At 39.7% G+C, this 72,089-nt stretch overlaps 2 protein-coding genes and 1 pseudogene across 2 annotated transcripts; 1 reads left to right on the top strand and 2 right to left on the bottom strand.

Annotated features, from left to right (window-relative positions):
- Positions 1 to 18,716: 18,716 nt before the first annotated feature.
- LOC147612681 (large ribosomal subunit protein eL20y-like) lies at positions 18,717 to 27,910 on the bottom strand. Its single transcript, XM_086783245.1, has 4 exons — positions 27,753 to 27,910; positions 27,476 to 27,591; positions 27,248 to 27,311; positions 18,717 to 19,548 (listed from the first exon to the last, which is right to left on the bottom strand). Exons 1-4 carry the CDS (start codon positions 27,765 to 27,767, stop codon positions 19,207 to 19,209), a joined length of 537 nt encoding a protein of 178 aa, XP_086639371.1. The 5' UTR covers positions 27,768 to 27,910; the 3' UTR covers positions 18,717 to 19,206.
- A 2,656-nt stretch (positions 27,911 to 30,566) lies between these two features.
- LOC147612680 (elongation factor 1-alpha pseudogene) lies at positions 30,567 to 66,878 on the bottom strand (annotated as a pseudogene).
- On the top strand, positions 66,731 to 71,792 carry LOC147612679 (uncharacterized). Its single transcript, XM_086783244.1, has 6 exons — positions 66,731 to 67,019; positions 69,270 to 69,600; positions 69,784 to 70,000; positions 70,379 to 70,916; positions 71,109 to 71,207; positions 71,346 to 71,792. Exons 1-6 carry the CDS (start codon positions 66,902 to 66,904, stop codon positions 71,597 to 71,599), a joined length of 1,557 nt encoding a protein of 518 aa, XP_086639370.1. The 5' UTR covers positions 66,731 to 66,901; the 3' UTR covers positions 71,600 to 71,792.
- Positions 71,793 to 72,089: the final 297 nt, after the last annotated feature.

Raw genomic sequence — 72,089 nt, 5'->3', positions numbered from 1 at the left:
TATGATCTACCCAAGGACTCGGGGGGTGCACCTCAAAATATGTAAGTCTACCACGTGCGATCATTAGGTGGGGCTTTTTTAATCCAAAATATTGGGTAAATTTACAGAAATACAATTACAAGTGGGGTATTTTAATTGTACTTTGGAAAAAAAACCGTAAGTTTATAAAGAAAAAGGGGTAGTTTTATTAGCTCAAAATTCACAGATAAGGGGATTTTTAAATACCGCTTGAACGCACGTCGTAGGAGGGGCTTCCATATAGTGGACCCCCCAAGCCCAAGGAAAGGGGGAGCATGTACTCACGCTCGACATTCTAATGCTTCCTCCTTAACCTTCTCCCCTGACCATGTAATTGCCAAATTCAAGGGGATGTATATATATAGCTTCATACATTTTTTTTAAAAAAATAAACAAAAAATAAACAAAAAAATAGTAAAAAGAGCAAGAGCACAAAAAGAGCAAGAGCACAAAAAGAGAAGAAATATCCGTATCCAATCAAGAACTAGATTGACCTGTCACAAACCTACTGATGCTATATCTATGTTTGCAGATATGGCAGATGCACAATCATCATACACTTCATCCACTCCCACCTTTGGTGAGAGGTATCATCTGTACCTTTCTCAGATATTTCACATGTGCTATTCTATAATTGAAACTGAATGGGATCATATAGATGTACTAGCCAGAGAGGAAAATGTTGAGGAATTAGAATGGCTAATTCGCCTATTGACCATGATTGACCCCTACTCCGTAGAGGAAATATCCCCGATAGCCCAATGCTTTCCTTTTCCACAAGATGACTATCCTCGCATGGTTACATTCTTGATGAGTTTATGTGGATGGGAAAATGAAAAGGAAATATCTGACAATGATGAATGGACGGATGAAACTCATGGCACTACTGAGGTTGACTTTATTTATTTGGATGATGCGGATAGAGGCTTAGCCTTAGGGCTAGAGCCAGGACTCTACAACATCCTCTTACCGTATCCTCAGTAGTAGTGTGGTGACTGGTAGGTAGGCTAGTGTTTTCAAGTTTTTTCTAGTTTGGATTCCTTAAATGAGTCTTTAATTTTTCACATTGAAGTGCCTCTCGAGGTATAGTGCTTGTTAGTTGATTGTACAGGTTGAAAAGTTTGAGGTGGGTTCGCTTTCAAGTCCTGAGATAGCCGCAACGCTCATACATAAATATCTCATTAGCATCCATTGTGGTCTAACATGCTTGAATTTATACACTTTATATCTTTTGAATTCCAGCATACTTTCACTCTACTTCCCTGTTTTGCAGACGGTCTACCACAACAACCCTCTCGAGCTTACCATACCATAGCTTCCGAGGACGGAATCTACATCAGGAAGGGGGGCATGTTAACCTATGACAGACATTGAGATGTACTATGTTTTACGTCATTAATTTAAATATTTTGAGTCATGGGCCGGGCTTGTCAGCACCATATGTTAAGGATGAAGGGATTGGGTGATCGTCGCCGATGAGAGACGCACCTTGAATATCAGTAGGATAAGGGTTAGGATCGGCCGGCCATGTATGGGTGCCCAAGTGTGAACGGCCAAGTCACCTATAAGAGTCAAAGGTAACCCTAAAATCCTCATTCTCATGTGTTGTGAATACAAGAGTGCTCTTGCCTTATCTCTTTGGTTTCCTTCTCCAACGTGTGAGAGAGAGAGAGAGAGAGAGAGAGTGAGAGAGCGATCGAGCACTGTGTAGCGGCACGGCAGCGGAGAGGCGGTAGAGCGGCGACGGCGGCTCCTTCTTCACTGCGACGTGGGAATCCTTCAAGGCGGCGGTTGAGCGGTGAGTGACACACCCTTTGCATTCTGTTAGAGCTTCCTTCCCTGGTTGTATGCTTGCAGCCATTCGTGGCTCGCATACGGTGTCCGGCAAGTCCCCAGCTACGACCTGTGCGGCAAAAGCGCACAGATTTTCTTGCCTATATTTCTTTTTTCATAGAAAACATGCTTATTGTTTTGTAGTCTTTTGGAATTTGATTACTTATAGCATTGAAGAGGGGTCTTCTTTGGAATTCGGTTTGAGATAAGTAATATTCATTACCTTTTGTTAGTTGTATATGTAGTTGTTCTACATTCATCAGTTTTGATATTAACACAAGTTCAAATTAAGAATATTTTTTAAATTGAGAATGATGCATGTTTTATAGTAAAAGATTTAGCAACTTATTCATTTTTCTCTTAGAAGGATTTGGTGACCTAAATTTTAAGTAAGAAGAATTCGGGTACTTAAATTTAGAGCAAAGAGGTCTTGGGGTCACCTCAAACTTTAATTTGCCACCTCTGCTCATGACAAGGAGGATCCATGTATGGCTATGCAAAAAATATTTCCCGAACTCTATATGTTTCTAATCAATGCTCGATAAAGATATTTTTTCCAACCAATTAAAATAAGGACAACTCCTCAACCTATCCGGTTTTAGTTTCGAAAATATATACTACATGCAAATTCTATAGCTAAAATATATAATAAATGAATACTTACTTAATATAAGAGACATGAAAAATCTTATTAGATATTTGGTGGTACCAAACTCTATGTGTTGCTAGTCAATGCTCGATAAAGACGTTTTTTCCAACCAATGAAAATAAGGACAACAACTCAACCTATCTGGTTTTAGTTTCAAAAATGTATACTACATGCCAATTCTATAACTAAAATATATAATAAATGAATACTTAATATAAGAGCAATGAAAAATCTTGTTAGATATTTGGTAGTACTACCTGTGAGGTGCACTTATGCCATGGGTGCAATTGTCCTACTGGTTTTTTCCCCATGGCCATCAAGGTGTGAGGTTAGCAACCTTATCCGAGTTTAGGGTTGTTGTTCACTTTATACTTCATTGTACCTAGAGCTCTTTCTCCTAGAGAACTAGCCTTCTACACTCTCTCTCCCCCCTATGTTCTCTTTTATTTATGAAAAGTGAGTGATTGAGTGTTTGTATCTTTGCTTTCATCAAAGCTAATAGTGGTATATCAAAGCCAAGCTCTCCATTGCTTATTTCTTTGGTTTTCACGTTTCGCAACTTTACAAGCTTTCCATAGCTTGTTGATCTCATAAAGAATTTCAAGTGTGAAGCTCAGATAGTTTCCTTGCCTATAACACTTCTTTGCTTTGTGGAGTTTTCACACCTTATGTGCAAACAAGTCACACAATCATCGATAGTAGCTTGGTGTTTCCATTTGAGTGTAGACTATAGCATACAATCAGGTAAACACACTATATAATCGGCAGCTACACAACATTTGTCAGCTACATTAATCATGTAGTGGGATATAGTCCAATCGTGCAGTCAGCCAGTTTGCAGTTCCATCAATTGCAGTGTCTAAACTTCTGTCAATTAATTCGCGATTGTCATCGTTACTAGATCCATCAAACTTGCTCCGTAAAAAACCACTAGTTCATGAGCTTCTGATGCATGGCAGATAACCTACCAGACTGTCTAGTTCTCTAATCCTGGACAGTTCAATCAATTGGCTCTCCAATCGCCTTGATTGGTGGTGTAATTGGAGGTTTTACAATCAAGTTATCACGCAATTTTGCAATCGCTCCGTCCAATCCTTCGCCAGTTTTTACAATCGTCACTATGCAAGTTTTTCTAAAATCATCGGATTTTTCCCCAATCATCTGATTGCACTAGTTCACCAATCACTAGTTTCTCCAATTGCCAACTTCTCCACTCATTGCACTTTTCTAATCGTCAGATTTTTCCAAACAACTAATTACACCTAGTTCACCAATCACACTTGCTTCTCCGATCGCCAACTTCTCCACTCACTGCACTTTTCTAATCATGCGATTCAACTTTTCCACAATCATCTGATTCAGCTTTTCCAATCAATGATCGTACTTTCCAATCATTTGATCAGTGTTTTTCAATTGTCTGATCGATCACCTCCAATTGTCTGGTTCCTATTTTTCAATCATCTGATTGGTCGAGTCCAATCGTCTTGATCATACTTCTTCGATCATCCATTTTTGTAATCGCTCAATTTTAGCTTCATTAATCATGATTTATCCCATTGTCTAATTGGCAATTCTTCTTATTTTTCAATTGTGTGATTAGCCGAGTCCAATCATCCTCCAATCCTCTTCCTGCATTACACTTCACAAAACTGTCTATGCACATACTAATTCTTGCACAAAGAACATCAAGACTAGGAACCGTGGCTAATGGCGCCACTTCCACCTCATCCCCACTCCCTCGAGAATCCAAAAGTGGCCTCTGGATCTTTTTGATCCATTTGCGATAAACAAGAGTCATCATTAAGGACAATTTGTGCTCCCTAGACCCCAAAATGCTCTTTAAAGTCCATGGAACCCTCATTCACACATAGGTCAAGACCACACTTGGAAATTACTTAGGGTAACCTATCCATTAGTGGAATGTCATGCAGTCTTTCAACTACTTGAAGTAGCCCTTTACCTCTATAAGGTTAACCTCAATGCCTTCTGAACAAAACTAACATGGGGCCCGGACTTCCCTCTCATCTTTCACTTCATTGAGTGCTATCACAACACCGATAATTTAGCTAGTCCCTATCAATGAGGATCTTGTTAGAAGAGCTCTATATTGACCATCTTAACTAAATTCCATAGTGGGAAAGGAGTAGTCTTAACTAAATTCTACAACATGAAAGGAGCAATATCAACTAAATTCTAAAATACAAAAGGAGCCATCTCAAAACTACATATTCCACAGAAGGAAAGGAGCTATCTTAACTAAATTCCACAATGGGATAGGAGATGTCTCAGCTAAATTCCATAGTTGGAAAGGAGCTATGGCCAAAGTTTGACATCTAGTGATCACCAAATAAGGCCTCCACTCCAATGGGGCCAAGTTCGATATATCTAGTCATCATTAAAAAAGGCCTCCACTACAATGGGCTAAGTTTGACGACATCATAGTCCTAAAATTGGAGGCTGGCTAGAGTGCTCACTTTCCTCACTCACCAAAAGGCCAAAAGGCTAGGGGCCGACATAATAGGGCATCCCTTACCATTCTAGCCAAGCTACTTACATGCCAACCAACAAATTGAGCTGAGGCCTTTACTACTAAGGAAATGAACTCTAAGGCTTGTGCAAGAAACCACAACTGGCAAGGTTCATCGTGCCCACATGCTCACATAAAGTTCACTATCATCTGACAAAGAATTTCCATGCCTCGCCCAACTTTATTCCATCTTATCAAATGCAACATATATTTGACAATCCTAAGCCCCATATTCCCCCAAAGATACAATCCTAAGCCTCATCTTCCTTAAAGAGTAAAGAGATAGAAACAAGCCATAACCCCTTAGTCTCCTCACTCGTTGTTGGAAGATCATCCAACCATCCACCACAAGCCTTTGCCTAAAAGAAAACATAGCTGCTGCCTTCCCCAGCTTTACTCCATCTTATGAAGTAGCATATCTTTGACAATCATAAGCCCCAACTTTCCCCAAATAGATAAAAGTTGGAAACAACCTGTAACCCCTCAGTCTCCTCATCCATCAGAGGATCACCCATGAGCCTTTTGCCCAAAAGCAACCATACCTGCTTCCTCAAAAAGCCACAATCCTATGCAGGAAGCCTAAGTCAAACTTGCCCCACCAAGAAACTCAATAAGTGACATGAGCAAGATCCCCCCTCCTTCACAAATCCCTCAGCCAATCCCACATCATACCAACATCTATAACATTTGCATCAGCCGGCCTCCCACCATGGCCTCCCACCATCAAGACATTCCATGCCCACCTCTTCACAAAGTATCTAAGGCATAATCACTAGTAGACCTCCTGTCATATGAGCTACTTGCCCAATTTGCATCTGTGTAGCCATGTATATCCAAGCCTTTACCATGCTCATAAAGAAGACCATAATGTGCAGTGGTCTTTACATATCGCATAATGCATCTCACTGCATCCAAATGAGGTTTTCTGGGGCTCTGCATAAATTGGCTTACTAGCCCCACAGTATAACTCAAATCGGGGCGTGTGATAGTCATGTAAATGAGACTACCAAACCATCTTTCTGTACATAGATGGATCATCCAACTCCTCACCAAAATCAGCCCGTAACTTCACATTCTGCTCCAAAGGTGTACTCATAGGCTTACACCCTGTCATGCCATATTTTGCCAACATATCCAATGCATATTGGCATTGCACTAACCATGTACTTGCATGGTCTTTGATCACTTCAATTCCAAGAAAGTATCTCAACTCACCCAAGTCTTTCATGTCAAACCACCCACTCAATGCCTTCTTCACATGCATCATATCTGTAGCATGATCTCCTGTGATAATCAAGTCATCCACATAGATGACAAGTAAAATAATCCCATGATCTGTTTTCTTCACATAGAGTGAATAATCTGTTGTAGAAACCTGAAATCCAATGGAGATAAGATATCGGCTCATCTTATCACTCCAAGCACGAGGTGCTTACTTCAAACCATATAATGCCTTCTTCAATCTGCATACATGAGTGGGATACTTTAGGTGTACATATCCTTATGGCTATTCCATATACACTTCTTCTTGTAGATCACCATTTAGAAATGCATTTTTTACATCCATTTGATGCATTTCCCAACCATTTGCTGCAGCCATAGCAATGACTGCTCTCACTGTTCCCATCTTTGCCACTCGACTAAATGTTTCATCATAGTCCAAGCCTTGGGTTTGTGCATAACCCTTAGCTACCAATCTTGCTTTGTCGCTCAATGGAACCATCTGACTTGCATTTCACTTTGTAAACCCATTTACAACCAATGACATTTTTGTCCTGTGGTAATGCAACCAAATCCCATGTGTCATTTATGAACTAATGCATCCATCTCAACATCCATTGCCTTCTCCCATACATGCTTTCCAATAGCTTCTGTATAGCATATAGGTTCCACATGCTTCACCAAAGAAGTCATATATGCGTAATGCATAGCAAAATCACGATATGTCAACCTGTCAACTGGATACCTGACCCTTTGGGATCTCTGCAATGCATGCGGATCACTCTGAACACCTGTCACTCTAGCATGTGGTGGCACATATCTATCCTGCCTTGTGCATAAAACGGGTATGCCAAGTTCCTCATCCAAACTCTCTTGACGACTCATAACCTGTAATTCCAATTCCTTCGACTTTCTTTTTCCCTTTATCCACAGCACTACTCCTTGTGGTGCTCACACTCTCATGCCTCAAGTGTCCTGACCATGGACGTATAGTGCTACTCTCAACCTCTGCTGGACCAGACATAGAAACAGAACTAGAACTTGTTTGTGGCAAGTTCACATGCACATCAGCATCAAGTGACTTAATGACACCCTCATCCTTTGCTTTTTACCAACTAGCAAGTTCATCAAACACCACATCTCGTAAGATAACCACTTGCCTAGTTTGTGGATTGTAACATTTGTATGCCTTTTGCGATCCTGTGTATAACCAACAAATACACACTTCTCTGCCTTAGGATCCAACTTCCTCCTTCTCTCGTCAAGCACATGTACATAAGCTATGCAACCAAACACTTTGAGGTGTCCAATGTCTGGCCTAAAACCTGTAAGCCGCATCTCTGGCGTACTTCCATGTATCGCTACTATGGGTGTCTTATTCAGTATGCACACTGCAGTAGCACATGCTTCTGCCCCCAATAATAATCTGGCATGCTCTTTTCATTGAGCATCGCCCTGGCCACTTCACAAATGACTCTATTCTTTCTCTCAACCACACCATTTTGCTGAGGTGTATACTTGCAAGTTAACTGCCTTCTTATGCCATGCTTTCTCAAGAAAAGCTCAAAAGCATGTGAGGTGTATTCACCACCTCCATCTGTCCTCAAACATTTTATCCAAGAACCATATTGCTTCTCTACAAAAGCTTTGAAATCCATAAACTTTCCCAACACTTCACTTTTCTCTCTGAGAAAGTAAATCCATGTCATTCTGCTGAAATCATCAATGAATGTCACATAATAAAAGTTGCCTTTAATGGATGGATTTTGTGCAGGACCCCATACATCGCTATGTACTATCTCAAGTGGCCTGCTACTCATGTTGCCTTCTCTAGGAAATCGCAACCTCGCCTGCTTTCCAAACTGACAGGCTTCACAAACATGCATATTCCCATCATACTTGAATCTAGGCAGCCCACTAACAATGCCTCTTGCCTGCATGTTCTTTAACCTTTGTATATTCACATGCCCAATCCTTTTATGCCACATGTCAATGTCCTGTACCACATTTTGGCTTTTAGAGAACATGGCTGATTTCAACTCAGGAATTCCAGCATCCAGCTTAAACAACCTGCCTTCTTTCTTTCCTTTGGCAATGACTCTACATCCATTTTTGAAATCCTCAACGAAGCAACCATGCTCGTTGAAACGAACCTGTAATCCCTATTCCACCATTTGACCCACAAACTTTTTGTAATAGAAGGCACATACAATACATCTGACATAGATTTTGTTTCACCATTGTGCATAACCAATAGTACACTTCCAACATGTGTAATGGCATGCTGGGTATCATCTCTTGTCTCCACATAGCCTTTCACATCCATAGACTTCATATGCTCAAACCATTCACCATGACAAGTCATATGGTTTGATGCTCCAGAGTCCATATACCAAGTGTCATCATTTTCAGCATTTGTCATCATAGATCCCACAACATGTTTCATGGCAAACAAGTGATTTACGCTGCCATCATTACTGCTTGATGCATAATTTCCACCATGTTGTGCATAATGTCCACCATGTTGTGCTCTACCCCCTCTCAAATCATTTTGTTTGCGGAAACAATCACGTGCCATATGACCAAATTTCCCACAGTAATGGCATTCCACATCTTGCATAGATGTTTGTTGGCCTTGCCAACGTCCTCTACCACGAGGATTACCTCTGCCTCTCTGAGATGTATATCCACGACCACCTCTAGCACCATATGTTGTAGGCTGAAAATTCTGTTGTGGTGACCTGTCCTGCCATCCACGACCATTACCACGGCCACGTGATGCAAATATCCCCCTGCCTCTAGATCCTCTATGTGGATAGAAAGCCTGATTTCTGCCATTATCATTATGGCTAGTAGATGCATCATGAAAGGAATCACTGAGTTTGATTTCCTCAACAAGCAAGAGTGAAACCAACACTTTCTATGCAAGGGGGGCAATTGGCATATGTAGAGGAGTGGAAACAAAGGATATGTAAGGACAATTAGATCTAGAGATTAACATGAAATTTAAGGTGTTAAATATAGGGATCATCAAGGAGCATGTGTACCTTATCGTCTCTCAACAATTGGATCTCAACAAACATGACTAGAGTACAAGGTGGTCGATGTTATGTTTCCATCATGTAATGTTGTGAGGATTTCCAAATAACTATGGTTAGACTTGAGTGGTATGTGGCTTGGAAGAACCTCTACGTGTGGCAGCATGACATGGCTACCATGTCATGTTGCCACATAAGAAAGGGTGAAAGAGATGACATGAACAACGAGCATAAGCGCACAAAAAACACCTTACAAGGTCGACATAGCATTTTAGGTGACTTGGGCAATGTTTTGTTTCAGGGTTGATGGATCATTTCAAGGTTGATGGATCATTTCAGGGTCAACGAATCATTTCAAGCCTACCTTTTGGCAAGCTTACCTGAATTAATTCGACCGATGGCTCTGGAGCAAATTGGAGCGTATTTGACAAATTGCGAGTTGTATTCGATCAATGGTGCTGTCAACCTCCCACTTGGGCTCTCAACCTCATTCAATCTCTCTCCCACTCACTCTTCCTCACCTATGTCAAGCAAGCATGCAACAAGGAGGTGGAAGAAAAGTAGAAAGCATGTACACACACACTCAAGCAATTCAATCATACAAAAACACACATGCACACTCTTAAGAGGGAGAGAAGATAAGTATCAAGTACACAGTCAAGCAATTGTATATCGTCTCACTTAATCGTTAATAACCTACCATATTCGATAAGCAAACACAAGGGAAGGGGTGGTGTCAAATACTTCTTGGTTGTCGATGCTTATGGATGGTCCCCTCGAGCTTGCGGGTGATCCCTTTGTCCCTTCAACCTCTTTCAATCTCCCTCCCACTCACTCTTAACCTCTTTAAATATCCCTCCCACTCACTCTTCCTCACCTAGCTATGTCAAGTAGGCATGCAACAAGAGGTGGAAGAGAAGAGAAAGCATGTACACACACACTTAAGAACTTCAATCATCATGAACACACACACACACTCTCTCTCTCTCTCTCCTCTCTCTCAAGAGGGAGAGAAGAGAAGTATCAACAAGTACACACTCAAGCACTCAAGTACACTCAATCATTAATAAAATTTTTAATATGATGTACTTTAGAAATTGATGGCATGTACGTGTACGACATTTTCTCGTGGGTCTTAAATTGAATCATTTGCCCAAGGGTAGATTTGAGAGAGCCATTATTTGTCTTAGAGAGTCTCTTTGCTTACATTTTGTGGGAATCATTATTTGTGGCAAATAACAGGCTGCACTAGTTGGTTAGGTTAGGGTTTGGATAGGGTTAGATTTAACCATGGTTAGTTTGTTTGTGTATATAAAGCCATTAGGAGAAAGGAGGTGACGTTCTCTCCCTACCTTTTTCATTTTTGAATCTAAAGTCTTGCATGCATCTCTCCCCGACCCCCACAAAGTCTTGCACACATTATAAAGGAGTAACTCTCTTTCTATCTTTTTACAAACATTGTAAAGGAGATTCTCTCTCTCTCTCTCTTTCTCACATCTTGCATGCGTCTCTCTCTCTCTCTCTCTCCCCCCCCCCCCACAATACACACATAAAGAAAAACATATAAGTGCATATAATCATTTTCTCTCTCTCTCTCTCTCTCTCTCTCTCTCTCTCTCTCTCTCTCTCTCTCTCTCTCTCTCTCCCCCAGATATATACACATATACTAAAGCACACTCACATACACACACTCTCTTAATACACACAAGTCACCTCTCTCTCTCTCTCTCTCTCTCTCTCTCTCTCTCTCTCTCTCTCACTCATTTACAATGTTGAATGTTGTTGAATGGCTTCATCAACTCAATCTGTAGTAGAAATGACATCAGTAATGATGCCATATCCTTATGGTATACGTATGTTAGAGAGTGAAAGAGAGTGTGAAAGAGAGTAATGTTAGAGGTACATATGTGTTACGATTTCAACCGCTTGCCAGTTTTGCAAAACTGCTCGCCCAAAATTGCTCGCCAAAAAAAAGCACCTAGATAGCCATTTATATGGTAGTGATGTCTGGATGTAGATTAATAATATATTGGGGTACTTTCCCCCTCTATCTAGGAGGTTTTTTTTCCCCCGAAAGTATGTACGCACTCAAAACCATTACCCTTGGATGATACCCCTTGGTGTAGCCATTTATATGGTAGCGATGTGTGGACGTAGGCTAATAATAGGTCGGGGTACTTTTTTCCCCTTTAGGAGGTTTTTTTTCTTCGAAAGTATGTATGCACTCTTGTGAGTGTGTGTAAGTGACCTTATCATGTCACTTCACTTGTACTTTACTTGTTCTTATCAATGTATTTTGATCATTATACTTGTATCTATCTCTCCTTGCTTGCTATGTCTATGTGTATGTGTTGCTACCTTGATCTCCACTCCAATAATTGGTATCAAAGCATGTTCTCTTGGCTCTCACCCTGTCATCTTCTCCTTGAGCTTCTCTTTTGATTATCTCAGATTGAGCTATCCTCTTATGTGGAGAAGGTACCTATAGTGTGTTGTTAACTACATTAACTTAGTTTTTATGTGTTTTGGAGCATTTCAGGCATGTTTCGAAGCTCATTTGCATGCGGCAATGTTTTCATAAACATACCACGAGAGTGTCAATTCAAATTGTCTTTGCTCAATTTTGGGTTTTTTGCACTATAGTAGCATCAAAAAAAGTATTTGGTGTTGTGCAGATAGGACCATCAACTAACATTTCCACATGCTATACTTTGCTATTTCTCATACACTTTATAGGTTTCCTTCGTCATCACTAGTGATCTTGGTTGTGAATTCAATGGGCCTTAATACTATCTACATTGCATTTTGTGTTAGAGATTAGTTAATTGTAGGCTGAAAATGGTAGTTATGTATTAGGGATGCTTTTCATTGAGGATAAGTTTGACAGGACCAACTACCCATTGTGGTCATATATGATACATCATGTATTGGTTGTCAAAGGTCTTTGAAATATCATCATTAGCATTGAGACATGCCCTATCTTGCTAGCACATGATAGTACAGGTACTTTAGATAGTGACACTAGTTTAGATGTAACTGTGGAACAAACCAAGTGGGATGGCAGGGATGCATAAGCACATGATAGTACAGGTACTTTGGATGGTTTTGGATGGTGACACTAGTTTAGATGTAACTGTGGCATCTACCACCACACCTCTCACAATAGAACAAACCAAGTGGGATGGCAGGGATGCATAGGCACAAGCATTGGCAACACTTTCTGTGATGAAGAGAAGCATTATTTCTCATATTCTCTTATGTAAAACTGCCAAGCAGGCTTAGAATACACTTGATGTGCTTTACTAGGTGTGTAAAGAGGTACGAGTGGCCTAATTTCACAACAAGTTAGAGTTCGAGCATGGATGAGTTTCTCAAGGATTAAAGATCTCAGGGAGCATCTTGCAACACATTTGATGTGCTTTACCAGGTGTGTAAAGAGGCACGAGTGGCCTACTTGCACAAGAAGTTAGAGTTAGAGCATATGAATAAGGGAGATTTAATGGATGAGTTCCTCAAGGATTAAAGATCTCAGGGAGCAGCTTGCATGTATTAACATTGATGAGGCCTATCTAGATAGTTCATTAGTGTCTACTATTCTCACAATTTTACGGGATTCATACAAGGGCTTTGTATCCACACTTTGGCCTATAACGAAGGGTAGTCCCAAGGCCCTTATGTTTCATGAGTTGTTTGCAGTGCTCTTGCAAAAGGGAAATCTTGACAAAACCAAACTTAGTATGTGAGTGGGAGATTGGGCATTCGCTCTACAAGTCAAAAAGGGAACGGCAAAGCTTTTCCTCAAGGCGACTATAAGATAAAGTTAGAATTAGCCCAGTCTTCAAGTAAGGATGCCAAGAAGGGGGGTCATAAGCCTAACAAGAAAGGCAAATGCAACTACTGTCAGAAGCCAAGTCATTATGTCAGGCATGGATATGGTTGATGTATAAGCACACCAAGTGCTAAAAAAAAGGAGTTAGTAAACTATGCACATGATGATTGGGCATTCATTGTGCACTACAATTACGACCATTATGTCCAAAATGTATGCATATCAGTGATAGAACAGCATGTTTGGTATTTTGATATGGTGCTAGCAAGCACCAGGTTAGTGATAGATCAACATGTTTCGTATTTTGATATGGTGCTAGCAAGCACATTACTTCTCAATGTGATTTATTTTCCTCCCTTGATTTTGCTCCTTAAGGAGGCAAGCATGTTTGATATTTTGATAGTGGTGCTAGCAAGTACATAACTTCTCAGTGTGATTTATTTTTCTCCCTTGAGTTTGCTCCTTGAGGAGGCATAGTCACATGCAAAAAACTCATCATATCCAATGAAAGGAGTTAGTAATATTGTTCTCATTTTGCTGCAAATGGTGGGATAATCACTCTCTCCTCATAAGTCTTGTTTATGCTCCAGGGATTAAAATGAACTACAGTTACGACCATTATGTCCAAAATGTATGCATATCAGTGATAGAACAGCATGTTTGGTATTTTGATATGGTGCTAGCAAGCACCAGGTTAGTGATAGATCAACATGTTTCGTATTTTGATATGGTGCTAGCAAGCACATTACTTCTCAATGTGATTTATTTTCCTCCCTTGATTTTGCTCCTTAAGGAGGCAAGCATGTTTAATATTTTGATAGTGGTGCTAGCAAGCACATAACTTCTCATCAGTGTGATTTATTTTTCTCCCTTGAGTTTGCTCCTTGAGGAGGCATAGTCACATGCAAAAAACTCATCATATCCAATGAAAGGAGTTAGTAATATTGTTCTCATTTTGCTGCAAATGGTGGGATAATCACTCTCTCCTCATAAGTCTTGTTTGTGCTCCAGGGATTAAAATGAACTTGTTGTCAATCTCTGGCATTGCTAGGACATGGCATTGCTAGGACATGTCTATTGGTTAGATCTGTTGATGACATGTATACAATTCATGATCAGAGTGATGGAGACATTATGATCATCCAACACTCTAAGCCATGGGCTTTACATGTTGAACATGTATGAGAGATTGGCACATAATGCTTGTTTAGTTATTGCCACACGTGCTATGAGTGATACAGATCTATGGCATGCCCACTTTGGTCACTTGAATTTTGGTAGTTTGTTGCACCTTAAAAGGCAAGAGATGGTGTAAGAGTTGCCAAAAATTGAGTCCCCTGTTAAAAATGTATGTGAGGGGTGCATTTTGGGCAAGATGCAATGGGCATCATTCTCGAGACATGGATCAGTAAGGGATGTCCAAAAATTATAGCTTATACATAGTGATGTATGTGGTCCTATGAGGACACGATCAATCAGGGGATATCTTTGTGAGGAATTTCATTAATGACTCCAAGCCCACTTGGGTGTATCCATTGAAAGAAAAGTTAGAGGTTTTTATATGCTTTAGACACTTTGTTTCTATGGCTGAAAATGTGTCTACATGTAAAGTTATCACCCTTCATACAGATTATGTCAAAGGAGTTTCATGAATATATGGCTAAAGATGTATAAAATATCAATTCATAGTGCTTTATACACCTCAGCAAAATGGTGTAGCTGAGAGGAAGAACATATCTCTTCTGGGGACATGGTAAGTTGCATGGTTAAAGGCTAAGATTCGCCTCATATTTTTTGGTGGGAGGTAGTTATGTGTGCCAGTTATATGCTAAACATATGCCCCACCAAGGCTTTGCAAACAATTACCCCTTATGAAGCTTGGGAATGGCATGAAGCCCTCTGTGGCTCTTTTACATTTTTTAAAGTTATCTTGCTTATCCTCTTATGCCTAAGCAACAACGTAATAAGTTGGATGATAAGACAATAAAATACATTTGGGATACAACTCATAAAGAAAAGGGTATAGACTCTCTACCATCCGGCCACAAAATGGATTTTGGTGAGTAGAGATGTTGTCTGAGAACTCAATTCAACCCATGCTTTTATGCAAAAAAAACACCAAAATGTATGCTCACAGGACATCTTTGATACACTCCTACCTTTGCATAATGTTGGGCAACCATATGTGGAGCAACTGAATGTCCAACAAGGTGTTACAAATCAGCCCATACCAACTGAGAATCAGCTCAAATTTCAACCCATTGAATAGCCTATTAATAAGGTAATTATGGATGAGGAAAGGGTAGCCATACAAGCATCCAAGAGTATGCAATATGGCTGGTGTGTAGACATTGTGCGGTAGCAAATTAGCCACTCCTTTACCTAGCACGACACGTGCAAGTTCTCATCCTTTTGTGGATTAAGTTGTGCCAGTATATGCAATGAAGAGGAACTTGTTTCCTTTGAGAAAACATAGGAAAATAATCATTAGATGTAGGCCATATAGGATGAGTACGACTCAATCCTTAAAAAATGACACCTAGGATTTAGCAGATTTGCCTTATGGTAAAAAGGCCATTGGTAAAACGAAGTGGGTTTATAAGCTTAAGCATAAAGTTGATAGTAACGCTAATTGCTCTACAAGAGGAGAGTTATGCTCGAGAGGAGGGCATAGATTATGATGAGACCTTTGTATCCACATCTCATATGACTATGATGAGGTGTATTATTACATCGGCAGCACTCATGGTTTAAATATACATCAGTTAGATATTAAGACTACCTTTTTGAAGAGCATAGATTATGATGAGACCTTTGCACCCACATCTCGTATGACTATGATCAGGTGTATTAGAATGTACATTAGTTAGATATCAAGACCATCTTCCTGAATACATTCCTGAATATGGTGTTTTACATGAGGAGGTTTATGTATCTCAGCCTCGTGATTTGGTTGAGACATGGGTCTAAAGTATGCAAGCTAAGAAAAGCTTTATATGGCCTTACGTAGTCTCCCATGAGAGATAAACACATACTTGATTGTAAATAGTTTTTGCAAAGTCCAACTAAGAGTACCCTCTATGTAAAAAGGGTTAAAGAAATTCTTTTTGTCATCATTTTATATGTTGATGACGTGATGCGTACGCAGGCCTTAATGAGGAGAAGATTTCACCCTTCAAGGTTGAATTATATGTGTCATTTGAAATGGTAGATTTGGGCTCGTTGTATAATTATTTAGGCATACAGTTTACATAGCATGATGAAGGTACTATGATGTTGTACTTAAAGTACATATATAGAAGCTGCGTACACAGTTTGGTCTTGAAAATTATAAGCCTATTGCTACTCCTTTACCTAGCATGACACATGTACGTTCTCATCCTTTTGTGGATCAAGTTGTTCCCATATATGCAATGAAGAGGAACCTGTTTCCTTTGAGAAAACATAGGAAAATGATCATTGGATGTCACCTATACAAGATCAATATGATTGAATCCCAAAAAATAACTATTTAGTAGATTTGCCTTATGGTAAAAGGCCATTGGTACAAAGTGGGTTTATAAGCTTAAGTGTAAAGCTGATGGTAGCGTTGATTACTCTACAAGGAAAGGCTTGTCGCAAAGGATTATGCTCAAGAGGAGGGCATAGATTATGATGAGACCTTTGTACACACATCTCGTATGACTATGATCAAGTGTATTATTGCATTGGTAGTACTTATAGTTTGAATGTACATCAGTTAAATATCGAGACTACCTTCTTGAAAGGTATATATTATGATGGGACCTTTGCACCCATGTCTCGTATGGCTATGATCAAGCGTATTATTACATTAGCAATGTATCATGGTTAGAACGTACATCAATTAGATATCAAGACCACCTTCTTGAATTGTTCTTGAATGCTAATTTACATGAGGAGGTTTATGTATCTTAGCATCGGGGTTAGTTGAGAAGGGACATGAGTCTAAAGTATGTAGGTTAAAAAAGGCTTTATATGGCCTTAAGGAGGCTCCCAGAGAACAGTATAAGAGATAAACACATACTTGGTTGCAAATGGTTTTTGCAACATTCCAACTAAGAGTACCCTCTATATAAAGAGGATTAAAGATTGTTTTTTGGTCATCATTTTATATATGTTGATGACATTCTTCTCAACAGGACTTAATGAGGAGAAGATTTTACCCTTTAAACCTGAATTATATGTGTCATTTAAAATAATAGATTTGGGCTCGTTGCATAATTATTTAGGCATACAGTTTATGTAGCATGATGATGGTATTGTGATGTTGTAGCTAAGTAGTATTTTAACCCCCGATTCTTGAGCTTCTTCCTTAGCTTAACCACCTCAACACCTACATCTATGAGCCCCCAATCATTGAACCATTCCATGAAGGGTATGACTTCATTGTGTCGTTCAATCATTCCATGAAGGGCCTCAATGTGGCACCACTCCATGAAGAGCCTGACCTCGATGTGGTACCACTCCAAACACCTAGGAAGAGACTACGCATTCGAATACCCATTATCCATTTTTTGGTGACATTTTCCACTTTTGTGAAGACATTGAGCAAGGGTAGTTTAATTTAATAATAAAAACTACTCAAAAAATTGCAAATGGAGCTATTGTTTATGAGTGTAAGGGATAAGGCACCTTGCTTGTCTCATTGCCTTCTATGGGGCTAAAGTTTCTTTAAAATGAACTCTTTTATAAAACCCATGGAAATAGCATGACTTTGAATAGAAGACATTAGGTATATTCACTGGAAACGTATATATATAGTGCACTGACTCATAGGAGGCTACCGCCCTATTTACTAGTACAAGGTCTTCTTAACTACAATGAAACTAAAAGGCTCTCCTGATGAATAATAAAAGGCCTTATCATTACTACTATGCTACTATATATGCTAATATGAGTGCCTTGGTAGCATGCTACTTATGATGACACTAAGCTATGACCAACAAGGCCTTCTACTAGCCCAAATGGACCCTCGAGACTAACAGGTGCAAGAACTCTTAATAGATTTAAGCTGTGCGTTTAACAATACAAAGTTTAATACGTGAAATACTTGTGAATGGTTGAGCACAAGTGGTTGAAAGAAGTCCTTGCTAACATTGGTGCGTATAACCCATTTGTCAATTGCCACACATGAGCAAAAGAAGGAGCACACGAAGTATAGCTTTGTAAGTTTTTGTCAGCCAGTTCATTGCACAGAGAGGGCCTCACCATGCCAAAAGACATTTTCCATGGAGAATGTATCTGGAAGCTGTATAGCAAAGTCAATTAGGGCATATGCACCTGCATGCTTGAAGAGAATCAAAGATTATACAGCCATGCTCCACAATTGTTGATGATGGTTTTCAAGTATGGGGTATGTCCTAGGAAGAGGTTTTGCATAAAAAGTTCACTGCCTTTCAAGGTGTTGGTTGGGAAATGGTTAGTTAACTAGAAGGGTACGAGGGCTTTGTTCGTGCCATGTGCAAAGGTGTGCTTAAACCGTCTCTTAAGTCATGAACTCCAAAAAACTAGTCAACAGGGCTAAGGTTTTAACATGGAGAAGATGGACAAAATCCAGCAAAAAACAATGATTCCCACCACTGGAAGTCATAACTGGTCACTATTCAGATTCAATCAGTAACAGTGCTGTGTATGAAGCTCACACTCAATAACACTGCATATGAAAAGCACCCATTGCAATATACTTGCTCACAAATTTCTCCTAGTTGAAGCTTATATAGGGCTTATTTATCTCCTACATCCAAATTTCTTCTAGTTGAAGCTACCTAGCCAAAACGCGATGTGGGTACAGAAATCATTGTTCCACAGTTTACTGCTTTCATGCCAGAAAAACCGAATTTGACATTGTATGAATCTTTATACAAGAAATTCCAAGCAGCATCAAGGGAGTGTGTTACCATGGATTATAACTTCAGCCACCAAAAGACATTCCAAAAACTCCCAATTAGTTCAACAGACTTCCAAACAAACATTTTGTAAGTGGGGGACCCAATTCCTTGTAATCTATCCACAACTGCTGCAAGCCCTTGACAGGGCAAATGTCATGCAAGTGTGTTTCCCAATCCATGTTCTAAACAAAGGTGTTTGGCCTGCTAGCCTTGTAAGTTGTCTTCAACTTCCTTGTGGGAGGGCGGATCTTGCGATAAATTAAGGGAAACTTGATCTTGGAATCATGGAACTGCTTGGTATTCTCACGCTTGCAAAGCTTGGCAGGAATGGTAGCTGTTTTAATGATTTGAATGCACGGAGCCCGCACGCGATGCCGAGAAGCCATCTCATCGTACATTTGCTCCACAGCTCCATTCAAGGTAGTGTCTCTGTACTCCTTGTACATGTTGTGGTAGCCTGTTCTGCTTTGGTATCGCACCCAGATACCGTAATTCTTAATAGTGGTTGGCTTCTTCTCGAATATCTGCAAAAGCCACACAAAAGCAACATTAGCTTGTAACAGTAGACCATGTGGACATACACACATGCAGAAAGCAAAAAAGGCATGGTAATTTTGATTGCTGAATCTTTCAACCTAAAGACTAGAGTCGCACAATTTGAACAAATAAAATCAACATAAATGTGCAATCTATGGTGAAGTGATCACAAAATACAGGGGATGTTCTAACCCAAAGTTAGTTAGGGTTAGGGTTAGGGATTGGCCAGGCATAGGGGCTGATAGAGCCCACCCAGAAGGCTGCGGACTAGAACGGATGAGGCTCTGGATTGCCTTGGATCAACCAACAGCTAACTCGAGACTAATAAGGCTAAGAGTAATACTAATAGCGGTTGACCAAGAATAGCTTGGTTATTACTATTTAAATGTGCTTTGGGCTAACTTATGATTAGTATGAGGGATCCTCGTGGTAGAGAAGTCTACCAAGGCGACAGACCTTATGGCCAAGGGTAGCTGCAAATAGGTAGGCCGTCTGGTGGCATGGCACACTCACAAGCGCGTTGTTGGGGCTTGGCTGACTCATGGCAATCTGGACATCAGGCTCGAGCGATGTTCTGGAACAGGACTTGTGGGTCACTTATCGTACTAACGCAGCCAACCTGATTTGACACAAACTTTTCTAACCTTAATTAGGTTTCCAGGTATGTGGGGATATCAAAGATCTGACATGTTGGGCTCAATGCTTAGAAGCGCGAATGAGCTAGAGTGCTTTTCTACATACGTCACACGATCACCTCCAGGAGCTTCCACATGTGGTGAATAATGTGTGCATTGATTCACATGGAAGGGAGGAGACCATGACTCGAAGAAGAATAGCAAGGGGACTAAATTTCTTCTCTTAAACTATTTTTTTTAATTGAGCTTTGTCAGCAATTTCTAGTGTTCTCAAGGAGGACACAAGTTGCTAAGGGCTGTACAACCTCTGTCTATACAGCTCTCCGCATAGCTCATACTACTGTGTGGACGTTCATAGCATGCCCAACTAGTATAGCTTGCTTTTATGCCAAAAATTGATAAGGTTATGTTTATGGAATGACAATTGAGCGATGAGTTTGTTACATACCTAACAATAACCCTTGGGGTTAGGGACTAATCCAACAAGGTTAAGGGAGCCTTGGGATTAGGAAAAGCAAGCAAATTCACATGGCTAAGGTTCATATTTAATAAATCCAAGCTTATTGGCTATTTGTGTTATTTAAGGCAACAATAAACCCTATATAAGTGAGTCTTGGGTTACTATTGTTTAATTGTGGTCTAGACCTAAACCAAGAAGCTTACTCCTGCCATGGACATTGTGGATCATAGGCAATCTTGCCAAAGGTACCTTAAGACATGCTCTGGTCGTATGGGACACCAGAGTTGATTAACTTGGCATGTGGGAGTGGAACCTTAGCCACTGGCTCGAGGGTGGTTGCGAATGCCACCTATGGAGCTTGCTTGCACCCTTCTATGGGTCCTAACCTTGTGTTTAGCTTGTGTATCATGTGATCTACTGTTACGTACCTAACGGTAACCCTTGGGGTAAGAGACTAATCCAACATGTTAGGGAAGCCCTAGGATTAGGAAAAGCAAACGGATTCAAGAGGTAAGATTCATATTTCATAAATCCAAGGTTTTTGGCTATTTATGATTGGAATGTTATTTATAGTAGCGATAAGTGAGTCTTGGGTTATTATTGATTCATTGAGGAGGATGATAGGAGAGCGTTAGGGGCTCTTTGAGATTGGACATAAAAAGCCCTAACGAGGAAACGAGTTTTCAATGTGCACAAATGAATGATCTTGATGAGACCTCCAAGTCTCCAGAAATCCTCTCGATCAAGCAAATTCTAATATTTTAACTAAGATCTACGAATGGCTCGATAAAGCTGATTTCATGAAACAAAATTTTGAACGAGATGTTTCAAATAACTCAGTATTGCTTGGAACTCTTTTCGATAACCAATTTTGGTGCTCAGATTCTAAATTTGCATATATCCTCGATATAATAAGTTTACATTCTAAGGTTTTTGACAATTGCCAAATTCAAGTGAGAATCCACGATTTAAGTTTGCAAAATTTCCTATACTAGAACCATGGTCACCATGAAACTCATTTTGGTGGCTTTGAAACTCGTTTCGCGTTTCAACATTGAAACGTTTCATGTGCACATTGAAACCATATCATTTCATGTGGGAAAAAAGGTAATGACTTTGTGTGCTTTTTAGCTTTTATAATTCTTTCTCTTTCCTTCTTTCATCTTATTTGTTCTTTTCTCTTCTCTTTTGTATGACATCTTTGTTTACTGATGATAGATATGCTGATATCATCTTATAACTTTTGGCCAATAGCTTCACATTTTATGTATATGATCATTTCAGTCCAACATTTCGTTGTCCACCTACTTGGTGTTGAAACATTTTGTTCCAAAATAAATCGTTTCAGTATCATTTCGTTTTGATAGTGAAACGTTTCGCGGTGACCTTCGCTAGTACAGCATGTTCATCCTTTTATCTTCTAAGTTGTCATTTTAACCATGATTATGTTGGAAGCAATATTTTCTCATGAAATGGTTGATATATATTAATTAACTTGCCAAAACATGCATTATGAATAGCAACATATCTAAGCTTGCCTTTTTCCTAAGGGAGAGAAGAGATGGTACCAAAACCATTGTATCCACAATCATCATATCCATAATATACGGTATATACCCACAAGATGACCTAATGAAGGTAGGCTACATAATTGATGGAGAGACAATAGCTAATGTCAAGCAACTTCGTAGAGTGCAATTGCAATGTGTGCTGGGATATTGGATCTCTTTGACGTCTTGAGAATGGCATTGGATGTGAGATCCTTGACTCTCGAGAATTTCTAGTGAGAACATAATTGCTTGAGCCAATTAGTGCGGGGAGCCTTAGAAGCTCTCTCATGATGGCAAAATGGTATTCCATGTTCGAAGAGATAGCCTCAATTTAGCATGAGGATAAAAGTTGGAGACACTCTAGATTTAGGACTGAGAGTTTAACACCATTAGATTGTCTTAAAGGACTCATAGAACAACCGCAAGTTATTAATTGTGATGCATAACTTGTGTGAGGAAAAAAAAAAGATGCTGCGAATCAAATTCCAAGACACCGCTCAACCAGCTTCACTCTTGTCTGCAACACCAAAGTAATCGTCTCTCTCTCTCTCTCTCTCTCTCTCTCTCTCTCTCTCTCTCTCTCTCGTTTTTTTTTCAAAAATTGAAATTTTAAAAAAATGGCTACTAAAATTTGGTTAAATGGAAAAATCCCCCAAATTTGGGCATTGAGTTGAATGCCCATTTCAGAAATTCCAAAAATGGACATTCAACTCAATGTTCAAATTTGGAGGATTTATCTAATTTGGAACAAAACCCCTAAATTGATTGCTCTAATCCCAAATTGGACCCCCAAAATCGGTTGCCCAATTCCACCAATGAGGGTTTGGGAAGAACTCCCAAATTCTAGAATAATGCCTAAATTTTAGGCAAAACTCCCAATTTAGATTTGGGTCCAAGTTTCAACCCTCTTGGCACCATGGTTCGGAGCGGAGCAACCTCGAGTTGATCGAGAGAGTGATTTTCAGCCAAAAGAGACCTATGGCTTGATACAGTTGTCATCAACAAATACAACCGTTTCGAGTTCTAAGAAGACGGTCTGTATTTATTGTGGCCAAGTAATGTCGAGTGGTTTGTAAATACCATGTTTGTCCACAACAACTTCAAGAGCGCCCACTACTCCAATAGGTACAGATGCACTTCGTACCATGAGACTCACTAGACAGTATGATATGGTGCTTCATCAATTGGAAGAACTTAGGTCTTCCTGGACCTTCTATGGATATACCATAATTTTTTATGGCTAGAAAGATGTCTGTACACGGCATTTGTTGAGCATCTAGGTCTCTTGTTGCACTGACACGACCTTCTTGAGGTCGATTGATGTCTCTAGTCGCGGTGTACGGATCACAAGTACGTTGTTAGCACTAGCGGCAAGTTGCGTCTTTTATGAAAAGCCACAACAATCACTTTCAAGTATTATGTAATTGAGATAGTATTAATAATATTTTTTAAGCTGTAGGAGAAACAACGTGGAGACACATACGTGAGGCCATCCAAGAGGTTGGACCAAAGAATGTCATTCAAGTGGTCACAAACAATGCAAGCAACTTCAAGTCTATGGTAATCATATTAGAGTCCACATATCCACACATTGTCTAAACACCATGTGTTGCACGCTTCTTGGATTTGATGTTGGAGGACATTGGCCCCATCCGTTGGGTTGCATCCTTGGTAGACAAAGCCAAGGAAATAATAAACTATGTGACTCGGAAGTCATTTGCACTTAGCTTATTCTGATCCCACTCCCAATGCGATCTAGTAAAGCTAGCGAAAATTAGATTTAGCTACATCTTTCTTGACTTGTGTCGGTAAGTCTATTTGGATATCAAATCTTCTTTTTGCTTGGTTTTCTTAGGACTTAAGAGGTTAGTATGATCTTTCTTACTACACATTCCAAAGTGCAAGCTAGTAAAGTACAACGATACGCTATGGCGTATGGCAATTGACCAAGAGTGAATCAAGTGGCCCGAGTCTACCATGCCTATTGCCATAAGCATCCAGAACACTATCTTCAACAATGAATTTTGGACAAAGGCTGATGGATTTCAAAGTGCATTACTCCATGTGGTGTCTATGCTACGACTCTGATGGTGAGGAAGCCGCCACACATGAAACTCATTAACAAGTTCATGAAGAGACTTCAACGAGTTATATCACAAGGTCCACATCACAAGGTCCACAACTATTAGACTTAATAGATATTGCTAGAACTCGAGTTCATGTAGAGGCTTTGACGAGCTATCACAAGGTCCACAACTATTAGCCTTAATAGGTATTGCTTGAACGATATTTGGACAATTCGATATTCATAATTTAAACATGATTCATAAATAAATCATAATGATTAAAATTTGGAATGCTCCTTTGTGACATGTCACATGTGTAGAATTCCTCTCATTCTGAGAATGCACTATCTTCGACAATGAGTTCTGAACAAAGACTTATGGATTTCAGAGTGCATTACTCCATGTGGTGTCTATGTTGCGACTCTCTAATGGTGAGGAAGTCACCACACATGAAACTCTTTTACGAGTTCACGGTGGAGAGACTTCGACGAGTTATCACAAGGTCAACAACTATTAGACTTAATAAGTATCGCTTGGACATGAGTTTATGTAGAGACTTCGACGAGCTATCACAAGATCCGCGACTATTAGCCTTAATGCTTGAACCATATTTGGACTATTCAATATTCAAAATTTAAACATGATTCATAAATAAATCATAATGATTAAAGCTTGGAATGCTCCTTTGTGACATGTGACATGTGTAGAATGTCTCTCATGCTGAGGATTTCTGAGAGAAAATGCTCTTGGTTCCGAAGGCCTATCCATTATGTTGCACACATTCTCCGTCCTAAATGGAGAAATGATAGCCAGAGATCTGATCATGTGCTTTTGATCGCATGGAATGAGTATGTTGAGAAGATTAGGCTTACAAGTTCTTTCATAAGAGGTAAGCTCATCAAATGCACTGAGAGACTATAAAGCATTATGGGTGGCATCAAGGACCAAAATAGGTATAGTTTGTTTGTAATTTCTATTGATATATATGTTATATAATACATACCACATTATGTCTAAGTTCTAACACCTAACTTGCTTTTAGTATCAAAGTAAACACAAGTAAACTTGAAAAGTTGGCTTATATCAATGCGAACCTCCGAGTGTCAGAGAGATTTAGAGGTTTGGACACTATGGGAGCATTGAGTTGAACGACGACGCAGGTGGATTATAGAAAGATTAATGTGAGGCTTGCTAATGTCACAACTATAGCCCAAACCAATCGTGGATGATATCTACAACTTCATCCACGAGGACATGATGGGATTTACGCGCCAGGCACGCTCCTTCATACGCCATGCAACCCGTGCTCACAAGGAGACATCCATTGGAAAAACATCTGCAACAACAAGAGCCCATCAAGAAGGCCATGGAGACGAGGACAATCTATCTAGATGAACAAAGAGATGAATCCTTTAACCTCCAAGCTTACTCTCACTCTCTGAGTGAGAGTGTTGATAGAGACTAGGCTAAGAGAGCCTAGGACTATTTGGATCATGGTCTTTTTTGCTATATTACATTCTTTTTTGGACTCCAATATCGTCCAGTTAACTATTAGATTTCTTACTTAGTCATACATACCACTAAATCATCTTAAAACTTTAAGTTATTAGAATCTTAATCTAGACTTGTCAATGACTCAATGGTCATGACCTCATGAGACATATATATATATATATACCTAGATGAATCCAGGAACATGAATCTAGGTAATGATCTCATGAGACATGCTTTTTTTAATGTTATGTATATGACTAAGTATAAGTAAATCGTTATCCAAGGTCACAATCAATAATATATTGTAGTTTCAAATTTTATTCGGTAATTGTCGATTGGTTACAAGATTTTGATACTTTTATATTCTTCATTGTATGTTATTAAAGTAAATAAGTTTGAAAGTCCAAATTTAAAATTTCAAATCTGGATCCCAAAGTGGAGAGAAAAATTGCACTTCTTCTCTTCAATTGAAAGCTAAAACTGAAATTTCAAATTTGGACTCCCAACCTTCAAATTTGATGTACATAATCGTTTCAATGTCCACCTACCATGTTTTATTCCAAAATGAATCATTTCAACAACATACGATAAAATGTTTCGCAATCGCCGATAACCTTGGTAGAACTTTAGCCCATGGCTCGAGAGAGGATTGTAAGCACACACCCTTCTTTGTGCATGCTAATCTTGTTTATGCGTATATTAGAGACTCTTGGGAGGATTCTTTTGTAGTTGGTGTCAAAGCTAACCTAATTGCAAAAGCGAGTAAAAACAAGGTTACATATCGTTTGTGTTTTTTAAGATCCCCCAAGCCATAATCCTCTCAATTGCCATAACTGCATTTTGAATCTGCAAGTAGTAGATGCTTGCATTTTGAATCTGCAAGTAGCAGATGCTTTTCTAAGTTTTGCTGAAAGGATAGAATTCATGTCGATTCTGAGAGAAGGGGGAGAAAGGGGAGATTCGTATGCATGAGTGCGGGTGAACTGTCCCACGAATACCTGTTTTGAAAGAAGAAAACCCTAGTTTACCTCTGATTTGTCAACGTTGCAAGTTGTGTATGTTTCTCTTCTCCATGGTGCAAATAGCTTGAGCGCAGAAAAAGGCTCCAAACAGATTGATGGCATGTATTAACCAATATCAAGGTATTGAACAGACTTCAGAATGCGCAACCCAATGTTGCACAAACCACTTAAGCTAGTATCTGCCCCAACCGGTCCCCCTCCCAAAAAAAAAACCCATGGACTGTCGGCCCTCAACATCCCCGCCCTTCCTTGGAGTACCCCAAATAGCCTCACACCCTTCTACCCCTGATCACATTCATCGTCCCATTACTTCTCGGTCTCCCCCTTCAGAGCCTTTCTACCACAAAACGGCCAAATTACCATCTCCCTTCACAGGCAGTGAGCAAGTTCTATAGCTTGCAAGCGTTCCATCACATAAAATACTGTGAAATACAAAATTGTAGGGCAGGACAGGCTAACCTCGTTGATTGCCAGAACCTGACCATGAGATTTCTTCACTTTCTTTAATTTCCTCAGAAAGTACCTGCATTGGCAACGCAGTAAAGGAAACAGTTACACCTTGCATGCACAATTTAAAGTGAAACAAAAATCAAAAAGAGCATTAAAATGAGCTTATCTCCAATGCACTTGTAGCACAAGTCAAGCTTGCACAGGCAGAGATCCAAGAGAAAGAGTGAGTGGAAGTACCAAAACTTCGACTTGGCTCGCACTTCGTTGGTAGCCCAAAGCTTCATGCGAAAGATCTTGGGCTGCTCATCTGTGGCTGTAGGCAGGGCTCTCCCCACCACTTGGTACTGATGGAACTGCGCGCGCGCAAACACACACACACACACACACACACAGAGAACTATTAGAGAAAGTAAACCAATTGAGAGAAACCTCTCTCTCTCTCTCTCTCTCTCTCTCTCTCACACACACACACAACACAAGACAGAAGCAAGAAGAAGAAGAAGAAAACGCGTACCCTGAAGTTCCCCATCCCTGCTGCAGCACAGAAACGCCCACGAGAATCCAACCCCGTCAACTCGTCCAGTCTCTGAAAACGAACAACAGGCAACACCCACCCAAGAAAACATTCACGAAGACCCTAGATCTGACGGTTGAAAATCAAGCCCTATCCAACGGTTCACATCTCACGCACACCAGCAAGTACTTTAAAGCGCGCCTTTCATCGTTTAGGCGAAGGGTTTAATAAAATTCGATCTTAAATAGGGGGGGATTTGGTTCTTCCACATGGTTAAGTGAATATTTCTTCCCAATCAAATATCAGTTGGATGGCTCGGCGGGGCAGGGAGAGGCGCCGATGATTTTCTTTTTAGAAGGGTTTCCACAATAAGTCATGCTAGGTTTTATAATGTCAATATAATTATGTATAATGATTGTGTGCCACGGTATCATTTGCACAATTTAGTAATATCGGCACATTAAATAATCATCCAAGTCGGCACCTTCACTACAGAAACTAGAGAGAATTCATTAAATAACTATCAAAAATAGAATCTTCTTGTAGTCTACAAAATACGTTTGTGTTATCTATGTCCACTTTGGTGGCACAACCAAATCATAGAAACTAGACTTTGATAGATATAGTAGCCAGTCACTAACAACATCATAGTATAGCAAAGCATGGTTGATTGAATTACCACTTTGTGTGTAGAACTCCGTTTGGGTACATCGATGCTCCATGGACTACAATTGGGATGCCCATTTGATTGGGCAAGATGGAGGATTCTCTGGTGAAATTCTTCCCAAAGTCCAAGTGCGCCATGTGCAAATAGAAGGCTAGTAGCCCTTGTGAGTGTGTGGACGTCGAAATTACGATTCATTAATAAGAAGAGGACTGGACTGAGTAAGAGTAAGACTTTATGAAGAAGACAAGACAAGATGGCAAAATCAAAGGCAATGATATAAAGTGTTGTCATCGGGCATGGATGGTGCATACAAGAATCAGATCTGTTATCGAAGTGCCTGGATAAGGTACAGTTGCGACATGGATGTGATCAAGGAAAGACATAAGTGCGTGGATTGGTGCCAGATAGAACACAAGGTAGGAAGGACTATCTAGATCTATGTGCCTAAGTGCCGATGGCAAAGGGATGTGAGTGAGGAGGGTTGAATGCACATTGGAAACATGCAAGGGTGTGGTTATAAGTGGAATCTGATTTGGGTTTAGTCTTAGAGGGATTTCTTTGGGCCTTGCTGGTGGTTGAGCAATTGGATAGTTTGGCGATGATACATGCATCTAGCTATACTAGCTCTACTCTCCATGGAAGGCGCTCTACCCACTCAGTGGATAGCCAAAATAAGCAGTTTAAGGAGGGAGAGTAAAGGGTTTTTTATTGGTTGTTGGGAAGAATGTCGATGTCGACATTGCGGTGATTGTCTCTCTTGGTAGAATGTCGATAGCCGGTCTTCATCACATCAATGGCTTCTTGTCGATGACGTTGTTGCCTTATTGTCAGTGTTGGATTTAGTGTACCAAGTGGTTGCTTGCGGTAGTGCGAGCTTTAGGGTTTGTGTGCCAACATCTCGATCTTCTTATTGGGGGGTTTGTTATCACGGCAGTGAGATTTTTTAGATATTTTATTTTTGTAAAAGAAAAGCTTGTGGAGCAAGCAAGGGCTAAAATAGCCATGTAACCTATTTTTGATGTAATAAAATCTATAAATACTTAAGCGGGGATGCTTTTGGCACACGCTTGCGGGGGCAATTGAGACCCAATATGGTGTTCCGCTCTCATGTCTATATTTTCTGTTCGACACGCTTCCTGAGGTCCATGGTTTTCCCGTTTCACTTGTATCTTTGCCAGTGGTTTTAAGGACACTAGTGGTGGGTGACGTGCTTGCTTTGGCAACACCGACAATGTTCTAGTTGTAGGAGGGCTGATAGCATGGCTTGTGGTGGTGGTGTGGGCGAGAGATTGGGTGTTATTAGAGAGGTCGCGGCCCGCCGACTTGTGTAAAGGGAGTGTAAAGGGAGAGGTCGGTGATGATGTTGTGGAAGACTGTGCCCCTCTCCCTTTCTCTACAATAGCTTGAGCCTTGGCTTTCTTCACAACTACTCTTAGATCAAGAATATTGTGTTATAAAAACTTGGCCACTCATTTAAGAGCATGCATGCAGTCCCTCTCTCTCTTTCTCTCTCACTCTCTCTTTCACACACACACAAAATTAAGACCAACATTTCTAGGATAAGTTTAAAAAACTATTCTTTCTTTCATTCTTGACTCTAGAGTATGTCTACATGTTCTTGGAGAAAACCCTACAAGAAAAGAACTAGCATTTGCATACCCTTAAACACGTTATGACGCATCTTAAACCTAATTAAATTATCATGTGTGTGATTGATCCATAGATCCATCCTATCTGTAATCAATTAAGGTGTCTTTCAAAGGATTAATAATTACACTCTAGAACAAAACACATGCTACTTTAAATTATAGGTATGGATGAAAAGTAAACCTCTTTTCCCCAATCAATTTTATCCTCATAATTGTAGTTGATGACATGGAGTGCGTGCTTGCATTCTAAGGAACACCACCATTTTCTAAGAGAGTGTATACAATGAAGACGGGAGACTGACCAAACCTTTTCTTCTCACTTGCAATCTAAGAAATCAATAAGGGAGATCCCTTGAACACGAAGGAAGGCAGAGAGAATATCTCCACTGTCATAGCCTTGGTAATAATTGTCTACACAAGGCCAACATCACCATTGTTCAAAAACTTGGGCTTCTTCTCAAGCTCTTTGCCATAACATTGGGCAACTTTGACAAGGATCTAAGCAAACTTCAAATGAATGTGGGAAGTGTGGTAGTCAAGTATGTGTGCATAGCCATTGCTATTCTATCCTAGATGGTACAATATAATAAATCGAGAGGTGAAGTTGGCAATTTCCTTGGCATGGTCATTCTTGGAATCAGAAACCACATATCCACGCTTGAGATCCTTGACAGCCAAAATTTTAACATTAAAGCCAACATTATCAAGCAGTGCCTCCAAAATAGCCTCTTGGTGGATCTCCACGCTCTCGAATTCTGTGGTGAGCTCTGTAGGGGCGAAAGTTACCACCATTCCATGCTTGATCTACCCAACCATGGATGGTTCTGATACCACCAATTTTGGTGCTTGAATCATGTCCCTAGAGTGTCAAGAAAAGTGGGATTGTTGGTAGGAATCAAGGTTGGTAAACCATTTAATGAGATTGTTCCCCTCAAAACCAAAAATGGGAACAAATGGAATCTTGTCAGGGTTGTACCCAAATTTGTCGAGATATGAAGACACCTCCTTCATAATTTCATGATGGTGTGCAAGTCCTTAGAAGTAGTTTCCTCCATCTTGTTTACGATATCAACGCATTTATTTCACTCCAAGGGTAAAAGCCAACATAGCAGGCTCAAGGCCGCCCATCCTTTGAGATTCCAGCCTCAAAGCCTCTAGTTGTGGAATCAATGATCAACATAGCACAATGAACTAGTGAAGTTCCAATGGTCATGTCGTTAATAAAGTCACCATGGCCTAGAGCATCAAATGACCATGCAAAAGTACTTGGTGGACTCAAACTACCAAAGATAAATGTTAATAGTGATTCTCACTCTTGTTCGTCCTGGACCTTGTCCAACACCCATGCATACTAAAAAGACCTAGTATTCATCTCACCTGCTTCCTTCCCAAGCCTCTCAAGAAATGCTCAATCCCTCATTCTCAATTTCAAACTCACGCTGACACACCCTTTCCTCATGCTCTTCTCTTTCTCACATGACGATCTCTCTGGCTCTGCACTCATGCACCACCAGATTCTCTCGCACTACTAGGGGTGGTCTCTAGTGCACGCGACAATGAGGTGGGTGGGGGTACCCCCTAGGGAAGGGGGCACACATGCGCATTTGGGGGGGGTACACATAGATTTTATTTTGTTTTTTTATTTTTTTAATACTAATTAATGGGGTACATGTAGGGGGTGCAGTTTTTTGAAAAGCAAAATAGAAAATAGAAAATAGAAATAAAAAAAGAAAAAATAAAAATAATAAAACATTTTGTTGAATTTAATTTGTAATTGGGAAAAAATAAAAGTGAGGGAGGCTCGCTTTGTGCGTTTATGTGTGTGTGTGTGTGTGTGTGTGTACGTATAATATATACATACATACATACATATATACATATATATGTATGTATATACGTATATAATATGTATGTATATATGTATAATATATGTTTCGAAAACTATCAAAAGTAAATAAATTAAAAAGAGGGGTTTTTCAATAAGTGGAAAAGAAAGAAAAAAGAAAAATTAGAAGATACATATACACACACACATTTATATCTGAGGGAGGAAAGAATGGGGATCGATGGATTTTAAGGGGGGGCTTTGTGTACACGCATCTCTGCGGGTGTATGATCATGATGTGCATGTGTACAACGATGCAAATGTGGGTGCATAAGTGCATGAGCAAGTGAGTGTGCACGTGTGCAAATGAGTATGTGTTCGTGTGGGCAGGGGGATAAATGGTAGGGGGTGCACCTGCAAGTGTAAATTTGTGCAAGGTGCAAATGGGTGCGGGTGCATGTGCAAGTGTAAATGTGGGGGTGCATGGGCAAATGTGTGCACACGTAAATGATGTGAAAATGTTTGTGTACACGGTGTAAAGGTGTATGTGTGTGGGATGTAAATATGCAAATATAATAAGCATTTGAGTGTGCACATGAGAGTACATGCACGAGGCAAATGGGTGGGATGCACGTGCATGTGCTAATGAGTACAAATGTGTAAATGGGTGCACAAATGAGTACAAATCTATAAATGCATGTGCTAATGAATATAAATGTGTAAATGGATGTATGAACATGCAAATGTACACGTTTTTATTTGTTTTTGACGTTTCTTCTTTGGATTTTTGCATTTTTTTATCATTCCCAATAAAGGTTGTAATTGTGCACTTAAGTTGGGGAGGGGGAGAGAGAGAGAGAGAAGGTACTTTACATATGCACCATGGGCTTAGGGTTTGCGGCGTGTGTGCATCTACAATGAAAGCTTGGATGTAACCACAATCAGCTTTATTGGTGCACTTGATTGAGCCGTGTCTTTTTCAATTCTAGCTTGCGATTTGGTGTTACAACATCGTGCCACAGGTGTTGTGGGGTCATGCTAATCTCTCTAGGATTAGGATAAAATTGTCAGGAGCACAGTGTAACACTTTGGCACCTTGGGTGGCTCATCAAAAAACAAAACTATCTAGGATGCAACCATTACACACACAGAATTGATGGCATGTCTAAGGGTTCTTCCACATGCTTTATTGGCAACAGGTTTGGCATGCACATCGGGGGTGCTTCCACTTCTCTCTATTCCTACTTAGACTTTGAGGGTGATGTTGGAGATAGGACCTTAGGTTTGATTTTGGCACCTAGATGTGGGGGTTTCCTTGGTAGAATCCTTCTGCTTCCAGCCATTTTATTCAAGATCGAATGAAGTGTAGACTTCCAAGGTGGCACTAAGGTACTGAGGCTGTCACTTAGATCTTTTTGGCTTCTAGGTTTTTACGGACTGCAAGGTTTTTGGGACCCAGTGGTGGAAGCTTCTACATTGCATGCTATGCAAATATCGACTTAAGTGGTCCAAGCGGTTATGTCCTACTTATTGGCAAGAATGCCTTGCTTAAGTTGTCCGAGTGGCTGTGTCAAACTCATTGGTGATAATGCCTCAATCCATGGGATAAGTCTTCCATGTTTTCAAGTTTTATTTTCAAGGATTAGTTATCCTTATGTATATAAATGTGATTGGTTTCCCAATCATGAATCAACATTGTGTCTCTCATGTAAGGCCTTTTGAGGATCATGGTGTGTTTGACCCCCTCCTCCTTTGAAAATCCATCACCAAAAATGGGTGGTTAAAATTAGCTCGAAGGTCTTAATGTTTGCATCCTAAAAGACGCCCAAAGATATATATATGTTCTCGTTCGGCAAGCTTGACTAGGAGGGGTGGGATTCCCTAGGCCTCCTAGAAATCCTTGGTAATTATACTGACACCAACACCATCATCCAAGATCGCGGAGATCATAAGTATCCTTTGTACATGACAAGTAACACGGTGTTCAGTTCGTTGCTCTTCTCAGAATAGTATCTCAACTTGTTTATGGGCACTTTTGGCTATACTTTTGTCTTGGTTAAGGAAGGAGAGTGCACATAGTGGCATGACTCATCTTTATCCTCTTTAGGTTTAGGTTCAGCTATGTGGACTCTTAAGTTCCCATTCATCTAGTAGTCATATAAGTCTCTCCAAAGTTGAGAATTTCCTTATAAAAGAGAACTTAGAACTTCGATGAGACTCGAACTTTCGAGGATAAGAAAGTTATGAGGCTTGCTATGTCCCTCGTGTGTGATATTCACACTCAGGGACTGTATGAATAAGTCCTCCTTGTACGCTTATTAACAAGTTAAGGTTCACTGAAGTGGCTAATTCTCTTGCCACTTGGGTGATTGGAACTTTGTTGGGCCAATCCTTGAAGGCGTGTTCAAATCCACACCTGTAACACGTGCCTTCATATGGAATGACATTGGAGTTTGGGTACTTGGTATGACAACAACTATACGAGGACTCTCAGCAACACAGTGCGGGCCCTTACAACAAAAACATTGCATTAATGGCTTATGTGCCATATTGTTTGAAAAGATTGAGGGAGGAGAGAGAAATGAAGCTCTTGTAAGCACACACACACACTCACACAACAATGGATCGAATACACACAAAGATGTAAGGCTAAAATCTTATTCTTGTGCTCTCAAAAGGGATCTACAAAAGCTGGAAGGAGAGAGATCTTGAGCTCTTGCAAGCACACACAATCACACAACAATGGATAGGACACACACAAAAATGGAAGGCTGGAATCTTCTTCTTGTGCTCTCAAAAGGGATCTACAAAAGATAAGTAAAACTAACATAAGTACTAGAGTACTAATTTTATGCAATCCATAATATGAACAAACTAAATAGGTGAGCTAGCAAGATAAGTATACTATGACTAGAGTACTATGTTTATGCGGTCCATAATGTGAACATGCTAAATAGGTGAGTTGGCAAGATAAGTATGTTTATGCAGTCCATAATGTGAACACATTAAATAGGTGAGCTAGCAACATAAGTATGCCATAACTCGGTTGGACTAGTAGGTATGTTTATGCGGTCCATAATGTGAACACATTAAATAGGTGAGCTGGCAACATAAGTATGCCATAACTCGATTGGACTAGTAGGTAGGTGTAGTCCAATTATGGAATCAATGCGAAGATCCATCGTGTTAGCTACTACCAAATGCGTCAGTGGTGTAAAGGTGGAATGGTCACTCGTGCACATCATGAGTGCCAGCTCCTGTTGAGTTTCACATCTCAACACTTGTCCTCAAGCTCAACTCTATCTCCAAGACTCCAAGCATAGTGCGGAATCTACGAAGCTTCTCTGCTCCCAAGGCCTTGCAAAAATATCAGCTACCTCCTTCTTTGTGGTGATAACATATATGAGCTCAACATCTCTCACCAAGACCTTCTCTCTGTTAAAGTGACAATGGACGTCTATGTGTTTGGTTTGTGCACCTACCTATCCACATGCAGCCCCAAATCTCTAAGTAACGTACATAACCAAGTTACCTTACGTGTTGCCATTGCAGCATCCTTATACTCTGTGGGGCTACTTGTTGTTGTTGCTGCATGTAACAACACCACTCCCAAAGGAAAACATAAACCCACTAGTAGATCTTTTGTCTAAGATGCTATCACCCAATCTACATCAGTGTAGCCATACATTGTAGCTGTATACCAGCCTTATAGAAAAAGCCACAATCTATTATGAACCCCACGTAGCATAGTGTGCACCTCACACTATCCAAATGCGGCTTTCAAGGAACCTACATAAAACTGGCCTCTCTAACCCAATAGTGTAGTTCATGTCTAGCCTAGTGATCGTCATGTATATCAAGCTACACTATCTTCCTATACATAGTGGCATTCTCCAAAATCTCACCTTCATTTATACTCAACTTTTGCCATTATGATCCAGCAGTATAAAAATGGGCTTACTAGCCATATCATACATATTTTGACAACATGTCCAATGTATATTGTCTTTGTGACATCCATTTTGCCCTCATACATCTTGGTGACCTCAATGCCAAGAAAGTATCGCAACTCACCCAAATCCTTCATGTCACCCAAACTTCTTCTTGAGGGGACCCTTTGCATTCTTAACTTCCTCTTCATTGTCACCCCCTTATGGGGGATTGTGGTGATGACCACAATCCCTTTATCACTCTTTTGCACATAGAGTGAATAATCAGCATATGCCCGCCATATGAAAGCCAATGGTGATAAGATACTGTGCAATCTTATCATGCCATGCTCTCAGTGCTTGCTTCAAGCCATATAAGGCTTTACATAGCATGCATACATAATCTAGGTGACTCAAATCCTCATAACCAGGTGGTTGTTCCAAATATACTCCTTCTTGTAGCTCACCATGCAAGAACACATTCTTTATATCTATCTGATGTAAAACCTAACCTTTTAATACAACTTTACAATAACAACTCTCAATAACACTTGTTGCCATATTGGCAACGGGGCTGAATGACTCCTCATAATCAATGTTGTAGGTCTGAAAATAACCTTTGGCAACCAATCTCGCCTTGTACCTACTAATGCTTCCATCTGAGTTGTGCTTCACTTTGTAGACCCACTTAAATATACATTAGCCTTTTTACTCTCAAGCAAAGGCACCAATTCCCCTGTCTTATTTGCATCCAATGTAACCATTTCCGTGGCTTTCTCCTAATGTACATGCCTGACAACCTCAAAACATGTGGGTTCAACCTCTTGTACAACTGAAAAGGATATACAATCCCATTATCACAATTGGGTTTCTCTCTCTCTCTCTCTCTCTCTCTCTCTCTCTCTCGCGGCTATGATGGTGAGCTTGTGAGTCTGCATGCTTGCTTGCTTGGTTATATGTGTGTAAATGCATGTAGGTGATGCTCCTTTTGCTTCTCTCCTCCTCCTTCTTGCTCTCTTACTCTCTTCCACTCTTGCACACATGAAGGCATTGAGTAGGAGTTGAGCTCTCCATAGCTCCTTCTCTCATTGCTCCTCACCTAGCTCGAGGAGATCTCTACTTGGGTGACACAAATGGTGGTGGATGAGCCCCTAGCGGCTTCATATCGAGGAGTTGACCCTCATTAAGCTTGGCTAAGTGCATGTTCCTGAACTAAACCTTGCATTATCTCTTTTCTCTTCTCTTTTACCTCTCTCATATAAGGAAGTATTCTCATTTAGGTGAATATATTTGGTGCCACTCTGCCAAGGATATCACTTAGCTTAGGGTCCTCCACATTTTATTCCTTAGCTAGAGTCTTAATTAGCCTGAATGGAATGCAAATCCATCGATAGTAGGTTATGAGATGCATGTTTGATTTTGTTTTTCTTCATGCAATGGAGCAATTGGAGCATGAGGAGCTTGGGAGGCTACACCAAAAGTAGGAGCTATGTGTTATGACTCACCCTAACCCCCCTTAAAACACATCCAACAGAGATTACCAAATATTTGAATGAATGGAATAGGATCCGTTGTTCCGTTGTCTTTGCCCATAATTTTGGAAGTCTATATAGCCATAATTTTGTATGAGTCACTGAGGCCGAATGTGAGTGCTCTCGTGGGTAGGGACTCACTCAGTCCTTGGGCAACACCCCTTGGGAATCATTCCTAGGGTTAACAAGTAGGCCATATGTGTGACTCCCTTGTGTTTGTGTTTGTGTTTGTGTTTGTGTGTTTTTTTTTTGCTACCACCTTGCGAGTAACCGATTCTTGTGGCTAGTCTCCTTTTTGAGAGAATAGGTTTTTATGTCTGCTGCATAGCTTTTGCACTTACACTTCACATCCAGAGGGGTGAAAAGAGCATTGTGAGTTTGTCTTTGATGCGCTCATAAGACTCCGTTTTGCAGATGTGGGAATTGATTCTTGAATTTTTGCCTTAAATGTTGTCGAGGTGGTAGGTAAAACTACTAGTTGGTTACCATTAGGGTTGCTTGAACACACGAGCTCTTGTGTAGGTGCTGAATGCACGAGAGTGGTTAAGTGACTTGCTTGGTTTTGCTTAGCCCTCCATTCTTGTCGAACTTTAGGTGAAGCTGTTGGGGTTGAAGTCAGTGGTGAGGCTTGTTAACCCAATTCTAGGGTTAACAAGAGCTACTGCCATTATCTTACATCAAGGAGTCACGGTAGATACACCAAAGGGTCATACATTCAAGATATGAAGCCATAGTGTCCAAAGTTACAACTTGGACGGGCGCCCATAATGGTGTCACATAGTATTTATGGCGATTCCTGCTTCAAGAGCGTGTGGCAGCAAGATAGAATGAAGTCCTAAGTGATGTACTTCATAGATATATTATGAGAGAGTTTAAGTGAGTGTGAACACTTATGGCCATGTATATAAGTGAATTTCTCTCATAATACAACATACTCTCCCATTGTGCAATTGAGTCTTGCTCTTGCTAATCTCTCTCCCTAATGCATGCTAGTGAGTGTGTGTGAGAAGTGAGGTGAGAGAAGGGACAAGGACCCATAGTGCAACGCGGCGGTGTGACAATACTCGGGAGATGCGGTGGAATTGCTTCTCAAGGAGTTGTAGAGCTTGGAGACCTCAAGGGTTACGAGCTCGACCATTGGAAAGATCTTCACGATAGTTACGGTTCACCAGGTAATCTCTTTTTGGATGTGTTTCAAGGAGGGTTAGGGTGAGCCATAACAAGGCTTTCTTCACATTATTCGATTTTGGTAACCATATGATGGTATTACCTTCATAATATCCTTGTTGTTGAAGCACGTGCACAGGCACCCATCTTTGATGAACATTATAAATTGGTGGCTGATGCTTTTGGTGCTGAGGCTTCCTTCTTTATGCGAGCTTGCTTTTTGCATTCCGCATATGTCATGTGATCACGATTTTTAATTTGGGGTGGTTGGGTGGGTTTTAGTTTCTTGATTGGTTTATGCGTTGTAGTGAGTGTATAAGAACTTGTTTCATCCTCACTAAGTGACGTACTAGAACTTGTTTCATCTTTTGACTTTCGTTAAATCGTCAGGTTTTCATTATGTTTGCCCATATGATGAGAACAAATTTTCTTTTGGGCTTTTGTATCTTGTGTCGCACATATGGGTTTTATGGTTTGTGTGGTAGCCTTTGAGGTGGATGTTTCTATATCACGTGTAGTTTTTAGCTCTTTTGGGGTTAGGTCCTCCACAGGCTCTTTATCCCTGTCCGCTATTTCAGCTTTGGTTTGGATAGTTTGTTGCCCCTTATTTTTCTTGGGTTTAGAAGGTTTTGTTTTCTCTTTTGGTTCCTGCTTTAAGACATGTTCTTCTACCCATTTTGAAGTGTTATCTTTTGTGTTCTTTTTTATCATTTCTCGTGCCTTGGCTTGCAATCGCGTGAGCACATTCAAGGGTACCGTGGAAAATTGCTCATTTTGTACACTTAAGATGTTAAGAGTTGTATTTCGTGAGATAGGTTGTAGTGAAGCAACTTAAGATGTTAAGAGTTGTGAGACAGGTTGTAGTGAAGCAACTCGCCTTGGGCAATCTTAGAACATGTGGTTGATGCCACAACGTTCACACAAGGGGTTGCAAGGTGTCAGTGTGATTGTGGACATGGAGACGTATTCCAAACTATGCAATCAGCCACCTTGTGCTATCCACGACAATAGCAACACTTAAGTGTTCAATTAACTACTTCTTGAGCAGTTTCTACCCTTTGGTGCATGGGAGATGGAGGTTTTGAGTCAATTGTTGATGAACTGGGACATTGGGTAGTATCATAACTAAAGGTTTTACAATATATGCAGTATAGAAAAACAAGTACGTTGTATGCACAATGGGGATTGGGATGGTTGTAGTTATTGCACTAAACACAAGGCATTTTGCTCCTCACTTGTAGAGGTATTAAGAATGTTTGGTTTTGAAGGATTTCATCCTCTCTTAGAGATGTCGATTGAAAGCTTTTAAGCAAGGCTGAATAGAATTTGGGGAATAACAATTCCGAGATCGATCGTTCTTTAGCCATTGCTTCACTTGGTTTAGATAAGGAACATCCCGTATCGTGATCATCTTCCATCATGTTGTCATCTAACCGTATTGCTTCTTTACAACATTGATTGAATGTTTCCGGGTTAGATACAATGATCAAGTTGTGTAGGCTATTATTCTTTATGCCCATCATGAAACATCTCTTCAATTGAAAATCGTTTAATTTCTCCCATGACTCACATCGTGAGTCCAAGAGTTTTATCCGAAGAAGGATAAAGTCTCTAAAGGTTTTGTTTGGTTTACACTCAATTGAATAGAGTTCTTTCGTTGTACTCCACCGATCACCTTGTCTTGAAAAGCCGTGGATAAAGGCTGTTTTCTAAGTTTTGAAGTTGGTCTTGATCGCCGACATCAATGTGATGAACCATCGACTAGCTTTTCCCTCTAAGCATAGGTTCACCGATCACCTTGCCTTGAAAAGCCGTGGATAAAGGCTGTTTTCCAGGTTCTGAAGTTGGTCTTGATCGCCGATATTAATGTGATGAACCATCGACTAGCTTTTCCCTCTAAGCATAGGTTCAACGCATGTACCTTGGTGGGGCAGTTTGGATTTCCAAAGGCTTCACATCTCTATTCAAACATTTGAGTCTTTAATGGTTTCGTTTGGTTTACACTCAATTGAATAGAGCTCTTTCGCTACACTCCACCGATCACCTTATCTTAAAAAGCCATGGATAAAAGCTGTTTTCCAGGTTTTGAAGTTGGTCTTGATCGCCGGCATCAATGTGATGAACCATCGACTAGCTTTTCCCTCTAAGCATAGGTTCACCGATCACCTTGTCTTGAAAAGCCATGGATAAAGGCTGTTTTCCAGGTTCTGAAGTTGGTCTTGATCGCCGACATCAATGTGATGAACCATCGACTAGCTTTTCCCTCTAAGCATAGGTTCAACACATGTACCTTGGTGGGGCAGTTTGGATTTCCAAAGGCTTCACATCTCTATTCAAACATTTGAGTCTTTAATGGTTTCGTTTGGTTTACACTCAATTGAATAGAGCTCTTTCGCTACACTCCACCGATCACCTTATCTTAAAAAGCCATGGATAAAGGCTGTTTTCAAGGTTCTGAAGTTGGTCTTGATCGCCGGCATCAATGTGATGTACCGTCGACTAGCTTTTCCCTCTAAGCATAGGTTTAACGCATGTACCTTGGTGGGGCAGTTTGGATTTCCAAAGGCTTCACATCTTTGTTTAAACATTCGAATGAATTGAACATGATCAATTGTTCTGTCGTATTTGCCCATGATTTTGGAGATCTGGTACAATCGTATTTTTATATGAGTCACTAAGAACGTATGTGAGTGCTCTTCTGGGTAGGGACTCACTTAGTCCTTGGGCAACCCCCCTTCCTAGACTAGTCAATATATCGAAGGTGTGGGCATCCAGGGATTGAAAAGGGTTGGTGCCTATAAGATTGGTGGGAATGTTAGGTGAAGGACTAAAGCCCGGTGGGATTGAAGTGATAGGGGGTGTAAAAATCGATGACATGCTTGTTGTAGGCATGGCCAATGGTATTGGGAGGTGCATTTGGGGCATTTATCTCAATGGCTCAAAGATGTCAGCCATTGGGTTCAATGAGAGCGTCAGCCCACATAGTCCCTTTATCGTTGCCATGTTTGACGCTGTCAATTACTCTTTACTGAGCAAGCACACGTTTTTTTTTGCTTTTAAGATTTTCTCATAGCCCGTTATTTACAGCCTCAAGAGGCCTCGCGTACTCTTCGTTGGGTCAAGCGAGTGTCCGTTTGCCCTAATTAGCTTAGACGCTACACCTAAACCTCAGGGATTTTATTTTTTTTTGGAAAAAAGTGCATGCTAGTAACTTCCCAGATGGAAGAGGAGGTCCTAAAACCTATTTTCCATCATTGTCTTAAGATGAATTTTTTTTGAAAATTTTTTCATGTTTCACAGCACGTTTTTGAGGGTGTTCCAAAAGGAATTTGGAAAAACTCTGTATGAGAGAGTTGTAGTATTTTTGGAGTACTACAACTTTGTCTCTTTAGGTCATTCGTGATTTTGTCGTTTAGACTCTCAAAAAGTAGCCCGAATATGGTCCACAGTCATTTTCGCGCTGTTTTGGACGGTTTTTAGTACTTTAAGGACCGTTTTTTGCCTCAATTTATAGGTTGAATTTTGAGGCTGCTTGGGAGGCCAAAACAATCAATTTTGACTTCCGACGGTCAAGACCAAATTTAAAGAGCTCGATGTCGACTTTCCGCCGATGAGCACTAGAGTGCCTTCATCGGATTCACGGTTTAGGAGATATAAGCCTCCAAATAGGGGTGTCTTCCAGAGTCTTTTTTTTTGGGAGGGCCGACAGACTCCTTTTCACATTGTGAACTAGCATAGTGTAGTTCACGGTGTGAAGTGGACTTCACGGATTTATCAAATTTGATTTTTTAAAAAGATCTAAAGGCATGAGACGCTTAGGCCGTGAGAAGCTTAGACCACGAACCATGAGACACGTGTCCATGCCTTTTTTTTATGGGGACTGTTTCACACTGTAAACTGAACTTCACGAAAAAATTAAATTTGGTTTTTTTTGGCATAGATCCCTAGGTGAACCCTTAAGGCATGAGTGAAGAAATGGTTCATGCGTGAACCATTTTTTGATATTTATTTAATTATTTTTCTGGGCGCAGACCCCTAAGACGTGAATCCTTAAGGCGTGAGTGTAAAAATGGTTCACGTGTGAATCATTTTTCAAAATTTTTTTTTGAGTCTAGTGGGAAATTCGAATTTCCTTGTTTGGGGGGAATATTTTTTAAATTTTAAATTAAAGAGATATAGACATTATCCCAAAAAGCAAGTGGAAATAAAAAAAGTCAACCTTTTTATGACACCCCTTTATATACCTTCATAAATGACTCCCAAAATGGACAATTTGACAACTCATGGGCATCTATTCATTCAATGCTCATTAACCTTAATGAGTTATGTAAGAAAGTGATTAAGAATTAATTAAAAATTAATTCTTTCACTATTCTTTCCTTCTTTTACATTAATCAAAGACTTTAAGTAAGCACTATTCTCTAATTAATTCACACAATTAAGCACATCATTAGATACAGCAAGGAATTGCTAAGCTATGTACATCAACTAATGTGTAAATAAATGTATAATTAGAGATTAATTAAGCTCTTAAATTTGGTCTCTTCTTTTAAGGCAAAATTAAGCAAAAGAGATTCAAATTCCTCCAATTGATGTAATTAGGTGTTTTGATGAATATAGATGCTCTCAAAACACTCAAAACACTAATTTTGACTACTTACATGATCAATTTGGACCCCAAATAACATATTTTCTAAATTTTTTGTCTCTTGAAGTGGATTATCACCCTTAATGACAAAAATCAGTCAACTAAAAATTCCATTCTATTGAATTGTTTGATGCAATGGATGCAAACTAAACCTAATACACTCTATGTGCAAGCCCTATGAACATTAAAAACAACATTATCAATAATGAAAACAATAAATTAAGCTTAAAAAAGTATTTTTTATAAAACAAAAAACAGAGCTATTTCTCACAAAATCACACACAAATATCCATCAAATCTACATTTTTTTCATGGGAAACCATTAATCAAGAAAATGGGCAATGAGTAATGTGTAGATTAGAGAAAAAACGATGGAAAAAAGCCAAGGGATGGCTCCCCGACAATGGCGCCAAAGCTATACTCAAGAGCTCCATCGTAGCCGCTATCCTCCCACACTCGTTGTCACACCGAGGCAGTTGCTAATCCAATGGGTGTGCAACCTCTCGCAAAGATCGTGTGGGATCTCCGCCCATGAGAGATGATCGCAATGGTAGCCTAATCACTCAAGCAAGAGGGAAGCAAGAGAGAATAATTGATTAGCACTAATCACTCCCAAACCTAAACCCTAAGCACACCACACATGCTAGATTAGAGTTGCAAGAGAGAGAGAGAGAGAGAGAGAGAGAGAGAGAGAGAGAGAGAGAGAGAGAGAGAGAGAGAACACTTCGCTTCTATTGCACAAATGGGAGAATGAGTTACAAACAAGAGAAATTGGCTTTTATAGTTTCAAGCCTTTTCCCACTAGGACGCTTGGGAATAAGTGACCAAGGCATCTAAAACATAGTTACAAGGCTTTTCTCTATGGTTTGGCCAACTGATCGAGATCCTCTTGTCTATCCTTCAAAGATCAATACTTGGGAGCGTTTTTAGTGCATTTCCCTTAATCAAATAACAAGATTTACAATATAGTGCGGGCACCCATTACATAAGTGTGTGGACATAGTTGTCGTAGGAATGTGTTAACCATAAGTGGTGGTTAACACACTCCCCTTCTTAAACTCGATCACATTCTCGTGATCGGTAAGAGGTTGTCAAGGGACTTTGGGAAGTGTCGCACTTGGTTGGTTCTCCTTGCTCTTCGGAAATGAGAGGGGGTGGGGTGGTTAGTAAGATGGAAAGAAGTTAGTGGAGTATTGGTGATTAAGTGTCCAGCTAGTCATATGGGCTCTTATAAATTTGCTTTCTTGTATGGGCCCAATAGTACTCTTTATCTTGTTTTGGGTATTTTTCTTTTATTTTCTTTTTTGTTACCTTTGTGGATGTACACCCTCTTGAGAGGAGTCAGAGTACTTGAATGAGTAGACTAGCACGGAATACTTACTGACCAGTATCCAAGTGGTAGGTGGTGGTATGAAGGAGGGGTTAGTAAAACAATGGTGTTAGTAAGCAAGTGGTGAGGGGGGAATTTCGAAGGGACAAGGAGGTAACTCGCATGGAAACTGCTTGCGCTCCGAGATGCTGTATTTCGATAGCGATGTACATGAAGCTCGAGCATCTTCATCAAGGCACCTTAAGGGGTATCTTGGCTCCCATGGGTGTTGATTTATTGGGGGCCGGATTTCTCTCTTTCTTTTTTAGTGGTTTGGCTTCTTCTGGTCGTTGTAGGTCATGGGACTAGGATCCTATGCTGATAGGAGTGGTAGTTGATGGCAAGGATCTATAGGTGTTGAGCATAAGAAGAAGTTGTGGGTAGGATGGATTAGGTATGAAGAAGCATAGTTATTGGGGCGACGCGGGGGTGATTAAGAAGATCTAGCTGATGGGTTATACCATTGACCAGTGCCCTCCATGGTCCTCCCATCCAGAGATGTACCTAGATGGCTGTCTCAATGCTGAGGTGTACGCATTAATTGAGCCCTATGAGAATTGCATGTGGTGTGCATGGGCAAGGGCAAAAGGTGTGCCCGTGATCCTAATTACCTAGAGACTTGATTTTTTTATTTTTATTTTGGGTTCTCTTGTGGCTGAGGACTTACATGTGTTTATTGGTCAACACCCCTAAAGAGGGTTTTGTATTGATTAGCCCATTTGGCTAGATTTGTGAGATTGCCCTTGAGGTTGTCTTTGAGTGGTTGGATCAGCTTTGACAGTTGTGGCACTACCCCCCTTGGGTTGTTGATGAAGTTGAGGGGTGGGTGGAACATCAATTGGACAAATTAAGCTTTTAAGTGCTCGTGTTTGGTTTTGTCATTGGTTGCCAAACCATCTGTGTCGAGTGGGTAGTGGTTGGTGTGATTTGGGCCAACTATTGAGGGTGATGCTGTGGGAGCCAAATGATGGAGTTGCCATCATTGAAGCCCGTTTGGGCACCCATCCTTGCTGAGTGATGAGGGCTCGTGGTTGACGAGGTTGCTTGGTTTTTTGTTGATGAGGCTTTGAGCTACGAGGAGGTTGTCGATGTTGAGGAGGACATGCTTGTGATTGTGGATTTGGGAGCCACATGTGTGTGTTGCCTTCATGGAAGCCTTGAGCTTTGAGCACGATGGTAGGCACCCATTGTCGTTGGCTTTGATGTGCTTAGGGTTGCCTAACATGCGGCGATCATTGGTCCTTGTGCAATAGCTCCTTAGGGAGTTGTTGTGGTGGATGAGCACATGCGGCATTCTTGGGTAGCCAGAGGCAGGTGTTGCCTTCATAGGAGCCTTGTGTGCTTAGTAGGTAGTCGGGGAGTAGCCAACGTTGAAGCTTTGGTTTAGGGTTTGTTTTTGTTGGCTTGGTTTGCTTCTTGCTCTTGGCTTTTTGAGATGGCTGTTTTGGGATCTAGAGTTATGTTGGAATTAGGGTTAGGGTTGCAACAATGCACACACACAAGATAGAGAAGCTTAAGAGCACACAAACTCACTAGATTAGAATCAACAAATGTGTGCCAGATACAAAAGATAAGTACACACCCCAAAATGAGTAGATAAGAGGGTGTACATACGCACGGAGGAAAAAATCTCCTAGTGAGGGAAAAAGTGCCCCGACGGTCCTAAGTGTGTTCACACACATCATTACCATATAATGCTACAAATCCCCCCTGGAGTGATGATGTGAACCTGTACAAGGTATGGATGATCAATCTTGAAAAGGCAGTAAGCCCAAAGCTTTACGAAAAGCTTCGAACTTTTCATGAGGAACGGCTCTCTCGTGAATAAATATGCCATATTGTCATGTATAGGTACATAGACCAAGCTGATCTCTTGTAGAGTCTTTCCTTGACATAGTGGTAATGCACCTCAATGTGCTTAGTGCAAGCATGAAACATTGGGTTCCTCGCAATTGCTAATGCGCTTTGGATGTCGGTGAAAATTGTAGTGCTAGAAGGCTGCCCAACACCACCCAAATCAGCCCATAAGACGTCTGAGCCACACACACTCAAATGTAGCTGTAAAAGCTGCCCTGTACTCAGCTTCATAGTTGGAAGTGGCCACTGTAGGCTACTTCTTTTGTTGAGCCATGATATACATGAATCATCAAGGCAAAAGCAAAACCCACTAATGGACACTCGTGTGTCATAACATCCAATCCAATCTGAATCACTGAAAGCATGTAGCTGTAACTAACCCCCCTTTGGATAAAATAATCCAAAATACTGAGTACCTTGTAAATAGCAAAAAACCCGCTTAAGAGTCTGCTGCCAATGCTTCATACCTGGGCTATGCATAAATCTGCTTAATTGTGAGACCACATATTGTATGTCTGGCCTCGTGTTGCACACATAAAAGAAGGGATCCAACAGCCTACAAACTAGCATCAAAAGAGTTTCTTGCATCTTGAAGACTAAGTCGAGTACCTATCTCCATAGGTGTAGCCACAGGCTTACAGTCTTCAATATTAAACCTCTCCTTCTATATATATTTAGACTGCAGCATAACAATGCCATCATTGTGCTACATAAACTGAATCCCCAAATAGTAATGCAAGGGCCCTAAATCTGACATCTCAAACAATGACTGCAAATCAGCCTTAAAGGTTGAAATATGATCTATATTGGGTCCCATGAGCAGCATGTCATCAACGTATAGAGAACGATGACCAAAAATGTGTCCTTACTCCTCTTCACATAGAGGGTACTCTCTATTGGACTGTTGCAAAAATCATTTGCAACCAAGTATGCATAAATCTTCTCATACCATGCTCTAGGAGCTTGCTTAAGGCCATATAAAGAGCCTTTTTCAACTTGCATATTTTAGACTGTTCTCACAGAGGAGGCTGCGATACATACACCTCCTCATGTAAATCACCATTCAAGAATGTAATCTTAATGTCCAACTGATGTACATTCTACCCACAATGTGCTACTAAAGCAATGAGACGCCTAATGGTAGTCATATGAGATGTGGGTACAAAGGTCTCATTATAATCAATGCACTTTTGATGGGCATACCCCTTTGCAACAAGTCTGGCCTTGTAGCGAGTAGAGGTGGCAAATTAAAGTTTGAGGTGACCCCAACACCTCTTTGCTCTAAATTTAAGTACCCGAATTCTTCTTACTTAAAATTTAGGTCACCAAATCCTTCTAAGAGAAAAATGAATAAGCTGCTAAATCTTTTACTATAAAACATGCATCATTCTCAATTTAAAAAATATTCTTAATTTGAACTTGTGTTAATATCAAAACTGATGAATGTAGAACAACTACATATACAACCAACAAAAGGTAATGAATATTACTTATCTCAAACCGAATTCCATAGAAGACCCCTCTTCAATGCTATAAGTAATCAAATTCCAAAAGACTACAAAACAATAAGCATGTTTTCTATGAAAAAAGAAATATAGGCAAGAAAATCAATAAAAAATAGAAATCAAAGTAACATATATATGAAAAGAAACACAAATTCAATAAGTAAAAGGAAAATAATAAATTTAAAAAATATAAAACAATAGTAAGGCTGATAGTATATATAAAACAAGTGAAAAATAAACAAATAAATATGTGCTATGAACAACAAAAAATTAAGATAAACAACACACATTTTTTTAAATAAGTTTTTTGAAGAAAAAAATTACAAAAGAAAGTAAAGTCCAAATGATGCACAGTGACTTGAGAATCTCATCATTGAGGGCATCTTGAAAAAGAGTGTTAAGAAATCATGGAATGAAATCTAAATCCTCTCCAACATATAGCAATACCAAAACATTGTACAAGCACAATTTGACAAATGGTAAGCACATTTGGATAAGAATATCTCCACATGCTATTGCTTAAAAGTATTGAAGTTAACTTATGTAAACTATATTGTACCTAATGGTGGCAAGCACATTTGGATAAGCATCTCTCCACATACTATTGCTGCAAACAAGTGTTGAAGTTACCTTTGGTAAACTATATCATACCCAATTTCTTGAAGCTTGATGCTTGAAGCTCCTAAAATCTCTTTTGAAATCATCAGCATCTATCTCAAAATGAAAGTCTTACAAATTCAACTTTTTGAGAGAACCGTAAAGTTTCTCTCTAATTCAGTAGAACTATACATTTCCAAAGCTTTCTCATAAAGTTTCTCTCTAATTCAGTAAAACTATACATTTCCAAAGCTTTCTCATAAAGTTTCTCTGTAGAACCATACATTTCCAAAGCTTTCTCATGAATTTAATGTTATGCAAGCACAACATCCTATTCATGAAGGTCCTTGTGCAGGCACAACAACCTTCATACAACTTAGCACAGAGTTGTCATCAAATCTAGATTTCAAGTTGAAAATAATTGAATTTGAAAAAGCAACTTGGAATTGTGATGCTCTATTTAAATCCTTTTTCCTAAAATCACGCTTAAGGTCATTCTCATAAAACTTACTTTCATGCAAAGCACCTCTCAATGCATACAAATATCCGCTTTCTGACCCATAGTTAGGAAGTATATCAAAACCATGCACACCATGAGGTAATGTATTCATGTCGCGATGAGGCACATCAATTTATGGAATCTATCTCATTCCTAATAAGACTTTCTATTGTAGTTACATCAACAAACTTTTTTGAAACATTCGACTTAAAGTTGTTAGTCCTCTAAAGATATTTGCCATAAAACACAAGCATCACACACACTCAAAATCAAAGATCTCTTGATAAATATGCAAAGCATCTTTGTTTGTAATGGTAATAATGGCATCCAATGACTTGCACACCATGAGGTAATGTATTCATGTCGCGATGAGGGGTATCAATTTATGGAATCTATCTCATTCCTAATAAGACTTTCTATTGTAGTTACATCAACAAACTTTTTTGAAACATTCGACTTAAAGTTGTTAGTCCTCTAAAGATATTTGCCATAAAACACAAGCATCACACACACTCAAAATCAAAGATCTCTTGATAAATATGCAAAGCATCTTTGTTTGTAATGGTAAGAATGGCATCCAATGACTTGCATACTCTACTTATAGCCCTATATCTACTCAACCATCTAATATCAAAGGTATACTCTAATTGGAGCATAGGGGACAAGTAAGGTCTTCTTGTATAGCTTGAAGACCTTCCAATCCCTTTCATGCTTGTATTGAAGTAGGGAGCTATCTCATTCACAAGCTTGTCTTGTCTTTTATAGTAGTCCATGTATTTAGATACTACATGAGAACTATGATGTGCTAGATAATGGATAGAACTCAAGGAAGGATTGGCATTCTTTTTCAATAGTGCTTGAACACCATTATCTTTTCTAATCATTGTGCAACATCCATCAAATCCAAAAGTAACAGACTTAGAAAAATCAAGCTTACACTTTAGTTCATCTATGATAACCTTAAATAAAGACTTTGATGTCCCATCATGGACTCACACAATCCCATAAAAGCTCATTTTTGGAATACAATCTGCCTCAAACACTATTGTGGGCAACATAGGTAATTGATGAGGGTTACCTAACAAGATTCCCTCCCAATATGTGCGAGCTCAAAATATGTTGAGAAACACACTTTTTTTTAAAAGCACATCTAATTTATAAACTGGTATAAGCACATCTAATTTGTTTGATATAAAAAGATTCCCTCCCAATATGTATGAGCTCAAAATATGTTGAGAAACACACTTTTTTTTAAAAGCACATCTAATTTATAAACTGGTATTGTTTGATATAAAAACATTTTGACTTTCAATCGGTATAGAAAGAGTCCACACAACTTAAAGGAATATCAATCTTTTTCAAATAAAAAATTATTTTATAAATTTCATGAATTAAAGAGACTTAAAAAAAAAGACTTTGTTGGAACAAATTTTACTACTATACATAAATATGCACATTATTTGACAAGTAATAAAAAAGGATTAGAATAGATAACATCATAAGTAGCTTTATAATTTATGAAAATATATATACATAAATATGCACATTATTTGACAAGTATTAAAAAAGGATTAGAATAGATAACATCATAAGTAGCTTTATAATTTATGAAAAACCCTACAAACATTCTTGAGTCTATTTCTAGACCCAAATAGCAAAGCTAATACAAATAATATGAAATGAAATTTCTTCTTACAAAGATGAGATAAAACTTCTAGAGCACTAAACTAAAGTATGTAAAGCAATAGACTCATAATAAACTAAATTAGTAGACTAAAAAATCTAAACATCTAGAACTTGATTTGGATTTTTCTTAGCCTCTACTTCTTTGTTGGGTCAATGTTCATTGTTTTCTTCTCCTTTTAGGGACCAGAGAGCATCAAAGTAGGATTCTCATTTTCTAGTAGAGATATTGATTCTCCAGGCTCATCTAAGAGGGGAGGCATAGGTTCTTTTGAGGCTGACTGGAACTTCTTAGTAGTGTCAATGGAGACTACTCCCACCTCTTGATCTTTATCTGGCAGTTCCATAGCACCCTTCACAGAAATATGAATAAAGGAGGCTACTTGGATCTCATCCTTTTCAATTGTAATGCAGTTTCTCTTTCTCTTAACTGTATATATCACATTTGTACCTACAGATTTAAAAAAATACTATATAAAACTAGTATATAATCAATAATAAGAAAGTATATGATTTAAATATCAAAATTTTTAGCAAAAATAAGTGTATACCAACTCCAAAAAAAGTCAAATATCCAATCATCTAGAGAAGAAAGTAGGTCAGTCAAACGATTGATTAAGCGTAGAGGATTCTAATAGGGATTTACCAAGGGTTTAAACTCATTCACAAGCCTTCAGGAAAAGAAAGCACATTAGAGCATCTAGACTTAGTGACATTTGCTTTGACAATCCTGAACATTTCAAAGGAACTACTTTTGAAACAAAAACTAGGAACATGATCTATATTTATTTTGACCCTACACGTAAATTTAATAAAAGGTAAATCTAAAGTGTTTGAATAATAATGAAAAGAAACTAAAAGCATAAGACCTTGAGATCATACTAAACAACATACTCTAGACCATGTGTTTCTTTTCTCAAAGCTATAGTTACTGATGTAGCTTGGCCATTGTTATAGTTACTGATGTAGCTTGGCCATTGTTATAAAAAAATCATAAATTGCCACATATTCGATACCTCTTTAAAATTCTACAATATCTTTTGAATTTCTTGATAGGTGTATTCTCTCTCATCTAAAATTATACAGGATGTCGGTAATAGCATGACTATAGTCTTTCTTTGGAATGATATTTTAAAGATTATTTACATCCCCACAAATCACTTTATAGGATGCTTCTTTACTTTCCTATCTCTAGGAAGAAAAAACTCTTCCAATTCATCTCCTTTGGTTGGAGCAATATTTCTTAGATGGGATATTGCTTTTAAAACTACCTCTCCTAGAATGGGGATACTCTGCATGTATGTCATCCTAAGTGGTGCAATTTAGTTTTTTTATCATGACCTCTTGTATCTTCATATAAACTTTATGGCTATGAGCTATAAAGACAATATAAATAATTCATTTACATTAAATGTACAACTATAAATTTTACTTAATTTTGTAGCTCCAAAGACATTTTATTAAGTGATAGCTCCTTTGAAATGATGCAATAAGATAGAAACTAATAATGTTTGATCATTCACTCCTTGAACCGCTTGCCATGGATTAAGCTTTCTATCTTCTGTAAGGTCTTCAATTGATGTAGCCATGACTTTTATCCAAGTTGCTAGAGTAATGTAACCATTTAGAGGTCTTCTTCCCTTTCAAAAATTATTTTGAATCCTATACGAAAGGCAAGCTGAAATAAAGGATCATACTTTCTGAGGCCATATAAGAGCTTCTCTTTCTCCATAAGAATCCCAATCTCCAAAAGACGTCTTCTTAATATGCCATCAAAAGCTTTTGGTGTCATGCCACGTATTCTTTAAAATCATGGTGAAAAAACTTGATTTTCTCAACTTGAGACATTTTTGCATGGTAGTCATTATCATTATTATGATCCCATGTAAGAAGTTTTTCCTCTTCAACTATGAGTGCAATATAGATTTTGTAGTCTACAATACTATAGTAAGGAATATTTGGATTTTCCTAATAAATCTCTCCTAGCTTCAGTAGAGTGTGAACCCCAATCACATAATAGTTATAATTTTGACATTCTACCAGTTTAAAGCTATTTTTATTGGGACAATATTGGGGGTCTACAAAAATAATAAATGGAACCAATGTGGCAAGGGAATTTGCTTTCATTTTCTTCTTAAGATTTACTAGCATATACTATGTGAGGTTCTCTAATCTCCATTGATCTCCCTTATTTATTTTACTACTAAGTTAGGAGTGCACCTATGCCAAGGTCACCACTAGAAGTGATGATGTCAAGCTTCTCGTTGTTTATCTGAAGAATTTATATCCTCCTTGCTTGACGATTGATATTTTTTATGAGATGTTCTCTCACCTTGAGAGCTTGTAGACATAAAAGTAATTTTAACTTCTCTTTGTTGCCCTCCTTTCCCATGAGAGTCATAAGCAAAAGACCTTGGAGCCTTTTGAGGGGGTGACCTCTAGGCTAGCAACATTAGAGGTTGCACTAGTTGGAGTTAAGAAAGTTCCTAAGCTTATAGATTTCCATATTTTTCCAAGGCATAAGTGAGACCCACTAGAATATTATTTTAGCTCACAAGAGACTCTCTAATGTTGCTAGTGTCATCAACAATAAAAGAAACAACATCATCTCTCTCTTCCCCTGTATAATCCTCATTTCGCACTTTGCCACAAGGCTTTTAAACTCTAAGAAGATTACTCTTGCCATAATACCTAGCAAACAATGATGAAACAAAGACCACTATCAACCCTAGAAAGGCTCCACTCATATTCAAGATAAGCAAGAGTTTTAATTGATGTACATGTGCCGAGAGTTGAGGTCTATCTGATGGTGCATTTATAAAACAATGAGAAGTTCTCCTTGGGGGTACATAATGACCACATACCATAGCAATGGTATGACACCAACAAAATTTGGCTATTCCAAGGTTCATAAGTGAATAAAAACACATTGACGGCGCTAATGACTATAGAGAAGCCAAAAAAAAAAAAGAAATCCATATTCAAGTACGACATGTATAATAACATATTTACAGATGCTAGAAGGGTTCAATCAGCCATGGTGAAGTTCTATTAGTGCACAATAGAGGACTGTGAGGGTAATCTTACTTTTGTTATCAAGCTTGATGAAGCACAAATTCTCAAACATAAAAAAATGGAAAGAATCAGTATAGGGTTGATGAACAAAGATTTAAATTCTGCCCAAGGTAAGGAGGACTACCCATTACATAGTGCACGATTAGAGATGGAACTATGGTACATAGGTGCAGTGCCAGATGAGAGTCATGATACTCTTAAATGGGTTTTTTTGGCACACAGAAATTCCAAGCATCATTGATTCTCATAATAAAGGTGAGATGCTTGTGGTGTATGGGGTAGGAAACTTTACAGTTGAGTAGCACGAGTACCGACTTGAAAGCATTGAAGTGCATGTATGGGGTGTGTGTGGTGGTCCTAGATGTGCAAACCCATGCCTCTATTGTATGGCAGGAATGAACAGTTTGAAATTGTACAATCCTATAATGGATTGTATGAAGCCTCCATCTAGAGACAAGACAAAGGAAGTAACTGGTGATGAAGACCAAATCAAGGCTAAAAGGAATGGTACTATTGCATGGTAGGCATGAACAGTCTGGAATGGTACAACCCTACAATGGATTGAACAGTCTGGAATGGTACAACCCTACAATGGATTGTACAAAGCCTCCATCCTGAGACAAGACAAAGGAAGTAATTGGTGATAAATACCAAACCAAGGCTGAAGGAAAATCAAAGACCAGGAGTAAGGGAAAGCCAACAAAAATAGCCCAATTCAAGGGTGAACCATGTATTGTGCTTGAGGATCCCAATTGGGATCCTATACTTCCTATAAAGCTAGAGAGAGTTCACATTTGTACTTTACATGGAGAAATTAGAATACTCGATAAGCTATTAAAGCTTTATCTTGACTATGCTCATTCCATTTTTCCAACAGAGCTATCGGATGCATGTTTAGAGCAATGTGAGATTTTACTCTCTAACATGGGATTTCATGGTGGAAATGTGCAACTAAAAAAGGATGACAAGCAATCAGGTACCACTGGTGATGTTCTGGTAGATGTGTCAATGGGAGGAGCTAAAGCTAGGAGGTTCTTGTCAAACTACGAGAATAAACAAGTTACAACAACAGTATGGGAATGTTGGAAATGCGAGCACACAACTAACCAAGCTAGTGATCTAAGGATGATAAAGCTTCATATGAGAGTCTGGATAGAGCTTGATAATTATAAAACTCTTACGTAAGCAAATGGCTGAAGGTGATTATGCAAGTCACTTTGAAATAGCAATCAAGACGCTTGTGGAAACAATTGTAGTTGCCTGGGGGAACAAGGACATAACCTTCTACCTATAATAAGAGTTTTTTGCTTCATGTAATTCGTACATTGACTAATTAATATGATATAAAATCATTATGAATATTTTTTTTATATGTGAAGCATATTTTGTTTCTACATGGCTAGTACTTTGTGAGCAACCTGTGAGGAACCAAGGGCCTCTTGCTACATGGAGTACTCAAGACATGGAAAAATCACACTATGCCACACGTATCAACTATTTTCGTACAACTCGATATGGTGGCAAAAAAACAAAAACAAATGCACTACGAGAGCTTTTCAACACATTCTACCGAAGGCAAATGCAACGATACAATGAAATTCTTAAAAAAGAGGTTAGTTTATACCACACAAAAACAATCACTATTATTAACATCAATATATTATAAACGCTCATCATGCTAAATAAAGGGTATCTTTATGCAGGATGGTATTGAGAAGGAGAAAAAGTTAAGGTGATGCAAATTGTAACAAAAATTGTTCTCAATACAAGTAGGAAAATACTTTTTTTTTAAAAGTCTTCTTTTTCCCTTCAACTATTTGTCTTCCTCAAAGAGACTCCCCTCCTTTTCGGGGTTTTCTTTGGTAGTTGTTTTCCCTCATCTTCAGATAACTATTTAGCCTCATCTTCTTTGGGTTGTTTGCCTCTTGTCTTCCTCAAAGAGACTCCCCTCCTTTTTCGGGGTTTTCTTTGGTAGTTGTTTTCCCTCATCTTCGGATAACTATTTAGCCTCATCTTCTTTGGGTTGTTTGCCTCTATACCTTAATAGCTTTTGGCATTGATAGCCTTGTCTTCTTTGGGTCATTTGCCTCTATACCTTAATAGCTTTTGGCATTGATAGCCCTGTCTTCTTTGGGTCATTTGCCTCTATACCGTAATAGCTTTTGGCAGCATTGATAGCCTCCAAGAGCATGGGTATTCAAATCAGGAATTGCCTTTGCATATGCCACATAACACAAAAAATACCCTACCCTCGATGCCCATAGCCCTGATGCATGTCCAAAAATACGTATAGGTTCCTGCTTCTCTATCATCATTATCTTTTTTGCGTTGTGCTATATTCTTCCATATCCCAAGTATGTTAACAAAACCTTTAAGGCCATCAATGGAATGTGTGGATCATCTGAATATTTTGAATGGTAAATGACACATTTGGAGTTATCCTTGAAATATAGTGGTTGAGGGCTGAGTCTCTACCAACAAAAGTTTGTTTACCTCCACCTCGACCGAGGAATCCATCATCTACTATCTCAACTTGTAAATAAAGAAAAAATTTACTTTACAAAAATAAAATCTTAAAAAAATGTTATGAATATATTCTTATAAATACCTTTTTGTTTTCATCGTCAACAAGTAACCTATCCTTCCACAAGTCAATTGAACCTTGTGGAGGGATCTCTCCTTCTAAGCATGGAATCTTTGGTTGCTCCCTTCCTATATTAGAGATTTCCATGCTTTCTTGAATAGCCAAAAATTCTTCTTCTATGGGAAGAGTAATTTCCTATTCTTCAATCTTTCTTATGCACATTTCTATAGCCTTAGGTGCATTGATGAAATTGCCACCTGCTGTTGCTTCTGTATCAAGCACTGAAAATTCAATAGCGACAATTGGATCTAAAAATTCTGAACCAACTTGACATCTATCTACTATTAAACCAAGACAATAGTCCTCCCTTAAATTCAAGAGCTTCTGAATATCCGCGAGGAGTAAAAAACTCTTATTGTCCTTTAGTGGGAGAGGGATGGTAGGTATGTGAGAATGATCTCCTTCTTTGAAACCTCTATAGAAACATCCTTTTCCTCTGGAATAATTAAACTTACTTTAAAATCTGCAGCATCAAAATCCCTGCTCATTATGTCTTCTTGTTCTATATATCGACCATTTCCACATCATGCATTTCTTCTTGATTTTCAATGTCCCCTAGAAATGCTACAAAGGCTGGACACCAAAACTGTCAAGACTACTCTTTTTAGCATCCTCAATTCTTGATTTTTCATACAGATAGAAAAGGAAAGCCACATGATGCTCAAGAAGCCTGCATTTCCTACTATGTAACCTGCACTGCTTCATAGTGACTTTCACATCCTTTATACTTTTTCTGCAACTTAGCCTTTTTTGAAGATGTATGTGCCAATATGCTAAGATCATCAAACCTCATGCCTTCAATATGTATATCACTATCATCTGTCAATACAAAGAACTCATGTCAAATCTTACATTGAAGCATTCCCTATAGGACTCAAACAAATCTTATGCACCTGCAAGCTTCAAGAAGTCAAAAAATTTCTCTACTGGTGTTTTCTCTGTCTAGGAACACCTTCATTATTTGATCCCATTTCTATGCAGTAAACTTTGGATCCAACTAATAAATCACCCTGGAAGGGTACAACTTAGGGGGTACACAACATGAGCTGAGCCTTGAGTAGCTTAGGGAAAGGTTGGAAAGATGACACGAATACTGAAATCCAATCGACCCAATTTGCTCTACTTGTGCCGTTTTTCTACCAATGATGGGGCAGCCTAGGGGACACACAACTACTCCTCGGGTAACTGAGGAGGTAGGTGGGAAAACCAAGTGCAAAGTGCTATCTAGGGGGTGGCTTAGGGGGTAGGTAGGGAAGGTTGGAAACATGGAGCGAAATGTGAAATCTGAAGCAAAAAGATCATTGTAGTCACTTTGTTTTTCTATGGTGGGGCAGCTGGGGCAAGGGGCAGTTATAGGGTAGCTGGGGCAGATCGGAGGGTTGGGTGGAAAGATTTTTTTTTAAAAATTATCCAAGTATATATAGGGCTGTGAGGCCACGTGGCAATGATATGGACACCACGTGGCAGTGACACGTGCAACTTGCACGTGGGAATCAGCCCGCGTGTGGGAATCCACGTGTCGATGTGCGATCGCACGTGTAATTGGCACATGTGCACATGTGGCTACACGTGTACATGTACTCTCGCACGTGGCCACATGGCTGGCACATGTCATTATACGATTCTCGTAATCCATAATGCCACATGGCTTAATGGACATATCTTATATATAGGTGGGGATTTTTAAATTTTTTTAAAAACCCATACATAGAAAGACGAGGCGCACCTAGTGGCTCTTTGCACTTTTAAACCTTCACAAAGCTCTCTTGGTTTAGCTTTGATTGCTCTTCACCTACACCAGCTCCTCATCATTGCTCTTCAAAACTACCACCAAGACCACACCATCTCTCTTTGATTGCTCTTCACCTACACCACTAGAACTACAACACGATTTTAGTAAACCTGAGACATCAGAACTCCTACGCGCCATCCTTCCATCAGGCCCAAAAGGTATGTTTTCCTTGCCTTATTTGGTTTCATAACCTATATATACCCATAACCTATATACTTTCATAACCTACGTATATCCATGGATGTTATTGTTACAGAGTCTCCACCATATAAAATTCTAATGAATGAAATAAAAGGTGTCGAAAGACGGCGCGATAGAAGAGACTGTGTGTTATCGGGTCATCTTACTCTCACGCCATCTTTCTATTACACCGAAAAATGTTCACATGTTTTAACACATTTGCTGATCTACTTGCTCTTTTTTACATAGATTTGCCACCTTCAAACATTCTTATGTATTACACACAAAGTATAGAAAGACGGCGCGATGGAATGGACTAGGGGTTGTCCGGATCATTCTTCTCGCGCCGTCTTTCTATGTAGTACATTAGGTACATTATGGAAATGTACCTATATGTTTGTCTTTTTAATGTCAAAATATGATGCGGTACGAGGAATCCAATTGTAACATATTACACATACCATGCCTTCTTTCCATGTGGTATATTTATATAAAGTAAACATATGTTATGTGCTTATTATTTGTTGTTCTTCTTGTTCTACCCTTTGATTTTGAATGTTTTAATCCAAATAAGGTAGGTTCTTATATGAAGTCATATTTCATTTTGTGTTTGATTGACAGCACACAAATGGCTAGAACAAAGAAAACAATAAGGAGGGTTTGGACCAAGTCTAGGGTTGGCAGAGAAAGCAGCAACAAGTAAAAACAAAATATCAAAGCAAAAGTTGAAAAAAAGAATCAATCAGCATATAAAGAGATAAGGAAGGCCCAGAAACATATCTAATTACTCATACCCAAGATTACATTCATGAGAGTTGTGAGGTAGATTTACAATGATTGGAAGCTTGGGATGAGATGGGTCGACAATGCAGTATATGCCCTTCAAAAGGCTATAGAAGACTTCATTATAGATTTTTTTATTGGTAGTTACATTTTTTTTGCCCATGCGCATATGGTCACTCTTATGGTGGACAAGGACATGTACACCTGCTGTGCTGGCTTATAAAATAAATATTTGAGAAGTTATTGCATCATATACCATTGAGTGACTCTAGGGCATTCAATATCTTGATTGTGCCACTAGCTAGAAAATCTAAGGACACAAGTATTAAGATTGAGGACGTTACGTCGGTGGCACATTCAATATCTTGAGTGTGCCGCTAGCTAGAAAACCTAAGGACGCAAGTATTAAGATTGAGGATGTTACACATGATAGGGATACTAGGGCTACAGATCAAGCAAAGACTGAGAAGGGCAAAGAACAGATGTTTTCTAGGGAAGAAAGGAGAATTTATGAAGAAAGAATGATGGGAGATGAGCTGATGGACCTTGAGGAAAAGAACCTTTAGGATTTAAAGAAGGCACCTTGACAACTTGTTGTTCAAGTGAAACATTTTGCTGATGGTGGTTTAGAGTATCTTGATATAACGCCTTTAGATATATATATATTGTCAAAGAGAAATCGAGAAATAAATGATGTTGTGATCTTGATATCTCTCAAGTATGTAAGCTATCTTTTTTGAAAATTTATCTTCTACTGATTTGTTTTTTTCAAGATAAATGCCTAATTTATTATCTTATTTGTTTTTTGTAGGCTTCTTTTGTCTGCCTTGCCCCCAGAGGCCTATTATCCTATTTTTTTAATTAGACCCTATAGTCTCTCTTTATGTAAGAGAAACAAGCACCAATTTTAGTAGGCTGGAAGAATGGTTGAGGAGATGCGACTTTAAAAAGGTGTAATATGTAATTGTGCCTTATAATGAAAAGTAAGTATTTTGTTTTAAATATGTTTTACTTTGTTTTATGTCTTTTTATACATCTCTATCAATTGTTTTTTCTTTTTTCTATTTTGTAGGAGCCATTGGAGTGTAATTATAATTGATATTAAGAAAAGAAAGACATGTTTCTTGAATTCCATGCTTGGTATGCATGGAGAAGCCAAATTGTAAGTTTTTCATTTTTATAGAGATTGTGCTTAAGATTCAATTTGTATTAGATTGAATAATTTATGTGGTTTGTTATTTTGTAGGTTTGCATGCACAAACAAAAAGTTTTTAAAAGTGGTTGCATTGCATCAACTTGGCCACACAAAAAACTCAATGTTGTGCGTCAACTCAAGGCATAACATCAAGTTTTTGTGGCAAAGTTGATACAATACATCCACTTTTAAAAACTTTGTTTGTGTATGCAAAGTCGACGATCGACTTCGCTACACAAACTTGATGTTGTGCATGTTGATGTATAACATCAAGTTTATGTGACGAAGTTGATGCAACATGTAAAATCTTCATTTCGCAGCAAAAGTATGCTTGGGAGATTCTCAAAGCATTTGGGATGACAAACTGCACGCCTGTGTCTACGCCAATGGAAGTGAACATGAAGCTTTCTGCAGAGGATTCTTCATCACTTGTTAACATTAGGAAGTACAGGAAGTTGGTGGTGGGGAGTTTGATTTTTCTCACTAACACTAGACCTGAGATCAGCTTCACATAGTTGGTGTGTTGAGCAGGTTTTCCAACAAGCCATGAGAGAGTCATTGGAAGGAAGGGATGAGGATAATTAGGTACATCATAGGTACTCTTGAGTATGGCATCACTTACATCATGGGTGACACTCTAACAGGTTATTGTGACTGAGATTGGGCAGGAGATTGTGATTCTAGAAAATTGGTTTTTGGATATTGTTTTTCGCTTGGTCCCAGTGCTTTCTCTTGGACCAACAAAAAGCAACCTACAGTGGCACTTTCTTCCACAGAGGCTGAGTATAAGGAAACTTGCTTTGCTACATGTGAGGTAGTATGACTAAGGAGAATCTTGGTTGACATGGGAGTTTAGATCAGGGAGGCTACAGTCTTGTGGTGGTGCGACAATCAGAGTTGCATGGCTATCTCCAAGAACCCTGTGTTTCATGCTCGCACGAAGTACATTAGATTCAGTATCCGGTATGTTCTGGAGTTGATAAAGGATGAGATAGTGGAGCTGGAGTATTGGCAATGCTCTACATAGCAAAATTGCATCGACATCTTCACTAAGGCTCTTGGGAAGGACTAGCTCACTCGGCATCTTCATTGACTTGGCGTTGGGCCAAAAACCTAGTTCATCTTCGAGTGGACAGAGGGGGGGTGTTAGTATGCACTCAATGCCCGCCTCTCATCATGTATCTTACTTCGATGTATAATGCACATTTGTTAGGCCCCCATTATGAGCCCCCATTATGAGGAGTAGCCATGGTGCATATGTCTTCAGGTGGGAACCCTAGCTTAGATGCCAATGGGGTCATTATTGTGACAATTGATGATGGCTAGGAGATGGTCAGGGGTACGAGAGTTAGCTGGGGTTTGGGGCATTGCCCTGACTGGGGGGTCCCAGGGGGACTAGTAGCCCCCCTGGCGGGGGTTCGAGGGCAAGAGCCCCTAAGGCGATGGTGTAAGGAATATTTCCTAGAATATTCCGTCAGATACCATGTCCATCATTAGTGGGCAGTGGTTGATGGGCCGCATTCTTGATACGCCGGTGGTGACCGTGTGTATGCAGTGTAACCGCCCTCGTTGTATACGCGTCTACCACACCGCCTACAATACTATATATGGACATGGTTGCCATGAGCTAAGGTATCCATTATCTACCCCCTTCTACACTTCGTACATACTCCATCCAGAGTCTGTCTAGATCGCCATCTAAGCTCTACTTGAGAGCGCACGGGTGGACAACACCATCCCTTGTACCTCTTTGGTATAATCAGAATTTTAAATCTCTCCATTGTGTATCTATTGCATTGTTTATTATGCTTTGTCTTGTTATATCTTTCCGTTGTGCCATATTCTTATAGGCACACTGTCAACATGTGTAGTGAGTTATTTCCATATCTAACCATACAAGAGCTAAAGTTTTTTGAGGTATTGGCATGTCGTATGATTAGACCAATAATTTATAGGTATTTGATAAGGCACAATATCGAGTTGATGCACAACATCAAGTTTGTGTGGCAAACTTTGCCACACAAACTTGATGTTGTGCATGCATCAACTCGATGCATGCACTACATCAACTTTGTCACACACAAACTTGATGTTGTGCATCAACTTGATGCATGCACTACATCAACTTTGCTACATAAACTTGATGGTGTGTTCAATTTATAGGATGCATCTCTTCTACATCTTCATGATCAACACCCACATCTATTCATCCTTGGCTGCTAGAAACTTCAAATAGGTTTGTGAACAATGGCTTTTTTCCATTCTTAACATTGTGAAACATGTTTTCTATGTGTATCTTACAGATATTGTAATTGCATAAGGTGAAGAGTGGAGGTAACACTAAATTTTTGAGCATTAAAAAGTAGATATAAAACCTTAAGCTTATCATCGGGCATTGTTAATCTAATTCTAGGATTAACAAGAGCTACCGCCATTATCTTACATCAAGGAGTCACGGTAGATACACCAAAGGGTCATACATTTAAGATATGAAGCAATAGTGTCCAAAGCTACAACTTGGACGGCGCCCCTAATGGTGTGACGGAGTCTTTATGGTAATTTTCGCTTCAAGAGTGTGTGGTAGCAAGTTAGGATGAAGTCCTAAGTGATGTACTTCATGGATATATTATGAGAGTAGTCATTGTAATAGCATTAGGCCTCTTATGAGCCTAAAGTGCTCGGTCGGCCACAGTTTAAGTGAGTGTGAACACTTATGGTGGCCATGTATATAAGTGAATTTCTCTCATAATATAACATACTCTCCCATTGTGTAATTAAGTCTTCCTCTTGCTAATCCTTTTGCTAATCTCTATCCCTAATGCATGCTAGTGAGTGTGTGTGAGTGAAGTGAGGTGAGAGGAGGGATGAGGACCCGTAGTGCAATGCGGTGGTGTGACAACGCTCACGGGAGATGTGGTGGAATTGCTTCTCAAGGAGTTGTAGAGCTTGGAGACCTCGAGGATTACGAGCTCGGCCATTGGAAAGATCCTCATCATGACTGTTGCGGTTCACCAGGTAATCTCTTTTGGATGTGTTTCAAGGAGGGTTAGGGTGAGCCTTAACAGGCATCAAAAAGGAGGTACAAACTCAAGCTTTGTTTTTAGAAATAGCACACAAATCAAAAGACAAAGGGCAAGGAGCTCTTCTTGCTTGGGTAGGAGTTGATCCAAGTTCTAGAATCCAAATGAAGAAGGTAAAAAGAAATGACGATGATAATGAGATTATTGTGGCATCAAGTCTCTAAATGCCTTATGATGATGAATTGATTAATAGTTTATCTCTTGAAGAAAAAGTTGAGTATGATAGGAAAAAAAGGATGCATGCTATTTCAAGAAGAGGATGGATCAACTTAAATGGATTGTTTTTTATAATGACTAGGTAAAGATGTATTGCAAGTACTGTTTGAAATATCTGCATCCTCATAGTGCATATTCCAAGGGTGATTCTATTAACTTGAAGGTAAGTAAAATCCCATGTTAGACGTACATGTCAAATGATCCAAGTTTCTAGTTTACTAATCAAAAATATCATGAAGATGTAGAAGGGAGAGATGCATCCCATAACCGTGTTTACTAAAACACGGTTATCATGAAGATGTAGAAGGGAGAGATGCATCCCATAACCGTGTTTACTAAAACATGCATGTCAAATGATCCAAGTTCCTAGTATACTACCTGAACATATCATACACCTTGATCACTTAGATCCAAGTTTCTCGTTCTTGATTTGAACCACATCACTAGTATACACCTTGATCACTTAGATCCAGGTTTCTTGTTCTTGATTTGAACCACATCACTCGTATACAACCTAAAAATATCACACACTTTGATCACGTTGATCCAAGTTCCTTGTTCTCCATTTGCACCATATCACTTGGTAGGGGACTTAATTGGGTGATAATTACAAATATAAATGCCTAGATGTATCACACCATGCATCATCTGAGGATTTAGCTACTATTTCTTATGTTCTCCTTGTAACCATACACCTGATAACTATCATTCAAGAGATTTACATGATATTGATGCTATTCTCCCTTGAAACCATACATATGATAACTCGACTTCTCGTTGTGAAGTTGCTACACTCCAATGGTGCATCCCCTTTATGCCATTAAGAGCTACCACAAGAATATATCATAGGACCAAACACAGAGGAAATGAGCTATAGTTCTTTCCAAGCATAAATCTTTCGAAATCCTATCACAAAATGCTTCAGAGCCTACAGGAAGTTTGCCCAAAAAGAGCAAGATATTATGCCCTCAAAATAGTAGTAATCTCAACATGCACGTAATCGTAGGACCGGTACTAATGGCATATGGTATTGACCTTTTAAATTAAGCTTTGAGCACTACTTATTGCTTTTTTGGTTTCAATTATTGGATTTTACCTCAAGTGCCTCATGTTGCACTTTACAAGCTTATCCTTGTCTATTTGCTACTACTTTTTCTTCCATGTCTTCTCAAGACATGATTGCCTTCTATTTAGCCATATTATTGTAAGCATACACAATAACAAAGGCTGATCACAACACACTACAAAGCATTGAATTACAAAAAGAAGTGGAGAGTAAATAATATTACTGCTAGTAAAAACTTGGTTACAAACTGATGGCATCCGTCCATTCATGTGCTCTGGGTAAGGAGCTTTGATGGCAATCTAGACAGACTTTGGATGGAGGATGTCTTGAACACAATGCACTCAATGATGAACTAAGGCTGCAAAACTAGTTTATATATCATACTCACATCGCGTAACCCATGACCTAGTTCAAAATGACCAATCCACCACATCATCCGATTGGTACTATATTAGACTACAATATGGTTCCATAGGAATTTTGTGCAGCTTTCACAGCTATTTGAGACCACTAGACCCTCAAATAGGCCTCGTAACCCGAGAACAATGTGTCCTTGGTTTTCTATCTCCATCGGCACACTCACTAATGCGGTCACATAGCCCACACAAGCATGCATCTTAATTGGCATAGTGTCAAGTCTACATAAGCCGTATCTTAACCATCTGGTCATACTTAGCCACCATTCAATGTCTAAACTAGGAATTGTCGGGTGCTCACTACAATGACTACTTCTCATAATAAAGGGGGCCTTACAAATCTCACCTGTCGCGCAGAAACAATACAAGGGCGGAGCATTGAGCAAATGATTTTTCAACAACTACATTCCCCCAAGTTAGACAATTCATAATAGATTGCATGTCCAATATTATAAGCGAAAACAGCTCAAGTCCTACCAAGTGTTAACTACCAATCTTATTAGTGTTCCATTGCTGCATAGTTCAACACAAAAATATATCACCACCGGCTCGAAAAACAAAAACAAAATGCAAGTAGACAAGTGCAAGGCGCCTTGGTAGAGGTAATGTATTGGTGCATGTGCTGGATTGTTGAGAATGATTTAGATTCGAGCTGCTTCAGTCCGATGGCCAATGTTTAGCATCATCCATCGTTTTTAAATTTAGCATTTTTTAAAAAGTGTTTTTAAAGTGTTTTTTTTCACCTTTTTTTAACCTGAGCTAGGTGGCCTTGGTAGAGGTAATGTATCGGTGCATGTGCTGGATTGTTGAGAATGATTTAGATTCGAGCTGCTTCTGATCTCTGATGGCCAACATTTAGCATCATCCATCGTTTTTGTATTTAGCATTTTTTAAAAAGTGTTTTAAGTGTTTTTAAAAGCTTTTTTTTTAAACTTTGAGCCACATGGCCTCACACCCATGCTTGCTTTTGTGCAAGGGTGTTAGGCTACCCAAGGTAAAAATTAAATTCATTTGTTGGCAAATTGGCTTTTTCAATTTATGGGCCAATGGCCATGTCATATTCTTTAGCCTAGGCCCTAAATTTGATGTGTGTATATATATATCCCAAAATTTTTTTGTGTGTCTGATTTACGGAGGACAAGCTCCTTTTGTGTCACACTTAGGCAGATGATCTCCTTTTAGTCCACATGATAGACAGGCCAGTGCAAGTCACCAAATTGAACCACCCAAAGGTTAAAGTGAACTCTCGGGAACACACACGGGGGATTATACATTTTTGATGAGACACACACACACACTCTCTCTCTCTCTCTAAGTTTATGCATAGGCTCCTGAATCCAGTTTTTTTAAACCTTTAAATTTAAAAACAATGCTTAAGCTTAACTGAAATTTAGACTTGAAAATCACTAAAAATCATTCAAATGCCGGGATTTACAACTAAAAGGTACAAATTTGATCCCTTAACATGTACTACATAGTACAAACTGAGCAGTGCACGTGGTCCATGAGTCAGTGGTATAGTGCACGTGGTCCATGAGTCAGTGGTATGGATCTCGTGTGGTTGACGTATGATGTTAATATTCATGCACCTAGCACCTGAACACGGACGATGATTCCCGTTTTCCAACTATCGTCCTTCACGAGGCGATGGCGGGAAAGACCAGTCTTAAACCCACAGGAGGAGGAGGAAATGAAGAACAAGAAGAAGTAGACGGGGAGCGTTGTTGCAGCAGCAGCAGCAGAAGTTTCCATCCGAGCAGACTCACTACTCCAGCATGGCCGCCATGGCTTCTATGCACCTCTCCAGCTCCCACTTGTACGCCTCGCTTGGTTCCTCCCACCTCGCCCTCTCGCAGCTCGGATCTCCTACACACAGGCTTGGAGCTCTCACAGGTAATCCCTGTACTAAAATTTGAAGCCTTCAGAGGGCATCATAGCCCTTCAAACCTTCTAGAGAAGGCCTCTTAGAAAGTAGGGTTGCAGAAGAAGGCCATTGCTTTGAAAATTTCTCTAAATTTTAATTCAGGCCAGCTATGTATAGGGCTATTGCAAGACCAGTAGAAGGGGCTTAAGACCATTGTCACTGAGGATATAGTGTGAGATCCTAGAAGAAGTGACCAAGGAGGACTGTTTGTGGCTTAGACAGCCTGGAGAGCATGGCTTAGACAGCCTGGAGAGCATGGCAACTTTGAAGGTGGTATTTCTATGGTGGTTTACATAGGTGTTTCCACTAGCCCTATGCCTTGTCTCTGTAGTCAAGGCTATCCTGCCCAAGAGGATAGCATGTACAGCCCTGTGGGCAGGTCTAGGTGCAGGTGCAGATGCTACATGGCAATGATGGCATGTCAGTTATAGCGCGTGGCAGATTGTGGACTTGGCCGACAGTAGGAATAACCAAATTGTCATAATCATCTGCTTTCATCAGCATTGGACTTCACAGAGCATTTCTCTGTGGCTGAAGTGCTTGCCAAGAGTGTATAGAAAGTCATAGGGCTGCGGTTGACGTTTTCAACTCAGCCATATCCATTGTATTAGAGATTCAGTTGTAATACTTCTTTCTTGTACATAATACAGACAGAAGTTTAGGACTTCGTGTGTGCTATGTGTGACTCTGATGCTCTCTTCTTTCTATCTCTGAAAACACTAGCACATAGGCACAAGTGTTCTACAAGTGGTATCATAGCCTAAAGAACCTCCAAAAATTTTTTTCCCCTTTTTTGGCAGCAGTGTGCATTGACTTCTTGGATAGGGTAGAGTCCCTAGGCTCTAGGAGTGGCACAAATTTGGGTTTGGGAAGTCATTATTTGGCCTCTTTCTGGTATTTGTGGGTGTAGGATCACCCCCCTTATCCGTTTTATCCTTGGTTTTGGGCGACTTGTTATGAATTCTGCACAGCTTGCAGATTTACTGTAGTGTCTGAAAGCAAGCATGGAGGCCATTTACTGTCTTGATCGGATAGAGTTGGTGCCCTAGTGTTTGGGATTTGGATTCTACTGAGGCTCGTGCTTCTTGGCAAGGGATTACGATTTTGAGGATGAGTATCGAAACTTCTCGGAGGAGAGTTTTCACTCCTTTGGATGCATATAGGGATGTTGGGATGTACCAGATAAGCTTCGCTCTTTGTCCGATAGTCATCATTCTATACTTGCGTGTTCGGGTCTTCTTTGTAGAGTCCCTCTACATCGGATTCTCTAGACAGTTCTTGCTTGCCTTCACTGACTCGACACTAGGGGCTACCGGTTTGTCGAGTTCTTTCTCTGTGCCTCTCGTGAGGAATGAACTTTGTTATTAAAGCTTCTAAAGCCTCCCAAGTTTTATGGGAAGATGGATGGAGAAGTCGTCACCAACTGGACCGGTGAGATGGCTGCCATGTTGGTTGCAATAGGTGGTTCCAATGTTTTTCAGCTCCATTTGGTGTGTACGGCTCGGCTCTACAGGTGTAGCCCTCTTGTGGTGGGAAGACCACCTTAGGCACAACTCAATAACTTGTTGGGATGATTGCTGTTGCAAGGCTGTCTTGAAGTAGTTTATTCCTGTGGACTATTACGGAAAGAAGCAATGGGAGAGCAGTCACATATGGAGAGCCCGGAATACGGCTAGTGAAACATATATCATCATAATTGATAATCCAATGTCCATATGCATTTGTACGCATGTTAGTGCACATAGCTCTCAACATACGTGCCCATGGCTTTGCCTGCTTTATAAAATCAGGTAGAAGAGTGGCCTTCCTTGCTAGTATACGATAATGAATATTAAGGACATTGAGCCCACCATTAATGTGTGCATACAAATACACTCGTATGCGCGCGCGCGCGCACACACACACACACACACACAAAATAAGGTGTATAGTGTAAGGTCAGCATTTAAGGGAGAAATATGGTGTATAGAAAAAGATATTATGTAAAGGAGAAGATGTTGAACCTGACTCTTGCAAAAATGGGAAGGATAACCAGCCATTTCTTATGTATGACTATTGTGTTTCATGAGTTTGAAGCATTTAGCCATTCCCCATTTAGGGAGCCCTTGTGCCTCTTCTTAATTAACAGTCTTGTGTTTGCATTGCCAGATTGTTCTATCTTGCTTGATTATCTCCTTTTACTGTCTCACTCTGACCATCACTTGGGTTGAAAAGTGCAGATCTGTATGGATTTTTTGAATTAAAGAGGCAGCCATGCCCCATGGCCATGGCTTACAAAGCTGCTGATTCAAAAAAACACAGAACTGGTAGAAAGATCACCTTGGATGCCAAGGATATGCCCCAACAATGGTATAACATAATTGCAGATCTCCCAAAGCCGCCACCTCCACCTTTGAACCCGCAAACTCGGCAACCACTCAAACCTGATGATCTATTACCCCTTTTTCCTCAGGCCTTGATTGAGCAAGAGGGTGGCATAGAAGCATACATCAACATACCTGAAGAAGTACTCGATGTTTACAGCATGTGGCGACCTACACCACTCTTCAGGTATATAGTTGCAAATGGTGATGCTCATGTGCTTTCTTTGAGTTCTTTCAACTTACTCTCTAATGTGATCATCATTGTTATGGCTTAATTTTCCTTTGTCTATGCCCCCCCCCCCCCCCAACACACACACACACACACACACACACACACAGCTCGTGTTTAAAGTCAAAACATGGTATGCAGAGCAAGGCGGATGGAGAAATTGCTTCAGACACCTGCAAGGATATATTACAAGTATGAAGGTGTAAGTCCTGCAGGCTCCCATAAACCTAATACTGCTGTGCCACAGGCTTGGTATAATGCCCAGGCGGGTGTAAAACGGCTCACTACAGAAACAGGTGCTGGTCAATGGGGGAGTGCACTGGCATTTGCATGCAGCCTTTTTGGTATTGAGTGTGAGGTGAGCTGGCATTCATTAAGTTCTAATCTGAAGAATTGATATCTTGTGTTCTCTCAATCGTTAAAGGAGGCTTCTAAAAAGCACCAAAATTTGTGTACTGTTATGCCTTCTCTGTTCCTGAGAGGCTTTTTGTCATCACACACAAAGGTGTAACACATTCACAAGAAGGTCAAAGGCATGCAAACCACATGAGAAAATCTTGGGAAAGTTTGAAATTTCCCATGTTAACATAGGACTTTGGCCCATTATTTAACATGGAAATTTTCCATGTTAATGGGGAAATTTGGCCCATTATCCCTGTCCCCTCTGGAGCAGGGGAGCAGGGGGAGTAACTGCATACAAAGGAGATTTTCACAAGCATGTGATTTCAACATGCAGGTATGGCAAGTTCGTGCTTCATATGATCAGAAGCCCTACCGAAAGCTCATGATGGAGACGTGGGGTGCAAAGGTGCATCCGTCACCTTCAAATCTGACCATGGCAGGGCGATCTGTGCTTGAGAGAGATCCTTCCAGCCCAGGCAGCTTAGGGATTGCTGTATCAGAAGCAATTGAAGCAGCACTGGTAGATCAAGATTCAAAGTATAGCCTGGGTAGTCTTCTTAATCATGTCCTCCTCCACCAAACTATTATTGGGGAAGAGTGTTTGAAGCAGATGGCTATGGTGGAAGAGACACCAGATGTGATAATTGGCTGTACTGGGGGAGGATCCAACTTCTCAGGGCTTGCATTTCCTTTCATTCGTGAAAAAATGAAGGGCAAGATAAACACCACCTTCAGGGCAGTGGAGCCTGCTGCATGCCCTTCATTGACAAAGGGTGTGTACACCTATGATTTCGGAGATACAGCCGGCATCACTCCCCTGCTTAAGATGCATACACTTGGACATGACTTCATTCCGGATCCCATTCATGCCGGTAAGTTCGTCTGCTATCTGTTTCATAAGTGTTATTACAGTGTCACAATATCTGCCAATTTTCTCTAACCAAGATTCAAAAGTGGGCTGGACATTTTGGCAATTCAAATTTCAATTGGCAATCATTGTAGGCTGGATACATTTAGAGATCTGGGTTATAGCACTTGTCTTGCTCTTGATTTGATTGTTGTAGGAGGGTTGAGGTATCATGGTATGTCACCATTAGTGTCTCATCTGTACAATCTCGGGTATATGGAAGCCATTGCAATCCCTCAAATCGAATGCTTTGAAGGTAACCCGGGCACACCTCTAAGATATCTTGGCTGCTTTCTCATAGTAGCAGAGATTTTGAGCCTTTTAGTTGATTGCATGAGTGTTCAATGCCATGTCCTGTCTTGTGATTTCTCTAATATCTGCAAAGCTTCTACAGCTGCACTCAGCTTTGCTCGCACAGAGGGGATCATACCGGCACCAGAACCCACCCATGCGATCGCTGCAGTCGTGAGGGAGGCTTTACATTGCCGGGAAACAGGAGAAGAGAAAGTCATTCTGATGTCCCTTTGTGGGCATGGCCACTTTGATCTTGCAGCTTACGAGAAGTACATGGCAGGTCAGATGGTTGATCTTGCATACCCTCAGGAGAAGGTATTAGAAGCAATGTCCAGAATTCCATCTGTCCTTTGAACTGAGGCTTCCGTTGATGGACGGGTTTCTGGCTATGTCCTCAGGATTCATGAAATACTGTAGTTTGATACACCTTGCTCTTGTCTGATGGGTTGGTCCTGAAGGCTCCATTAATGGAGAATTCATTTTCATCACTCATACTGAAAGCATGGTGGCTCACAACTATTTAAGGCAATAATGTGCAATTGTAAGCTGATTGTGCTGCAGTATAGGATAAGATGCTCACACATGCACAAATATTATATGTATATATATTACATGCATGCACACAGCATACGCCCGTGCAGAGAGAGTTTTTCAAGCTTATTAGATGTGGACGGATCAATATAGGGACCAGACCGCATAGCCCGCAGACCATCCTCTCTCTAGTCCCCCCATCCATGAATCATGGATTGCCATATATTCATATGGGACCATCCTGCCAATGAGTCATGACCATGATCCTCTATTTTCTGCAGTTACACAATGTCTCATGGCATCCATGATGTGC

This window comes from Cibotium barometz, chromosome 45 (assembly GCF_041138505.1).
Source record: "Cibotium barometz isolate CiBa-2024 chromosome 45, ASM4113850v1, whole genome shotgun sequence".
In the NCBI taxonomy this organism is placed as follows: Eukaryota; Viridiplantae; Streptophyta; class Polypodiopsida; order Cyatheales; family Cibotiaceae; genus Cibotium; species Cibotium barometz.
The sequence above is the reverse complement of the archived record's forward strand: the minus strand, read 5'-3'. Positions and strand labels throughout refer to the sequence as shown.

Bases quoted from the DNA above. Each gene is read 5' to 3' on its own strand.
- LOC147612681 (XM_086783245.1), bottom strand. The intron at 27,312-27,475 runs GTACTTCCACTC...TTGCCAATGCAG, and splicing joins CGAGCCAAGTCGAAGTTTTG to GTACTTTCTGAGGAAATTAA. The intron at 19,549-27,247 runs GTTAGCCTGTCC...TGGCTTTTGCAG, and splicing joins AGGTTCTGGCAATCAACGAG to ATATTCGAGAAGAAGCCAAC.
- LOC147612679 (XM_086783244.1), top strand. From the start codon at position 66,902: ATGGCCGCCATGGCTTCTATGCACCTCTCCAGCTCCCACTTGTACGCC. The intron at 70,001-70,378 runs GTGAGCTGGCAT...TTCAACATGCAG, and splicing joins TTTTTGGTATTGAGTGTGAG to GTATGGCAAGTTCGTGCTTC. The intron at 71,208-71,345 runs GTAACCCGGGCA...AAGCTTCTACAG, and splicing joins TCAAATCGAATGCTTTGAAG to CTGCACTCAGCTTTGCTCGC.